General features: G+C 42.6%; 2 protein-coding genes and 1 pseudogene across 4 annotated transcripts in view; 1 reads left to right on the top strand and 2 right to left on the bottom strand.

Moving 5' to 3' along the window:
- LOC105499877 (activation induced cytidine deaminase) overlaps positions 1 to 196 on the bottom strand; it is a 10,660-nt gene extending 10,464 nt beyond the window's left edge. For both annotated transcript variants that reach the window (XM_024787076.2, XM_011772702.2), the window contains exon 1: positions 96 to 196. In XM_024787076.2, coding sequence (XP_024642844.1) covers positions 96 to 103 — 8 coding nt within the window. In that variant the 5' untranslated portion in view covers positions 104 to 196. The remainder of the gene's footprint in view (positions 1 to 95) is intronic.
- Positions 197 to 19,274: 19,078 nt separating this feature from the next.
- On the top strand, positions 19,275 to 21,276 carry LOC105463176 (trifunctional enzyme subunit alpha, mitochondrial pseudogene; annotated as a pseudogene).
- An 11,056-nt stretch (positions 21,277 to 32,332) lies between these two features.
- Positions 32,333 to 49,726, bottom strand: LOC105499878 (microfibril associated protein 5). 2 transcript variants are annotated; one of them, XM_011772704.2, is made up of 10 exons: positions 49,507 to 49,723; positions 48,926 to 48,985; positions 47,738 to 47,773; positions 42,369 to 42,413; positions 41,995 to 42,027; positions 40,927 to 40,962; positions 38,362 to 38,391; positions 36,878 to 36,965; positions 35,881 to 35,954; positions 32,333 to 34,580 (listed from the first exon to the last, which is right to left on the bottom strand). In XM_011772704.2, the coding sequence occupies exons 2-10, from the start codon at positions 48,981 to 48,983 to the stop codon at positions 34,468 to 34,470; spliced, it is 513 nt and encodes a 170-aa protein (XP_011771006.1). In that variant the 5' UTR covers positions 48,984 to 48,985; positions 49,507 to 49,723; the 3' UTR covers positions 32,333 to 34,467. The 2 variants fall into 2 exon arrangements, with proteins under 2 accessions (XP_011771006.1, XP_011771007.1); XM_011772705.3 differs by lacking the exon at positions 40,927 to 40,962 and having other exon boundaries at positions 49,507 to 49,726.
- Positions 49,727 to 60,948: the final 11,222 nt, after the last annotated feature.

The following is a 60,948-nucleotide window of genomic DNA, read 5'->3' on the forward strand; positions in this document are numbered from 1 at the left end:
TATATGAGAGAAAGGGATAGCTACCAGTCTCATTACTCAGATTTGCTCTGAGAGGAAGGCCAGTGCAATCACCCATGAGGAGACTGCCTCTTTACCTGTCCATAGCCGTGTCCAGAGTGTCTTTCTTGGCTCCCTGAAAGTCTCAGGCCAGAAAAATCTTTCTTCAATTAATGATGGTTCTCTGCCTCAGTCTGACAGTGCATTGGCCCTTCACATTCAAATTTGAGCTTGCCCTTTTGGGCTCCTCCCCTGACAGCATCACCCCCACCAGGTACCCCAACGGCCTTGCTCCTAATTTGGATTCAGTGAAGATGGGTGGGTGGGGCTGTCATAGGCAGAGTCACACAGGTTAAACGATTGAGGGCAGCTCTGCTTAATGTTTAGGTTCCTTTAGGGCTGCTGCTCTGAAAGTCCAGTCCATGCTCCATAGCTAGCAAAGATCAAGAGGCAGTAGCAGCAGACACTTAAATTGTAATCATGATAACACAAAATAAAAGCACAATGATAATAGTAATATTTATGTAAATACCTTAAAGAGCATTTAAATAGCTTCTTGTGTTGTCGTGTTAAAGAGCACTTAAAAAGCCTCTATTCCCCCATAGTCTCACACTATCTCTGAACTCAGTAGAGACAGCCACTAACAGTTCCTGCTTTGCAGTTAAGCAAATGAACTCAGTTATACAGAATTTAGAACACAAAAATTTTCCCTCCCAAACCATGGATTTTTTTCTTTCTGATTGCATTACAAGAATTGCTTGAAGACTAGATATTTACACCAAAGAATGATTTTTGCATGAGCCATCTTTTTTAGAAAAAAAAAAAAAAATCCTTAATTTGGAGTCGGAAGCAGCAGCAGTCCCCCAAAATACAAAAATGCTTATTTCACCAGACAGAATCAGTGTCTAATTGACTACATTGAATTTGGAAAACAGGCTAAGATCTTCAAATAAAAGACTTTAATTTTGTGCTCGCATAGAACTTGGTCTATTAAAGATTTTCTTTCTCTCTCCTACTGTAGCCCATATGCATTCTATTTATTCACTGAGTAGATACTTAATGGCTACTGTGTGATGGAAACTATGCCAAGTGCTAGGGATGCAATGGTAAGCAATGCAGCTAGGATCTCTGCCTCAAGGCTTTGATACCATCTATACCTTGATGATTTTCAAATCAATAGCGCTAGCTTGGACCATGTATTTGTCTGTTCCCACACTGCTGATAAAGACATGCCTGAGACTGGGGAATGTATAAAGGAAAGAGGTTTAATTGACTCACAGTTCCACATGGCTGGGGAGGCCTCACAATCATGGCAGAAAAGCAGGGGACATCTTACATGGTGGCAAGCAAGAGAGAGCTCATGCAGGGGAACTCCCTTTATAAAACCATCAGCTCTTGTGAGCCGTGTTCACTATCACAAGAACAACATGGGAAAGACCCACCCCCGTGATTTGTCTGCCTCCTACTGGGTCCCTCCCATGACAAGTGGGAATTGTGGGAACTACAATTCAAGATGAGATTTTGGTGGTGACACAGCCAAATCTATCAGACCGCTTCCTTCAACTCAAGACAAGGGTGTCCAGCTTTCCTCTCAGAATCTCCATTTGGATGGCTGAGCACCTCCAGCCTGTCTAAAACAGAACCCCTCTTCTCTGCCTTACCTGCACTTCTTGCCATCTTTCCCATCTCAATAAACAGCAGTATCCTTCCAATTGCTTGGCAAAACCTGGGCAGAGTGTCTCTCAACTCCCCTCTTTCTTTTAAATCCCATGCACACTCCATTAGCAAATCCTGTTATCTCTGCTTCCAGAATATATTCACAAACTGATCACTTCTCACCACCACCTCCAGGTCCAAGCAAACTGGATTAGTACATTTTGCCTCCCAACTGGCCTTTCTGCCTTCCCCTTCTTCGATTATAGTCTGATCTCCACACAGCAACTAGAGTATTCATTCTGGAACATTTAAGGTCATGTCACTCCCCTGTCATAACCCTCCATGGCTTCCCATTCTCTCAATACAGGCCAGCAGCCTGAGATGGCCCACAAGCCCCGCTACCATCTGCTCTGCTTCATCCCTCTGGCTGCATGTGCCTCCACTTTCTCCCTTGCTCACACAAAGAGCACACACTCCTTCCTCTGCCCTTGAGGGTCTCTCTGCTGAAAAGTTATTTTTTTGTGTATGGTTGTGGCTTACACCGTCATGTATTTTACGTCCTTATTCAAATACTCTCTGGTATTTGAGATTTGTCCTAGTCACCATATCTAAAATATCAACCAAATCTCACCATTCTGACACTCCCTTGTCCCCATCCCCTAAATTATTTTTCTCTTTAGTACTTATCACTTAAAATACACTCCTCAGTAAACTAAAGACAAGTAAAATAATCTGTTTAAATTATTTTTTAATTAGCCATGAGATTCGAAATAATAATTAGTTATAATTATTTCCAATAATTATATAATTATAATCATTACTATTTTGAGGCAGAGTCTCTCTGTGTCACCCAGGCTGGAATACAGTGGCGTGAACATGGCTTACTGCAGGCCTTGACCTCCTGGGCTCAAGTGACACTTCTGCCTCAGCCTCCCGAGGAGCTGAGACTACAGGCATGTGCCACCACACTCAGCTCATTTTTGTATTTTTCTTTAGAGATAGGGCCTTTCCATGTTGATCGGGCTGGTCTTGAACTCCTGGGCTCAAGTGATCTGCCCACCTCAGTCTTCCAAAGTGCTGGGATTACAGGTGTGAGCCACTGCACCTGGCCTTGTCTAAATTACTATTGCTGAAAAAATTCCTCAGGGCACCAGCAAGATAGTAGACGGTAGTTGCCTTTGGCACTCTCAGTTCTATAGGACAGTTGATCAAGGAGCAGAATGGAGACTCCAAATTCATCTGCAGTGTCCACTGGAAGGTGCAGGCGTTTGAAATCTGATCCCTTTAAGTTGTATCCTCAGATGTCAGTTGGGCTTTTATCATATTTTCACCCATTTGTCAAGAGAATAACACACAGGTACACACAATTGGGTTGTTTTATTGTTTTAAATAAAAATGGCATAGATTTAAGGTGCATAACATGGTGTTTTGATATCCATAATGAAAGGATTACTACAGTCAAGCTAATTAACTTATCCCTCTCCTCACATAATAACCTTGTATGTGCAAGTGTGTGTGGTTACCGCACCTGAAATCTACTGTCTTAGAAAATTTCCAGTATACAATTTTTTCTTTTTGAGACAGAGCCTCACTCTGTTACCCAGGCTGGTGTGCAGTGGCATGATCTTGGTTCACTGCAGCCTTGACCTCCTGGGCTCAAACAGTCCTCCCACCTCAGCCTCCCGAGTAGCTGAGACCACAGGTGCACACCACCACCCTGGGCTATTTAAAAAAAAATTTTTTTTTGTACAGAGAGGGTCTCACTATGTTGCTTATTTGGGTCTTCAACTCCTGGGCTCAAACAATCCTCCCATCTCAGCCAAAGTGCTATGATTACAGGTGTGAACCACTGGCCTGGCCCAATATAGTATTTTTTAACTACAGTCATCATGTTGTGCAATAGATCGCTAGACTTATTAATCCTGTATAACTGCAACTTTGTACCATTTGAGCAATGTCTTCCCATTTTCCCTACCTCCCCATACCTAGTAACCACCATTTTACTTTCTTTCTTTTTTTTTTTTTTTTTTTTTTTTTTTTGAGACGGAGTCTCTGTTGCCCAGCCTAGAGTGCAATTGCGAGATCTTGGCTCACTGCAACCTCTGCCTCCCAGGTTCAAACGATTCTCCTGCCTCAGCCTCCCAATTAGCTGGAATTTCAAGCATGCACCACCACGCCCAGCTAAGTTTTGTATTTTTAGCAGAGACAGGGGTTTCACCATGTTGGCCAGGCTGGTCTCAAACTCCTGACCTCAAGTGATCCACCGACCTCTGCCTCCTAAAGTGCTGAGATTACAGGCGTGAGCCACTGTGGCTGGCTCACCATTTTACTTTCTGCTTCTATGTATTCAACTTTCTAGGATTACACATGTAAGTGAGATTATGCAGTATTTTTCTTTCTGTGTCTGACTTATTTCACCAAGCAGAATGTCCTCCAGATTTATCAATGTTGTTGCAAATGGCAAGATCTCCTTTTTTAAAGCGGAATAATATTCTTATTCTGATATATACATATATATATGTGTGTATATATATATATCACATTTTCTTGATCCATTCATCTGTCAACAGACACTTACGTTGTCTCCGTATCTTGGCTATTGTGAATAGTGCAGGAGTGGACATGGGAGCTATCTCTTCAAGGCACTGATTTCATTTTCTTTGGGTGTTTACCCAGAAGCAGGATTACTCAATATGGTAGTTCTGTATTAGAAGTTTTGAGGATCGCACAGTAGTTCTATTTTTAGTTTTTTTTTTTTTGAGAAACATCCATACTGTTCCCTATAACAGTTGTGCCAACTTACATTCCCACCAACAGTGTACAAAGGCTCCTTTTGCTCCACATTCTCACCAACACGTGTTTTCTTTTGTCTTTCTGGTAGCAGCCATTCTAACAGGTGTGAGGTTATGAGATAGGAAAAAATAAAAATGTAAAATGTGAAACCAAAAGTATATAATAGGGGCCAGGCACAGTGGCTCATGCCTGTAATCCCAGCACTTTGGGAGGCCAAGGCAGGCGGTTCGGGGTCCGGAGTTTGACATCAGCCTGGACAACATAATGAAACCCCATCTCTACTAAAAAAAAAAAAAAAAAAAAAAAAAAAAAGCCAGGTATGATGGCAGGCGACTGTAATCCCAGCTACTCGGGAGGCTGAGGCAGGAGAATTGCTTGAACCCGGGAGGTGGAGGTTGCAGTGAGCAGAGATTGCACCACTGTACTCCAGCCTGGGTGACAGAGTGAGATTCTGTCTCAAAAAAAAAAAAAAAAGATACATATGAACAGCCAGATGAAAGTACAGAGGGTAAGAACGGGAGGGGTCTGAGCACAGAAGCTTCCTTCCCCTAGACTTGGGGTGTGCCATCCTCCCGCTACACAGATATATTTACCAGCTCAGAAGCTCTTTGAACTCCATAGTTCAGGGATTTTCATGGAGCCTTGGTCATGTAGGCACGATTAATTATGAACTCTATTCCCAGCCCCTCTCTTCTCTCAGGAGAACGGGGAGTGGGGCTGAAAATTCTAAGCTTCTAGTCATTACTTGGTCTTTCTGGGGACTGGCACCTCTTCTAGAGCTTATCGGGAGTCATCTCATTAGAACAAAATATACTCCTGTCATCCAGAAATCCCAAGCTGTTCAAAAGCTCTGTGTCAGATGCTCTTATCACTCAGGAAATTCTCAGGGCTTTAGGAACTCCGGGCCACGAACCAGGGGCAGAGACCAAATATATATTATTCTTATTCTTTCACAGAGATGATATCTCATTGTGATTTTGATTTGTATTTCCCTCATGATTACATTTTCACACACTTGGACAATTGTATGTCTTCTTTTGACAAATGTCTATTCAGGTCTTTTGTCCATTTTTAATTGGGTTATTTAGGTGAGAATAAATATGATTTAAAAGCTGTTTGTGGACCAGGCGCGGTGGCTCACGCCTGTAATCTCAGCACTTTGGGAGGCTGAGGTGGGCGGGTCACTTGAGGTCAGGAGTTCGAGACCAGCCTGGCCAACATGGTGAAACGTCGTCTCTACTAAACATACAAAAATTAGCTGGGCATGGTGGCGCGTACCTATAATCCTAGCTACTCGAGAGGCTGAGGCAGAATTGCTTGAACCCAGGAGGCGGAGATTGCAGTAAGCCGAGATCACGCCATTATACTCCAGCCTGGGCGACAAGAGTGAAACTCCATCTCAAAACAATTTTAAAAAGCTGTTGGACCCCCAGAAATACTGTAAGTCTTGAGAGAGATGTAACTGTGTTCTGAGTCACATATGGTTGCAACATCTGCTTCTCAAGTTATAGACTAACCCACTTCCTTATTTTTCTTGTACTATATAGTAACTAGAGAAAATTAAATGACATCAAGGACAAAAACCTCTTGCCTTGTTAATTAATGACGCTTATTATAGATTAACTTCTCCTTTGTCATCTTGCTTTGCTTAGATCAGATGACAGAAAACATATGACTATTACACCCTCTGCAAAAGATGCTATATGTACCCTTCCAAAAAAGAAACACTGCCTATAGTCAATCAAATTGTTATAACTATGCACCAACCTTGTATGAAAAATGTTGTAATTATGCATAAACTCCTGTGTCTCTACCTGTATAAATGATACTTTAACTTCCCTAGTTTGGAACACTGACCCCATTTCCTTGGAGCTGGTGTTCTTAATGGACTATCTTCAAACTTTGTCCTTGAATAAACTTTATTTAAATTAGATTCTGACCCTTTTGATTATTTTAGGTTGACATTTTTGTTTTGGTACTAAGTTGTATGAATTCCTTATATATTTTGTATATTAAATCCTGTTCACCTTTTTTTTTGGAGACGGAGTCTCGCTCTGTCGCCCAGGCTGGAGTGCAGTGGTGCAATCTCAGCTCACTGCAAGCTCCGCCTCCCGGGTCTACGCCATTCTCCTGCCTCAGCCTCCCGAGTAGCTGGGACTACAGGCGCCCGCCACCTCGCCCGGCTAGTTTTTTGTATTTTTTAGTAGAGACGGGGTTTCACCGTGTTAGCCAGGATGGTCTCGATCTCCTGACCTCGTGATCCGCCCGTCTCGGCCTCCCAAAGTGCTGGGATTACAGGCTTGAGCCACCGCGCCCGGCCAGGTTTTTTTTCCTTTTTGAAACAGTGTCTCGCTCTGTCACCCAGGCTAGAGTCCAGTGATGCAATCACAGCTCACTGCAGCCTTGACCTCCCAGGCTCAAGCAATCCTCCTGCCTCAGCCTCCTGAGTAGCTGTGACTACAGACGTAAGCCACCATGCCCAGATGATTTTTATACTTTTTTTGTAGAGATAGAGGCCTCACTTTGTTGCCCAGACTGGCCTTAAACTCCTTGGCTCAAGTGATCCTCCTGCCTCAGCTTCCCAAAGTGCTGGAATTATATGCATTAGCCACTGCACCTGGCCAGACATTAACCCTTTCATCAAATATATGATTAGCAACCATTTTCTTCTAACCTATAGGTTGGCTTTTCATTTTGATGACTGTTTTCTTTGCTGTGCAGAAGCTTTTCAGTTTGATTTAGTCCTGCTTTTTATTTTTGCTTTTGTTGCCTGTTCTTTCGGTGTCATAGCCAGAAACATCATTGCCAAGGCCAATGTCAAGAAGCTGCCCATTCCCACCCCCATTTTCTTCCAGTAGTTTTTTGGTTTCAGGCCTTATTTAAGTCCTTAATTCATTTTAGTTGATTTTGGTGTATGGTGTAAGATAAGGGACCAATTTCATTCTTTTGCACGTGGATATCAGTTTTCTAACGCAATTTATTGAAGAGACTATCCTTTCCCTACTGTGTATTCTTGGTGCCCCTGTTGAAAATTAGTTGACCTGCTGGGTGTGGTGACTTACACCTGTATTTCCAGCACTTTGGGAGGCCAAGGTGGGTGGATCACTTGAGGTCAGGAGTTCAAGACCAGCTTGGCCAACATGGTGAAACCCCATCTGTACTAAAAGCACAAAAATTAATCAGGCATGGTGGCTCACACCTGTAATCCCAGCTACTTGTGAGGCTGAGGCAGGAGAATCGCTTGAACCTGGGAGGTACGGGTTACAGTGAGCTGAGATCATGCCACTGCACTCCAGGACAGGCAACAGAGACTCTGTCTCAAACACGCACACACGCACACACACATGCACACACACAAAGAAAATTAGTTGACTTTGTATGCCGGAGTTTATTAGGGGTCTTTCTATTCTCTTACATTAGTCTACGTGTCTGTTTTTATGCCAGTACCATACAGTTTGACTACCATAGTTTTGTGATATAATTTGAAATCAGAAAGTATGCTGCCTGTAACTTTGTTCTTCTTTCTCAAGATTGATTTGTGTATTCAGGGTCTTTTGTTCCATACAAATTTTAGAATTGTTTATTTCTTTGAAAAATGGAATTTTGATAGGAATTGTGTTTAATCATTTAATCTCTATGTCCCTTTAGTATAAACTTTTTTTTTTTGAAGGAGTGGAGTGCAGGCTGGAGTGCAGTGGCATGATCATGGCTCACTACAGCCTCGATTTCCTGGGCTCAGGTAATCCTCCCACCTCAGCCTCCTGAGTAGCTGGGACTACAGGTATGTGCCACCATGCCTAGCTAATTTTTGTACTTTTTGTGGAGATGGGGTTTTGCCATGCTGCTCAGGCTGGTCTCAAACTCCTGGGTTCATGTGATCCGTCTGCCTCGGCCTCCCAAAGTGTTGGAATTATAGGTGTGAGCCACTGTGCCAGGCCAGTATAGACATCTTAACAATATTAACTCTTCTAATCCATGAACACAGGATATCTTTCCACTTATTTGTCGTTATCTTCAATTTCTTTCATCAATGTTTTAAAAGTTTCAGTGTATGTATCTGTCACCTCCTTGGTTAAGTTTATTCCTAACTATTGTATTATTTTTGATGCTGTCATAAATGAAATTATTTTCTTGATTTCCTTTTTGGGTAGATCTTCGTTCTCGTAAATAAATGCAACTAATTTTTGTATGTGGGTTTTTTAATCCTGCAAGTTTACTGAATTTATTAGTTCTAATCTTTTTTTGTGTGTGGACTCTTTAGTTTCCTACATACAGAATTATGTCATTTACAAAGAGAAATAATTTTACTTCATCCTCTCAAATTTGGATGCCTCTTATTTTTCTTGTGTGATTGTTCTTGCTAGAACTTCCAGCATTATGTTGAAAAGAAGTGGCAACAGTGGGCATCCTTGCCTTGTCCCAGATCTTAGAGGAAAAGTTTTCAGCTTTTCCATTAATTTTGATGTTAGCTGTGTGCTTTTCATAAATAGCGTTATTGTGCTGAGGAATTTCCTTCTATACCTATTTTGATGAATTTTTTCTACCATGAATGAGTGTTGAAGTTTGTCAAATGTTTCTACATCTCTTGACATGATCATGTGGTTTTTAATATGACATAGCACATTGATTGATTTGTATGTGTTAAATCACTCCAAAGGATAAATCCCACTTGGTCATGGTGTAGAATCTTTTTGATGTGTTGTTGAATTTGGTTTGCTACTATTTTATTGAGGATTTTTGTATCTATCACATATTTCTTCCTTCCTTCCTTCCTTTCTTCTTTCCTTCCTTCCTTCCTTCCTTCCTTCCTTCCTTCCTTCCTTCTTTCCTTCCTTTCTTCCTTCCTCTTTCTTTCCTTCTTTCCTTCTTTCCTTCTTTCTTTCTTTCTTTCTTTCTGAAACTGAGTCTTGCTCTGTCACCCAGGCTGGAGTGCAGTGGTGCAACCTCAGCTCACTGCAACCTCTGCCTCCTAGGTTCAAGTCATTCTCCTGCCTCAGTCTCCCAAGTAGCTGGGATTACATGTGTCCACCACCACACTTGGTTAATCTTTTTTTTTTTTTTTTTTTGAGACGGAGCCTCAGTCTGTCGCCCAAGCTGGAGTGCGATGGTGGGATCTCAGCTCACTGCAAACTCCGCCTCCTGGGTTCAAGCGATTCTCCTGCCTCAGCCTCCTGAGTAGCTGGGATTACAGGCGCCTGCCACTATGCCGGGTTAATTTTTGTATTTTTAGTAGAGATGGGGTTTCACCATGTTAGTCAGACTGGTCTCCAACTTCTGACCTCAAGTGATCCGCCCGCCTCAGCCTCCCAAAGTGCCGGGATTACAGGCACGAGCCACCACGCCCGGCCAATTTTTTTGTATTTTCAGTAGAGATGGGGTTTCACCATGTTGGCCAGCCTGGTATCAAACTCCTGACCTCAGGTGATCTGCCCACCTCGACCTCTCAAAGTGCTGGGATGACAAGGCGTGAGCCACCGCACCCGGCCTTTCACATATTTCTTAATGGCAGCTCTTTTAAACACACACACACACACACACACACACACACACACACACACTCACATCCTTACTGAAACTGAAATTGTTTTTTAAAGCCCAATAGTTTCCCTCACAAGGGCCCTCTTTCTTCCTGCTCAGCCTCTGACTAGGGAATGATCCCATTCTCTATACAAAAAATCATCTAAAAAGTTCAGCCAACAGCTAGAAAGCAGAAAAGCTGGGACTGAGATTTGAATGCGTCAGCCTTATTCCAAAGCCCATGCAATACTCTCAAGCTGGTAAAATCAACCCCACAGACCTTAATCTATCTGACCATATCAATTTAGAAATCTTCATCAGAGCTACAGAGAAAGATCCCCCCGCCACCTCCACATAACTGTATCATTTAGAATTGGTATATATCAGGCAAACTCAATAAATGGCTTATGCAAGAAAGACTTTGTCTTCCACCCAAAAATGTAGACAATTGACCTAGCAAGTATCAAATCTAAATCTAGTTGAAACATGGACCTGTACTTCTTTGGAGCTCCCTGTTTTATCAAAAGAGGCTCTGTTGGCAGAATTATCTGTAGATATTTGTTTACTCTATTTTATAAAGTGTATTTGCTATGGTGCTGGCAAAACCTAATAAACACAACACAAAATACAGTCTACATTCCTGTATAATGTCTCTTTCTGTTTTGAAAATCTTGTCAGTATATAGACTGTAAAAAAAGATTCTCTCTAACATATATCAATCCGTTTTAGATATTCAGCATTTGAAAATGAAGTTCCTGAAGAGAAACAAATATTCTGTTTGTTTTGATGTTCTACCCCTTTGGGGTCAAGTTAAAAAAGTGATTTTATGAGAAATGTATAAAGATTACCTTTGAAAGTGAAATTCATTCATCTGATTAATATTTATTAAATGCCTATTATGAGAGAGCATAAGGGGAACATCGAAGGTGAATACTGGTGTGCATTATAGGTCTTCAAGCAGTTTATAATGTTGTTAAAAGCTTTAAAAGTAGACATGATACTTAAAGGCAGTCGCAATGGCTCACGCCTATAATTCCAGCACTTTGGGAGACTGAGGCAGGCAGATTACCTGAGGTCAGGAGTTTGAGACCAGCCTGACCAACATGGTGAAACCTTGTCTCTACTGAAAACACAAAACTTAGCCGGGCGCAGTGGTGCATGCCTGTAGTCACAACTACTCGGGAGGATGAGGCAGCAGAATTCTTTGAACCCGGGAGGCAGAGGTTGCAGAAAGCCGAGATTGTGCCACAGCACTCCACCCTGGGTGACAGAGTGAGATTCCGCCTCAAAAAAAAAAAGAAAAGAAAAGACAAAATACTTAAATGACTGACAATATTAAAATAAATAGCTATAAAAGACAAATCTAAAAATTACTGAATCATGGCATCTCAAAGTTGAAGGAACTTTAGTGTTTCTTTAGCCGTATGCTTTTCAAAATGGGACATGCACATCTGGAGATATGCTTATTTTTTGAGGGTGCAGCAATTGATCAAGGATAAGTTGAAGCGACAGGATGGACATGCCATGCTTTCCTGGAACATAAAGGTTTCCCAAAAATTAGAGGAAAACATTATTTTTATTTAATAAATTATTTAGAGAAGAATGTAATATGCACATTAATGTCCTTATACTTATGTCTTTTCCCCACTTTTTAATTTTATTTTATTTTATTTGAGGAAAATTAGAGGAAAACATTATTTTTATTTAAAAAATTATTTAGAGACGAATGTAATATGCACATTAATTTCCTTATACTTATGTCTTTTCCCCACTTTTTTTTTTTTATTTTTATTTTTTGAGACAGAATCTCACTGTGCCACCCTGGCTGGAGTGCAGTGGTACAATCTTGGCTTACTGCAACCTCCATCTCCCAGGCTCTCCCACCCCAGCCTTTCCAGTAGCTGGGACCACAGGCACCCACCACCACACCTGGCTAATTTTTGTATTTTTTATAGAGATGGGGTTACGCCACGTTGTCCAGGCTGGTCTCGAACTCCTGGACTCAAGACATCCACCTGACTGGGCCTCTCAAAGTGCTTGGATTACAAATGTGAGCTACCACACCGGGCCTTTCTTTTCCCCATTATTATCTTCTACTCTCATGAGCAAAGGAAAAGGCCTCAAGACATGGAAGACTTCAACAATTTTTGTTTTCCCCTGTCTGCATAGTAAACCCACATGTAGCAGGCCTACCAGTGTGGTTGCTAATATAGCATCATGAAACTTTTAAAGATCAAACATAGATTCCAAGTAAGTTGATTGATTTGCAATTATACCCTCAGATGCTCAGCATTTCTTAGTTTGCTCTTCTTTATATAGACAGTTTAATGGGGAAAAACTGAGAAAAAATGATTCTCTAATTCTCTGTAAAAAGCATGAATTCTTGCTAAAATTTTCCAAATGTGGTCTCCTACTTTTTTTTTTTTTTTTTTTTTGAGACAAGTTCTTGCTTTGTTGCTTTGTTGCCCAGGCTGGAGCACAGTGGCGCAATCTCAGCTCACTGCAGCTTCAACTTCCTGGGCTCAAATGATCCTCCCACCTCAGCCTCCTGAGTAGCTAGGACTACAAGCATGTGCCACCACTCTCAGCTGATATTTTAATTTTTTATAGTGACAGGATTTCACTGTGTTGCCCAGGCTAGTCCTGCACTGCTGGGCTCAGGCGATCCTCTCGCCTCAGCCACCCAGAGTGCTGGGATTACAGGCATGAGCCACTGCACCTGGCCTCTCTTACTCTCTTGTACAAACCCGGTATGGTTGGCCCTCTATATGCATGAGTTCCACAGCCTTGGATTGAAAATAATTGAAAAACAAACAAAATAACAATTAAAAATAATACAAAATTTAAAAACAATATGGTATAGCAACTATTTACATAGCATTTACATTGTATTAGGTATTATGAGTAGTCTAGAGATGACTGAAAGTATACAGGAGTATGTGTATAGGTTATATGTAAATACTATGCCATTTTATATAAAGGACTTGCGCATCCTCGGATTTTGGTATCTGAGGAGGGTCCTGGAACCAATCAATCCCTCGTGGTTCCCAAGGGACAGCTGTACCAGGATATGCATCATCCACTTTGTGGCATGAGTTCAGAGGAAGAAGAAAACCATGGTAGATAAAAGCTACAATAATAAAAATAATTGAAATAATCACAAGTTTAATGATATACAGGCAGTGCTTGATTGAGACTTTGATGAATAGATAGGATTTGAATGTTTATCATTCGAATAATAAAATGAATAGAAAATATTTGACTATTCATTTATCTTCATTGAGGATGGGGCAGAGAATTCTGGGAAGAGAGTATAGTGTAATGAAACCAGCATGGTCTTCGAAGACAGAGAGACTTGGGCCCAAGATCTGTCCCCTTTTATTTTTTCTTTGAGACAGGGTCTCACCCTGTCACCTAGGCTGGAGTGCACTGGTGCAATCATAGGTCACTGCAGCCTCCAACTGCTCAGCTCAAGCGATCCTCCTACCTCAACCTCCTGAGTAGCTGCGACTACCGACATGTGCCACCACACCCAGCTAATTTTTGTATTTTTTGGAGAGACAAGGTTTCCCCATGTTTGCCCAAGCTAGTCTCAAACTCCTGGGCTTAATCGATCTGCCTGCCTTGGCCTCCCAAAGTGCTGGGATTACAGGAGTGAGCCACCGTGTCCAGCAGATCTGGCGCTTTCCCTTAGGAAATGTATGGCATTGGGAAAGAATTCCTTCCTCACAAAGTCATCCTGATGGTTTTCCTAGCTGCTGTGTGTGAATCTGAAAGCATGGCATCTGGGATATGTAAAATATGCTTGATAAAATTTCTCATCTCTCCAGGTGACAGGAACAGCATGAGCTTGCTGTCCTCCCAACCTTGCTGTTCCTGTCATCTTCTCTCCAGGTGACAGGAACAGCAGGGTTGTGAGGACTTGCTTCTGATATTTTAGCAACAGTTTGAGCTCAGTCTGGTTTGAGTGAAGGCTCACAGTAAAGCTATGATGACATAAAATTAAGATGCTATTCATATTTTATATAATCTTCTTAAGAAAAACTCTAACAAAATCCAGAGTTAACTAACTTACATGTAGCTATAAAATTCTTTATGTTAAGGAAATCTGATTTGTCCAGCATAAGAAAATACTTTATTTCTTAGAAAGCAATATTCCCTGTTCACCTTGCTTCTTCTAAAGGAATAAAAGTTATATCTCTTATAATTACAGAAGCATTTTCTCTTTTGGGGGATTTGGAGTTAGTGAGACTGAAAAACAATTTTGTGGGGTTTCATTCAGCTATTAGTTATTTTCCTTACTAACTACTCTCTCCCCTCACCAACTTCTATTGAAAAACCACAGCACAACCTGGCTAGTTCATTTTTAACAAAAATAACATGACTTGGAAATTGTGCTGCTGGTGCACATCTGGACTTCACCACTTAATCCTCACCATGAGAAGCACAAGGTGAGGTTTCATTATGGCCACTATGTGAAGCCAAATTGGGGACTTCCCCTGGGAGTCTCCAGGGTGTACATTCCTGTGTCCGAGGCCAGCATGCTCCGGCAGTGACTCCCCAGGCCACTATTTTTGGACACCAGCTAGATTGTTCAATATGATACTTTGTTGTTTTTTAAAAGAGCTCAAAAAGGAGTCTGTGTGGGTGAAAGTGTGATTTTTGGAGTGCTTCTACTTCTGCATTCCCCGATTTTTGTTTTTCTCAGTTTGCTGCCAGCCATATTACAGAACTTCTCTGGGGTATGAAGAAGTTGAGTGACAGGCCTTTATGCATATACAGGAATTACTCATTCAACTTCTGCTGTGCAGCTGCCCAGGACTCTTCAAGGATGAGAGAACAGTAAACAAGAATGTATCAAAAATCTAGGACTGGGCAAAGGGCTAAAACAAAAGAATTATTTTTAATGGGAAAATGAACTAAGGAACCTTCTCTGATCATGCACATATAAGATATAGAGTAGCAGGAAAAGTTAGGTTTTGTAATCTAGCACGTAGAGATTTGAATTCTGTCTCCACCATTTCCTAATCATCCTCCTCCTCCACATTTCTTTGAATGTGTTACCTAATGTCACATGTTTCAGTTCCTCCATGTATAAAATGTGATCAAATAATAGTGATAATAGCTAATGTTTATTGTTTACTTACTTTATGGAAGCACATTGCATATAGTATCTCCTTTAAATCCAAGAGGTAGGAAATATTATTATTCCTATGTTCAGGCATAAATATCTGAGGTGGCTCAGAGGTGAAACAGCTATTTTGCAGGATAGCCAAAGATAACATAGGCCAGGCATGGAGGCTCATGACTGTAATCCCAACACTTTAGGAGGCTGAGGCTCATGGACCACTTGAGGTCAGGAGTTTGAGACCAGCCTGGGCTACATAGTGAGACCCTGTCTTGAAAATGATAATAACATAAACAAGTGTCTCACAGAAGTTACTCTATAAATAACAACTATTTTTATAAAATATTATCTTACAATAACTGGTATATTTAATAACTGGTATATTAGAAGATGAGATATTTCAATGCCACACCTCTACAACCATTTGATCTTTGACAAACCTGACAAAAACAAGCAATGGGGAAAGGATTCCCTATTTAATAAATGGTGCTGGGAAAACTGGCTAGTCATATGCAGAAAACAGAAAACTGGACCCCTTCCTTACATCTTATACAAAAATTAACTCAAGATGGATTAAAGACTTACATGTAAAACCCAAAACCATAAAAACCCTAGAAGAAAACCTAGGCAATACCATTCAGGACATAGGCATGGGCAAAGACTTCATGACTAAAACACCAAAAGCAATCGCAACAAAAGCCAAAATTGACAGATGGGATCCAGTTAAACTAAAGAGCTTCTGCACAGCAAAAGAAGCTGTCATCAGAGTGAACAGGTAACCTACAGAATGGGAGAAAAAATTTGCAGTCTACCCATCTGACAAAGATGTAATATCTCAGCATCTACAAGGAACTTAAGCTAATTTACAAAAAAAAAAAATAACCTCATCAAAAAGTGGGCAAAGGATATGAACAGACACTTCTCAAAAGAAGACATTCATGTGGCCAACAAACACATGAAAAAAGGCTCATCGTTACTGGTCATTAGAGAAATGCAAATTAAAATCACAATGAGATACCATCTCACGCCAGTTACAATGGTGATTATTAAGTCAGGAAACAACAGATACTGGTGAGGCTGTGGAGAAATAGGAATGCTTTTACACTGTTGGTGGGAGTATAAATTAGTTCAACCATTGTGGAAGACGGTGTGGCGATTCCTCAAGGATCTAAAACCAGAAATACCATTTGACCTAGCAATCTCATTACTGGGTATATACCCAAAGGATTATAAATCATTCTACTATAAAGACACATGCACATGTATGTTTATTGCAGCACTATTGACAATAGCAAAGACTTGGAACCAACCCAAATGCCCATCAATGATAGACTGGATAAAGAAAATATGGCACATATACACCAGGGAATACTATGCAGCCATAAAAAAAAAATGAGTTATTGTCCTTTGCAGGAACATGGATGAAGCTGGAAGCCATCATTCTCACCAAACTAACACAAGAACAGAAAACCAGACACTGCATGTTCTCACTCATAAGTGGGAGTTGCACAATGAGAACACATGGACACAGGGAGGGAAACATCAAACACCGGGGCCATGTTGGGGGGTGGGGGGCAAGGGGATAGAGAGCATTAGGACAAATACCTAATGCATGCAGGGCTTAAAACCTAGATGATGGGTTGATAGGTGCAGCAAACCACCATGGCACATGTATACGTATGCAACAAACCTGCAAGTTCTGCACATGTATCCCAGAACTTAAAGTAAAATTTAAAAAAAAAAAAAAAGAATAACAAAAATTTCATCCTTCTACTTCAAAGCTTCTCTTTAAAAAAAAAAAAAAAAAAAAAAAAGAAGATGTGATATTTCAAAAATATAAGTTGTGACCATCCACAAGTTATCTGCACCCATGGTTCAAAGTTTTCTGATTAGTTATGAAATATGAGTAGATTTATGGTTCTCACATTTTGGTGTGAGTGAGTGAGTGCATAAAATTGCAGATTCCACAAATTTTGACTTCGTGCATCCCAGGGCTCTGCGTTTTTGAAAAACATGCCAATAATTCATTCCAAAGCTGGTGGTCAGTTTGGAGGCGAACTTTGATAAATATTGGCCTAGAAGATTTCCAAAGTCTCATCCAGCTCTAAAATGACAAAATAAATTTTTTTTAAGCTGTCATGGGGTTACGGGGGAAGGAGGGCAGTTTTCAACGAATTGAAATGCCAGGGAAAATTAGAGGTGTTCCAAATTACATGGAACTCTTCACAGGGTTTTTTTCTCTTTGTGGGTAGATACATTCCAAAGACCAAATTCCATATTAGTTGTTTGCTCAGAGATGCAATGTAAGGTCTGATATGATTCCAAAGATTAGTAGAGTAAATATTGACCCAGTTAGCTCTAAAATGGATGAGGGACAGTTCCTAAGGAAATTATAGCATATTAGAAACACCATGCCATCTGTAGAATTGCCATTCTCATCTCTAAAGATACTTCTTTCCAGAGATTCTTGAAGTCCTGGAACCATGTTGGCAAATTCTTCCTCCTCGGCTCTTTTTTTCTTTTCTTTTTTTTTTTTTTTTTTGAGACGGAGTCTCGCTCTGTCGTCCAGGCTGGAGTGCAGTGGTGCAATCTCAGCTCACTGCAAACTTGGCCTCCCGGGTTCACGCCATTCTCCTGCCTCGGCCTCCTGAGTAGCTGGGACTACAGGTGCCTGCCACCGCACCCGGCTAATTTTTTGTATTTTTAGTAGAGACGAGGTTTCACCATGGTAGCCAGGATGGTCTCCATCTCCCGACCTCATGATCCACCTGCCTCGGCCTCCCAAAGTGCTAGGATAGGAGTGAGCCACTGCACCGGGCTGCGTTTTTTCTTTTAGGGTCTGCACTGGTGATTGCCTTTCTTTTATGATAATCTATTCAGTCACTACTCATCAAATCACAACCCCTCTCGTTTTCATTAAAATCAGTGTCCTTAATGAGATTTGAGAAGCAAACGACATGAACAGCTCCAAATTCTTTAGTTCACACTGCAGCCAGTTTCCCCCTCCCCACAACCCCTCACCCCTTTTGCCCACCGATCCACACACTCCCCACCCGCATCCACACATTGGCTAAAAGTAGCAATCAATGAGGGCCTTTTCACTTTGTTACCAGAGGAGGAAAGGAAGAGTCAACCATCTCAGCACAGTTAGAAAACAACACTAGTAACTCACTCAGTACATGCCAGCACTGTGGGTAATTTATTCAGCCTGCCCCTACCTCCATGCATTCAGGTTACTTTAGACCTCCATCCACAGGTTCCCTAAAGGAGGCATGGCTACAGCAAAAATTAAATAAAATCAAAATTCTCCATTGAGACAATTTTCCTGGATGTGCTCTGTAATTAGTTATTTATGCTCCATGCAAATAATCCTAAAATCTTAAGACATACTAGAAAGGTCACATTGTGCATGATTTCATTTATATGGAAGTATTCAATTTATATGAAAATATATCCAGGATAGGTAAATCCCTAGAGGCAGAAAGCAGACCAGTAGTTGCCCAGGAGCTAGAGAGGAGACTAGGGAGTGGCTGCTTAAGGAATGTGGGCTTTTCTTTTGGGGATAGGAAAAAATTTTGAAAATAGAGGTGGTAGTTACACAAGTCTGTATATGCTGAATGCCACTGAATTGTATACTTTAAAATGCTTAATACTATGTTATGTCAATTTCACCTCAATTTTTTAAAATCTTGATTAAGAGGAAAACTCCTCCGCTCGGCCGGCCCCGCTAAAAGCGCTCTCCACTGCTGTCCTCTTCAGCTCAACATGGTGGCCTACTGGGCGATTGGCATCCTCAGCCACTTCTCTGCCTTCAGGATCCTCTGCTCCCAAAGTTATATATGCTGCAGTTTTACAGTCTTCCGCTTTGCTGACCAGAACCCATATGAACCACGGAGTCAAAGGGGATGTGGCAATTATTCGAATTAACTCTCCCAATTCAAAAGTAAATACACTGAATGAAGAGCTGCATTCAGAGTTCACAGAAGTTATGAATGAAATCTGGGTTACTAATCACATCAGAAGTGCCGCCCTTATCTCATCAAAGCCAGGCTGCTTTATTGCAGGTGCTGATATCAACATGTTAGCCACTTGCAAGACCCCTCAAGAAGTAACACAGATGTCACAAGAAGCATAGAGAACATTTGAGAAACTTGAGAAGGTCACAAAGCCTGTTTGATCCATCAATGGATCCTGCCTGGGAGGAGGACTTGAGCTTGCCATTTCATGCCAATACAGAATAGCAACAAAAGACGGAAAAACATATTAGGTGCCCCTGAAGTCTTGCTGGGGCTCTTACCAGGAGCAGGAGGCACACAAAGGTTGCCCAAAATGGTGGGTGTGCCTGCTGCTTTTGACATGATGCTGCCTGGTAGAAACATTCATGCAGACAGGGCAAAGAAAATGGGACTGGTTGACCGATTGGTGGAACCCCTGGGAACAGGACTAAAACCTCCAGAGTAACGGGCAATAGAATACCAAGAAGAAGTTGCCATTACTTTCGCCAAAGGTCTAGCTGATAAGATCTCTCCAAAGAGAGACAAGGGATTGGTGGAAAAATTGACAGGGTACGCCATGACCATTCCATTTGTCAGGCAACAGGTTTCCAAAAAAGTAGAAGAAAAAGTGCAAAAGGAGACTAAAGGTCTTTATCCTGCGCCTCTGAAAATAATTGATGTGGTAAAGACTGGAATTGAGCAAGGGAGTGATGCTGGTTATCTCTCTGAATCTCAGAAATTTGGAGAGCTTGCAATGACCAGTGAATCAAAGGCCTTGATGGGATTCTGCCATGGTCAGGTCTTGTGCAAGAAGAATAAATTTGGAGCTCCACAGAAGGATGTGAAGCATCTGGTTATTCTTGGTGAAGGGCTGAAGGGAGCAGACATTGCCCAAGTCTCTGTGGATAAGAGGCTAAAGACTATACTTAAAGATGCCACACTCACTAGGCTAGGCCAAGGACAGCAACAAGTGTTCAAAGGATTGAATGATAAAGTGAAGAAGAAAGCTCTAACATCATTTGAAACCTCCAGAGGAATCATTTGAAAGGGATTCCATCTTCAGCAACTTGACTGGGCAGCTTGATTAGCAATGTTTTAAAGGTCGACATGGTGATTGAAGCTGTGTTTGAAGGCCTTAGTCTTAAGCACAGAGTGCTAAAGGAAGTAGAAGCGGTGGTTCCAGATCACTGTGTCTTTGCCAGTAACACATCTGCTTTCCCAATCAGTGAAATCGCTGCTGTCAGCAAAAGACCTGAGAAGGTGATTGGCATGCACTACTTCTCTCCCATTGACAAGATGCAGCTGCTGGAGATGATTACAACTGAGAAAACTTCCAAAGACACCAGTGCTTCAGCTGTAGCAGTCGGTCTCAAGCAGGCAAAGGTCATCATTGTGGTTAAGGATGGACCTGGCTTCTATACCACCAGATGTCTTTCGCCCATGATGTCTGAAGTCATCTGAATCCTCCAGGAAGGAGTTGACCTCAAGAAGCTGGATTCCCTGACCACAAGCTTTGGCTTTCCTGTGGGTGCCGCCACACTGGTGGATGAAGTTGGGGTGGATGTAGCGAAACACGTGGCGGAAGATCTGCGCAAAGCCTTTGGGGAGCGGTGTGGAGGTGGAAACCCAGAACTGCTGACACAGATGGTGTTCAAGGGCTTCCTAGGTTGCAAGTCTGGGAAGGGCGTGAATGTGAAGAGTAAGAATTTGAATTCTGACGTGGATAGTATCTTAGTGAGTCTAAAGATGCCTCCTAAGTCTAAAGTCTCCTTGGGCGAAGACATCCAGTTCCGCCTGGCGACAAGATTTGTGGATGAGGCAGTCACGTGCCTGCGAGAGGGGATCTTGGCCACACCTGCAGAGGGAGACATCACAGCCATCTTTGGGCTCGGCTTCCCGCCTTGTCTTGGAGGGCCTTTCTGCTTTGTGGATCTGCATGGCACCCAGAAGATAGTGGGCCGGCTCAAGAAGTATGAGGCTGCCTGTGGAAAACAGTTCACTCCATGCTAGCTGCTGGCTGACCACGCTAACAGCCCTAATGAGAAGTTCTCAGTGAGCGGGTCTCATGCCTCACTCGGTCAGTGCACTAACCCCAGGTGCAGGCAGTGCTGGTTTTCCAACAGAGTGGCGTCTAGATTTATCAGAGTAACGAGAAGGAAGACAAACCCTGGCATTGGGTTTGCTCCCTGATTAAAGTGCCTTCAGCCAAAGACCATCTCTCCCTCCTGGTGAAGTCTGACTGTGAATTCGAGTTTGCACTTCCTATCGGAAGGTGGAACCCGCTGTGCTCATTGTGTAAGCCCTGAGGCCTAGAGTGGCAGCCAAGAGCCATCTGGAGCCATCTCTGCCTGTTCCTCCCAGGAGGCCAGGGTGGCCAGGGGTGGGGAGGGCAATTCTGCACCCAGCCAAACACGTAACAGTAAACTCTGTATCAGTGTCTCTGCCTGGTTTTTCCTTTTTCTTCTGTCTTCGCCCTTCTGGTTGAGATGCCTCCTTCGAAAAGCAAGCTGGAAGAAAGCCCTGTGCTTTGGGAGTAAGAATGCTTGTGCAGAATTCTAGGCAGCACCTTAGGGAGGGACTGTGATGAGAGAAAGTGGGACCTGGTGGGCTTAAAACCACACACACCTGCCTGTGTAGATGTTTTGCCTGGGCTTCTGCTCACCATGGTGTACCAGGATATTAAAGCTCTTTCCCCAGGAAAAAAAAAAAAAAAACAAAACTGATTAAACTCAGAGACTTCTAGGGACTGAATAGCCAGAAAAAAGAAACAAGCAATGACTGGGCTGTTCTCTCTTCAGGTATGTTATTAGTTTGTACAATCAGAGGAGAAAATCCATAAATAAGGGGTGCAAAAATGACAAGGGCTCTGGGACCGAGAAGAAAGAACAGATATGGGAATGGGAGGAAAGAGCCCAGGATATCAATGGAAAGTTCACTTGGCCAAAACTAGGCAGCAGATGTGAAGAGGGGAACTAAAGGCGGTGAGCAGATGTATGTTTTCCCTGAACAGGAGGACATGTGATACATTTATAGTATAATTTAAAGCATTACTTAGTTTTTTATTATCAAAAATGATAAAAACTTGAAAAGAAAACAAAAAAATGAATGTCATTGTAGGAGGCAAAAGGTGTTATTAAAAGCAGAAAGAAACAACTTGAGCAATAAAGAAGTGACTCTAGGCCGGGCCTGGTGGCTCACGCCTGTAATCCCAGCACTTTGGGAGGCTGAGGCAGGCGGATCACGAGGTCAGGATTTAAGACCAGCTGACCAACAGATGAAAGCCCCTCTCTACTAAAAATACGAAAATTAGCCGGGTGTGGTGGTGCGCGCCTGTACTCCCAGCTACTCAGGAGGCTGAGGCAGGAGAATCGCTTGAACCTGGGAGGCGGAGGTTGCAGTGAGTGTGATTGTGCAATTGCGCTCCAGCCTGGGTGACAGAGCGTCTCAAAAAAAAAAAAAAAAAAAAAAAATGAAGTGACTCTAATAAATGCGGAGGCCATGTCTTAGTTAACTCTGCATCCCAGCACTGACCTGGGCACTTGGTGTTCTAAAGTTGTTTGTTGACTGAAGGATAATGACTCACACTTACATAGGGCCTATGTGCCGCGTGCTACTCTAAACCACTTAATTTATTTAATCTTGCAGTAGCCTTAAGGGTTTTGTTTGTTTGTTTGTTTGTTTTTGAGGCAGAGTCTCACTCTGTCGCCCAGGCTGGAGTGCAGTGGCGCGATCTCGGCTCACTGCAAGCTCCGCCTCCCGGGTTCACGGGGTTCTCCTGCCTCAGCCTCCTGAGTAGCTGGGACTACAGGCACCCGCCACCATGCCTGGCTAATTTGCTGTATTTTTAGTAGAGACGGGTTTTCACCATGTTAGACAGGATGATCTCGATCTCCTGACCTTGTGATCCGCCCGCCTCAGTCTCCCAAAGTGCTGCGATTACAGGCGTGAGCTACCGCGCCCAGCCGCCTTAAGGGTTTTATATCACTAATCTCTTTTACAGATGAGAAAAGTGAGGCATAGAATGGTTTGAATCATAATGGTGGCGTGGAGGCTAAAGTAACTCCATCTTGGCTACTCAAACACCATGTTGACTTCTGATTAACTCCCAGTTCCAGTAATACCTCTAATATTTCTGCTTTATCTACTGTTAAGAACACATATTTACCAAAAGTCTAGCCCCTAGATTTAAAAAACCTTGATGTTATCATAAACAGGCACTTACTATGAATCCTGCCCTTAAGCAAATTATAGGTGTGGGGAAAAGAAAGAGATCAGCCTGTTACTGTGTCTATATAGAAAGAAGTAGACATAAGAGACTCACATTTTGTTCTGTATTTGAGATGCTGTTAATCTGTGACCCTACCCCCAACCTTGTCCTTGCAAGAGACATGCTGTGGTAACTCAAGGTTTAATGGATTTTGGGCGTGCAGGGTGTGTCTTTGTTCCTAGAAAAGCTAGATATTGTCCAAGGTTTATCCCCATGTGATAGGATGAAACAATGCCGCTAAAAGGTTTATCTCAAGGCACAGGATTTTCCTTTAAACTTATTCATGTCACAGAGATCCTTGTTCTTATGTCTTACTGTTGATTTCCTCCCTAAAAACGATCCTATTGTCCTGCCACTCCCTTATCTTTAAGATGGTAAAGATAATTATCTATAAATACTAAGGGAACTCAGAGACCGGTGCCGGCGTGGGTCCTCCGTAAGCTGAGCGCCGGTCCCCTGGGCCCCCGCTTTTCTTTCTCTATACTTTGTCTCTGTGTCTTATTTCTTTTCTCAAGTCTCCCGTTCCACCTAACGAGAAACACCCACAGGTGTGGAGGGGCAGGCCACCCCTTCAATAGGCTATGATGCAGGTAGCATTCTTGCCTTTCCCTGAGGAGTCAGCTTCAATTGTCTTACACATCCCTTCTGAAGCACGGATGCCCTTTCCCTACGGTATATAAGCCCTGGGTCTGGGTTGGGGTAACAGCAAGGGGATCCACCATCTTGCAGATGCCTGGGACATGGCTTCTGCTTTTAAGTTCTTATTAAATGCTTTTTTGCTGAGAAACTGGGCATGTCTGCCTCTTTATCTGGCCTTTCAGCTCCCTCAGCCGTTGGGGGTAGGTTTGCACAGGCCTGCTCACCGTAGAACAGGTGGAGTCAGGAATTGCACCCGTATAGTCTAGCTCCGACACATAGGTTATCCTTCCTGAAGGAGTCAGTCAAAGAAATCAGGATAAAGAGAAAGACTGATGAGCCAGTAAACACACTGATTCTCTACCCTTCTGAGAAGGGGAAAAATCGGAACCTCTTTGGCCTTTTCCAGGTTCTTGTTTCTGGTCAGATTCATAGCTAACAGCCACTGGCTGAGTCTCCATAGAATTCCTGGTAGTGTGTGTGATGTGTGAAAACAACAGACACCTGTACTCTGCCTCAACTTTGTTTGTTTTTTGTTTTGTTTGTTTGTTTGTTTGTGAGACAAGGGTCTCACACCTTTTGTTGCCCAGGGTGGCCTTGAACTCCAGGGCTCAAGGAGTCTTCCTGCTTCAGCCTGGGGAGTAGCTGGGATTATAGGCAGGAGCCACCACACTAAGTTTCTCTGCCTCAACTCTGAATGAGAGAGCACTTCACATCCAGTGGACATAAAAGCATTCTGCACCTTGAGGTAAGCAAGAAAACAAATAAGCAGGGCCATAACCTCTAATTCTAATTTCCAAAATAAATGAAACCTTCAAGTCTCCTCCATAAGTTACTGACTCATGAAAAAAACTGCATCTCTGACTTTGCCAATGGCAATCTCTGAAGGTGGGTAATAATCTTTGAGGATATGAGAACCATATGCAAAAAAAAAAAAAAAATCTGACAGGTTGTGGTGGCTTATGCCTATAATCCCAGCACTTTGGGAGGCCGAGGCAGGAGGATCACTTGAGGCCAGGAGTTTGAGACCAGCCTGGCCAAAATAACAAAACCCCAAAATACAAAAACAATTAGGTGGGCATGGTGGTGCATGCCTATAATCCCAGCTACTCAGGAGGCTGAAGCATGAGAATCCCTTGAACCTGGCATGCGGAGGTTGCAGTGAGCCAAGATGACACCACTGCACCCCAGCCTGGGCAACAGAGTAAGACTCTGTCTCAAAGAATTAAAATTAAAAAAAAAAAAAATCCCACCATGAACAGATAAACAGTAAGTCTAGTGACTTTGGGAATCTAATTTGTTTCTCTTTCAGTAGGTTGTATTTTTTATTCCAGGTTTTCTAAGGCGTAGCCTCCCAAACAAACCTTTGGCAAACAAGTAAACTAACTCCTTTGTCTTAGAGTCTTCCTTTTGTGACTGAATGAACTTTTAGACCTTTTAGACCTTTTAGAAGTTTTAGAGTTTTAGAGTTCAGGCATGGTTCTGCTGCACCAAAACCGTGTGAACTTGATTAGGTCTTATTAAACCTTTTTCTCTGTCTGAAAAATAGGAATAATAATACTTCTGCTTCTCTCCACACAAGGAATATGATGTTTGTTTTTAAAAAAGCACAGAACACTTTATGAAAAAGTTGTTGTTATTGTTGTTGTTGTTGTTTTAGTCTATTTTCTGTTATTGAATCTGTTACCCACTGAGTAATTTATAAAGAAAACAAATTTATTTCTCACAGTTCTGGAGGCTGAGAAGCCCAAGAACATGGTGCCGTCATCTGATGAGAGTCTTCCCATGGTGGAAGGACAGAAAGTGCAAGCAAACTGGTGAGGCAGAGAAAAGAAATCGGGCAAAACTCACTTTTATTATAAACCCAGTCTCATAATAACTAACTTACCCCTGCAATAACAGCAGCAGTAATCCATTCATGATGGATTTGCCATCACCCAATCACCTCTTTTCTTTTTTTTTTTTTTTTTTTTTGAGACGGAGTCTCGCTCTGTCACCCAGGCTGGAGTGCAGTGGCCGGATCTCAGCTCACTGCAAGCTCCGCCTCCCGGGTTCACGCCATTCTCCTGCCTCAGCCTCCCGAGTAGCTGGGACTACAGGCGCCCGCCACCTCGCCCGGCTAGTTTTTTGTATTTTTTAGTAGAGACGGGGTTTCACCGTGTTAACCAGGATGGTCTCGATCTCCTGACCTCATGATCCGCCCGTCTCGGCCTCCCAAAGTGCTGGGATTACAGGCTTGAGCCACCGCGCCCGGCCTCTTTTCTTTTCTTTTCTTTTCTTTTCTTTTCTTTTCTTTGACATGGAGTCTCGCTCTGTCACCCAGGCTGGAGTGCAGTGGTGCGATCTTGGCTCACTGCAACCTCCTGCCTCCCAGGTTCAAGCAATTCTCATGGCTCAGCCTCCTGAGTAGCTGGGATTACAGGCACCTGCCACCACACCTAGTTAATTTTTGTATTTTCAGTAGAAATAGGGTTTCACCATATTGGCTGGAGTTGGCAGGTCTTGAACTACTTACCTCAAGTCATCTTCCTGCCTCAGTCTCCCAAAGTGCTGGGATTACAGATGTGAGCCACTGCTCCTGGCCCTAATCACTTCTTCTTCTTTTTTTTTTTTTCAAGATGGAGTTTTGCTCTTGTTGCCCAGGCTAGAGTGCAATGGCACAATCTTGGCTCACTGCAGCCTCCACCTCCTGGGTTCAAGCGATTCTCCTGCCTCAGCCTCCCAAGTAGCTGGAATTATAAGGTGCCCGCCCCTACACCTGGCTAATTTTTTGTATTTTTAGTAGAGACAGGGTTTCGCCATGTTGACCAGATTGGTCTCGAACTCCTGACCTCAGGTTATCCACCAGCCTCAGCCTCCCAAAGTGCTGGGATTACAGCATGCCCGACCCCTAATCACCTCTTAAAGACCCCACATCAATTAAAACTCAACATGAGTTTGGGAGGGGACAAACATTCAAACCATAACAATGGTTTGAGTTCCAAATACCAAACTTCTAAAAGTTCTAAAAGTTCATTCAGTCACAAAAGGAAGACTCCAAGACAAAGGAGTAGTTTACTTGCTTGCCAAAGGTTTGTTTGGGATGCTACACCTTAGAAAACCTGGAATAAAAAATACAATCTACTGAAAAAGAAACAAATTAGATTCCCAAAGTCACTAGACTTACTGTTTATCTGTTCATGGTGGGAGTTCCAAATACCAAATCCCAGAGTTCCAAATACCAAATTTGGATTAATTCCACTTTAAAAAAAGTTTTACTTTTAAAAAATTGTTTTACAGACAGGATCTCAATCTGTCACCCAGGCTGTTGTACAGTGGTACCATCATAGCTCACTGTAACCTCGGCCTTGTGGGCTCAAGAAATCCTCCTGCCTCAGCATCCACAGTAGCTAGGACTACAGGGGCAGCTACCATGCCTGGCTAGTATTTTAATTTTTTGTAGAGACAGTCTTGCTGTGTTTCTCAGGCTAGTCTTGAACTCCTGCCTTGGTCTCCCACAAAGCGTTGGGAATATAGATGTGAGCTACCTAATCTGGCCAAAAAATAATTTGTAATTAAATTTAAATTAGGACCAGGAACAATGGCTCATGCTTGTGATCTCAACACTTTGGGAGGCCAAGGTGGGAGAATCACTTGAGACTGGGAGTTCAAGACCAGTCTGGGCAACATAACCAGACCCCCATCTGTATGAGAAAAAAAAAAAAAAGGTAAATTTAAACACACTTTAAACAGTAGAGAAACTAGTATTTGTGGTATTGCACATTTTTTGCAAGTTTCCTACTCATTGACTATCCAACAAGGTTCATGTCATTTTGTTACAAGGGAAAGAATGGAAAAGCCAACCTACTCAAGAACAGTTTAAGAGAAGCCAATCAGCTTTAAGTAGAAAAAAGGCCGGGCGCGGTGGCTCACGCCTGTAATCCCAGCAGGCGGATCACGAGGTCAGGAGATCGAGACCATCCTGGCTAACACAGTGCAACCCCATCTCTACTAAAAATACAAAACAATTAGCTGGGCGAGGTGGCGGGGCGCCTGTAGTTCCAGCTACTTGGGAGGCTGAGGCAGGAGAATGGCGTGAACCCGGGAGGCGGAGCTTGCAGTGAGCCGAGATTGCACCACTGCACTCCAGCCTGGGGGACAGAGCAAGACTCAGTCTCAAAAAAAAAAAAAAAAAAAAAGTAGAAAAAAAACCCTATAGTCTTATTATATATTTAACAGTCTTACTAAACCTTTGAACACATAATCTTGTTAATTCACAGAACCACCCCTAAGGCAGGTATATTGCCACCAGTTTACAGTTGAGAAGTTACTTGCTTAACATCACACCACTAGTGAGTACCAAGTCTGGACTGGCACTGAAACAAATACCTAGTATTTGAAATTAAAATGAACAGGATGATGTAAGTGTTGCTTTTATTGTACCTAGAACCATGTTGATTTGGGGATCTAGATGTCCCATATATCAATGATGTAATAATTGTTCTTAGTTTCTACATGACAAGAGATAAATTATTCCTACCCTATCTCATTAGAATATATTGGCATTCTTGTGAGTACTTGTACTTTAATTATGAATTATTACATTATGTCAGATCTTTCTATCTCAGTCTTTGTCAGATAGTGGCAACATAAATGACCACAATTGTTTGACTTTCTCAAGTTATAAATTAACTTCCGGCAAACCAGTTTCTCTTAATAACCAATTAAGGAGCTATCATTTATTATTTTATATAAGTATTTGAAGTCATTTTTGTTTTCAACATGTATTGATTTTGATGTTAATGTTACACATTTTCATAAGCTTATTTGTTTTTTTTTTTTGAGACAGAGTCTCACTCTGTTGCCCAGACTGGAGTGCAGTGGCCTGAGATCTTGGCTTATTACATACAACCTCTGCCTCCCAGGTTCAAGTGATTCTCCTGCCTTAGCTTCCCTAGTAACTGGGACTACAGGCGCAGGCCACTACATCCAGCTAATTTTTGTGTTTTTAGTAGAGATGGGGTTTCCCCATGTTGGCCAGGCTGGTCTCCAACTTCTGACCTCAGGTGATCTTCCTGCCTCGGCCTCCCGAACAAAGTGCTGGGATTATAGGTGTGAGCCACCGCGCCTGACCTGCTTATTTGTGTTACTACCACTTCATTCTCCTTTCCCCTAAAATCTCATCCATTTTCCAGAATAGATGGATTTATAGAGGTAATTTTATACAAATGGAAGAAATGTTTTTGTGTACAATTCTCATTACCATTCATTATAACTCCTTGTGTTTGATCATTTGGGACAGAAGCACATATTAGGAAATGGTATACGATGATGCAGTTGATACCTTAACATCCATCAATCTCTTCAGTATAATACAGATTATTTTCCAGAAAATGAATTTCCTTATACTTGCTCAAAACTTAACTATTCTGGTTTGGTTCGGGGTTTCTGTTTGTTTGTTTGTTTGGTGGAGGAGGGAAGACAAGGTGAATCTCCCACAAATTTATGAGATCATCTTGAATCCCTATGGATTGTTACATAAATTTAACCAAACACTCCATAAAGCTACACAGCACAGATGTACAGCCAGGTAAGCACACAGGAGAAAGGAAAAGGGAGAGGAAAGGGAAAAATACCAGAGGTAGAGAAAAGCACTGCAAGGCCCAAGGGTTAGGAATAAACTAGAACCTTACTCTAAGTGATTGGACAAGTTGAAAAATAACACAAAATCATTATCAGCTATTAAAAAAAAATGAGGGTTTGAGGTAGAGTGAAGGTCGATTTGTCAACAGGAAGCTGTGGGCTCTGCACCTCTATTTATATAAACATTTGCTTTTTCCATCTTGGGTTCTGCCCAGAATTTGTCGTCTGACTGCTGCTTCTGGGTCTGCTTGACTGGTTTTTAGAGAAAGAAAGAAAGAAAACAAAACTGTGGCCACCTGTTCCTCTCCTTACCACAGTCTTAACAAGTCACTTTCCCTGATGTCTGGTTGGTGAAAATGCTCAAAGATACAAGGGCTTCCGTTTTTATCAGAGTATTGCTTTTTTAATCAAGGCCTCCCTGCACTGACAAAGCTACAAGGACAGCCCTGCCTGTCCTCCACTGTGCTCCTGATGTCTTCCTGTTTTACCCTAAGTTTCCAGATCCCCCAGGACCCCTTCCCCACTTCTCAAATTCGCTTTGAATTTGGAATTTTGCAATTTCCATCTTTTAGCTTCCTGCTCCCCCACCCTGGTGTCAGCCTGTTGTCACTCTCTCATCTGGCTATCCCGTGGTCTGGTGCTCTTCCATCTTTGTTCCCACTTCTTTTAGGATTCCTTTCCTTCTTCACTGTGTTGTAGCTGCTTCAGTACAAAAGGAAGAGGGATCTTAGAGGTTGCTTGTGCCTTCTCACCAGGTGTAAAGTGGTTGGTTAAACATCTAACTTTGGCCACAAGTACCCTGAAGCAGAGAAGGAAGGAGCTTGTGTCAAGCAACATATGCTGCTGTATATGTCATCAAAGTAAGACTCCGAAGTTGGGAAGCCAGCTGCGGTTCGCACTCTCTGCCATCAGTCAAAACAATACTGAGAAAAAGTGTGCATAGAACTGTATTTACTGAGTAGAAAACACACTCGAATTTCCATAATGCGTTCATTTGAGGAGAAAGGAGAATTTTCTTGAATGATAAGCACGGAATATGGAAAAAGCCTCAGAATAGAATCAACTCAATTAGAGAAGGGAAAATAAAAGTGAATCTTTATGAATGGGTAGATGAGGCTGCTATCTGTTCAGGATACCAGGAGGGCGTTCAATATCTAACGATATTTTTACCAAATTCCTTAATTCTAACATTAAAGATCCATTATTTTGGTTTAAAAAATGGCTTTTCATTGAAAGCCATTGCTTAGCAAGGTTGTCGTTTGGGCTCACCAGGAAAAAAACATATTAACACCTTAATGAGGAAAAACTTTCTTCTGAATCTTCTTTTATTCTTTGAGACGGAGTTTCACTGTTGTTGCCCAGGCTGGAGTGCAGTACCACGATTTTGGCTCACTGCAACCTCCAACTCCCTGGTTCAAGCGATTCTCTTGCCTCAGCCCCCCGAGTAGCTGGGATTACAGGCACCTGCCACCATGCCTGGGTAATTTTTTTGTATCTTTCTTAGAGACAGGGTTTTATCATGTTGGCCAGGCTGGTCTCGAACTCCTGACCTCAGGTGATCCACTTTTGTTACAAGGAAAAGAATGGAAAAGCCAACCTACTCAAGAACAGTTTAAGAGAAACCAATCAGCTTAAGTAGAAAAAAAAAAAAAAGTATAGTCTTATTATATACTTAATAGTCTTACTAAACCTTTGAACACATAATCTTGTTAATTCACAGAACCACCTCTAAGGCAGGTACTCCCTAATGCCTCGGCCTCCCAAAGTGCTGGGATTACAGGCGTGAGCTACCGCACCCGACCCTGAATCTTCTTTAAAAAAAGAAAAGACAGCGAGTAAAAGGTTTCCTAATTCTTGGAAACAAGATTATCAGGGACCTGAGATGGGATAGGGGTAAACAACAACCACAACTAAAGGGGGTAATGGAATTTCCGCCAGTGGGGAGGGGAGGGAGGGAAGTAGCTGGGACTGAAAACAACCACCTGAAATTTGATCTGGGACCTTTCTCCGGGGAAAGTCAGAGGGGGAAATAAGACTTTATAAGGATGTGGAAAGAAAGCATGGAAAGCAGGTTACAAATTTGTTTTACATAGTAAGAAGAGTTTAAAAGTGTAGAGAACATAAGAACAATGAGAAATGGCAACATACAGGAATTTGGTCATGTAGAAGAGAAGTGAGTACAGCATGAAACTTCACCGAGCAAGATTGTCAGACTTGCAGGGGACAGAAAAGAAAAAGGGGGCTACATGTGGAGGAGTAGAAATACATTTGGAGTGTTGGGAACTGATGCTTAAGTTATGGAGTGAAGGAAAGAATAGAGGATAGCAGAAGAGAGACGTGAGCAATATTGTGCTATATATATATATATTTTGAGACGGTCTTGCTCTGTCACCCAGGCTGGAGTACAGTGACATAATCTCAGCTCACTGCAACCTCCGCTCCCAGGTTCAAGCAATTCTCCTTGTCCCAAGTAACTGGGATTACAGGCACCCGCCACCATGCCTGGCTAATTTTTGTATTTTTAGTAGAGACGGGGTTTCACCATGTTAGGCAGGCTGGTCTCGAACTCCTGACCTCAGGTGATCCACCCACCTCAGCCTCCCAAAGTGCTGGGATTACAGGCATGAGCCACCACGCCCGGCTGATACACATTTTTAAAAGTGGAATAAAAGTTCATAAATTCAGGCCTTTTCTGTAAACATAAAAGAGAAAAAGAACCAGAACAAAAAGACATTTTATTTTGAGAAACAAATTGGAAAAAAAATATTTTAAAATGTTTAATTTGCAATATACATAATACTGGAATTGAAATGCTGTCTGATGGAAATGTTGCAATGTGGAGTAGGAGGGTCAAGTTCACGAAGATATTCTTAAATGAATCTTGGAAACTCTGTGCCTATGAGGCTTCTCTGAAGTGGCTAAAACATGCATTTAATATGTCTGTCTAAATGAGTACATTTAATCCTAGAGACTATAAGAAATAGAGATTATATGCTTTGGGGCTTTTCGTAGCATTTCTTTTTAATCAGTTGTACAGATCCCATTAAACTAAATATTTCTTAACAGCAAGAATCTGATCATTTAACTAGTTTTCTCAGCAATATAAAAGGAATACAACCTCCACTGTCTTATGTAACTTCTCTCCTAGCTCCTATTTGAATTCCATTGGCTTTTATAGAAAGTTATTGAGTTATTCAGACAGAAGGATTCATGATATATAATTTGTCAATTGTTATAATGGGATTTTGTTCTATTCCATTATGGACTGCTATCCTCACCAGGATAAAACAGATATGGTTGCTGTAAATTAGACTTTGTCTAAGCTTCAAGAAATATGAATAAAGCATTTAAAACCAGAGAATCATAGAATTAAAGGAAATCTTAGAACTAAGAATATATATAATACATATATATTTCTTAAGATGGACTTTTACTCTTGTCAGCCAGGCTAGAGTGCAATGGCGCCATCTTGGCTCACTGCAACCTCCACCTCCCAGGTTCAATTGATTCTCCTGCCTCAGCCTCCCGAGTAGCTGGGATTACAGGCACGTGCCACCATGCTTAGCTCATTTCTGTATTTTTAGTAGAGATGGGGTTTCACCATATTGGCCAGGCTGGTCTCAAATTCCTGACCTCAAGTGATCCACCCGCCTCAGCTTCCCAAAATGCTGGGATTACAGGCATGAGCCACTGTGCCCGGCAGAACTAAGATAAATTTAACCTTCTCATTTTAAAGATGAGGAAATTAAACCAGGACCTAATGAAGGAAAATGACTTATCCAAGGCTACACGGTTACTGCTAGAGCCAGGATAAGAATGTGGGTTGTCTGAATATTGTGTTTCTTTCACTCTTTCATATTAACTATTAGGCAAACTTTCTGTCTGCCTATTAAAATTCAAGTCTGAATGCCCTTCTTAGGCCCCAGTCAGGATATTCCAAAAGCTATGTGCACAATACTTCTACCGTGCACTGGTAAGTTGGGAGGATGAATGAAGTAGCAACTCAAGGAAATGCCAACCAATGGTATGGTTTCACATTAAGCTCTCTAATTTGCTTTGTGGTGGTGGGTTAACCCCAGTCTTCCCATAAACGAATCAGTAAATGAGACTTACTTTCCAACCTTACTTCCCGACTGGACAACTGCATGAAAAATTGGATAGGGAATTATGAGTCCAAGTTCTATACCTGGCATAGTCCTCGTGCTTTAGCCCCAGCCTCTGAGCCTAGCAGAAGACTTTTTGGGTCCTTATGTATTGCTAGTAGAATTGTATAATTCTTGACTGTGTTGCAGAATCTTACAGGACTACAAAAGTTACCATGATGTATCTTATAAGGAAGACTTGGCAGGCAAATTTTCGGGCAAGCCAGCAAAATAGTTAAAGAGTAAAGAGGAACATGTGAATGATGGGGAGTTGGTCTAGGAAACTCTTGTGAGGAAAATAAATGAAGTTCTATGGTTAGCCCAAATAGACAAGGATAGCTTCTTCAACAACCCTAAGATCTATATCAGACAGATTCAATAGTAAAGATTACTAGCCTAAAGTTTAGTCTCCCTTGAAATTGTACATAGAATGTTTGTATATAAGCCATATAGTCATCATCTATTCACTGTGTCTATGATATTGAGAAGCAGCAAAATTATGCAATCATATAGACTTTGTATTTTAAGTGCTAAAAAATGAGATAAATGTTATCAGTTTGGGTGAAAAATTAGACAGTGGGGGGAAAAGCTGGACATTGCAAAAGGATTGGTTTAAGAAATACTGTCTAAGGGTTAGCTGTCAATGGTTGGAGAAGAAGGACATCCTCCTTCCTCTCACCCACATATTTTTTCTTCTTTCCTCTTTTTCGATGATCACAGACCATTAGGTCTCTGCAAATCCACATTTTCACAGGGAGGAAGTCGGAAGTAATTGGAGCGACGGAGTCTCCTAGGGGGCAGACCAGCCATCTGACGGCAAAGTTCATCTAGAAAAGAAGCAGAACATCATGAGAAGAGAATGCAGGAAGATAACAAAGACTCTCATTTTAACGGATAGAGAAGACTTTGCAGTGTGGTGTAGCGAAAAGGTTGGAGAGAAAAAGATCTGGGTTTTAACTAGCTCTGCCACTTACTCTAGTTATTTGCCACTTCCTAGAAAGTTTCTTAAATTTTATAAACCTCACTATCCCTTTCTGTAAAATGAGAATTAAAATACCTACCTCAACAGTATATTTCTGAGTATTAAAATGAAATCATGTATGCAAAGTACCTAGCACAGGTGACCAGTAAATGTTAGTTTCCTTTATATATCCAGCTGCCAATTCTTCTAACCATGGATGTATTAAATAGAAAAATGAGGTCCAATCATTCAGTATACATTTATGTGCTTACTATGGGCAAACAGCTAACTTTAGCAAGTCCCCTGAGATACTTGAAAGTGCCTAGAGTCCCAAATACTCATCCTCAATCTCAAGGTGCTTCCCTTGCAGGTGGCCTGCACAGAGCCAATGGGGGCACAGAGCAAGTTTCCTTCTGCGAAGTTAACTACAGCTCTTACTCAGGAACTCAGCACAAAGCGCGCTGCTGAGTCAGAAATGGCTTTGTCTGTGGTGTTTTCACTAACCACAGCCATCACTCGGGGCTGGCCATGGGGAAGGTGAGAGTATCTTTGTTCCCACCATGTATGGTCTATAACCACACATTTTGGGCCCTTGTAATTGGTCCTATAACTTCTTTCTACCTCCTTCTACCTGAAGTGTTACAGTACGAAATTTACATTGTTCCAGGAATTGGTGAACTATTTATAACGTAGCTGATTTCTAAATGTCCCATCTATTTTTTTATTTATAGGTCCTATCCAAACCTTACTGTCTCCAAATTAGTGCATGTGTGTGTGTATGTTTTATTTTTAGTTATGATCATGGCTGCAGACTAGCAGAGTCTATTATCTGTAATGGCTGACTTGAAATTTTCCCTAGAACCCCAGTGAATAATCTTTAAAATAGCCAGAGTGTCAGAAAGCTCTCCAAATAGGAGACACTGTGGGGTCACAATCTAGTAGAAAAGGGATCTAGGGGTACTTTTCTTAGGGTTGTGTTTGTATATCAAGCATACTGCTTTACATAGATTGTTTATTTGAGATCACTTCCAGCAGGAACTGATGGAATCTAAGGGGGTAGCCTAAAGCCCTCCCCCAATACCAGACTTTGGATATAGTAATATCATGTCCCTATTTATCCCTCTCATAACTGCTTCTCTCCATTAAACATCCAGACATCATCTTACCTTTCATAGCTTCGTGTTCCTTACAGACAAGACGAGAGCAGATCTCCTTGTTGACGATGTACATACGTCGTAAACTGCAGACATCCCAATGTCATAGGCAAGGAAGGAGATGGAAGAAAGCCTTGAGAAGAGAACTAACCTGGGTCTGGGACGCCTCTTTGACTCTCGTATTCCCCATTTTCCCTATCTGCTCTTCCCCAACTGGATTTCCTTAAGTATTTCAGACTTTTGCCCCCCCCTGGAAAATAGGGGAGGGAATGGTATTAATTACTCTTCTATTTTTTAAATTTTATTTCAATAGTTTTTGGTGTACAGGTGGTTTTTGGTTACACGGATAAGTTCTTTAGTGGTGATTTCTGAGATTTTGGTGCACCCATCACCCAAGCAGTGTACGCTCTGCCCAATATGTAGCCTTTATCCCTCATTCCTCTCCCACGCTTTCCCCTGAGTCCCCAAAGTCCATTATATCATTCTTATGCTTTTGCCTCCTCATAGCTTAGCTCCCACTTATAAGTGAGAACATACAACATTTGGTTTTTCATTGTTTAGTTACTTCACTTAGAATAATGGCCTCCAGTTCCATCCAAGTTGTTGCAAAGGCCATTGTTTTAATTATTCTTCTTCATGATACTTTGCACAGTCTACCTAGGGTCAGGCTTAATATTCCTCCCCACTATTTTCTACCTTAGAGCTGGGCCATTTTCTTCAGCCTCCTTCTATCAGGTAATAAATTGAGTATGCCAGTGTTTCCCTCATGACCCTCCTTCCTCCAGCCCTCACCTTCATTTCCCTTCTAAGTTCTATTACTCTGCCTGTTCTTTGTATACCTCAGCCCAGACTTCAGGTTCTAGTTGGTACATTCAGAAATAGCTAGGAGGGTTGTGCTAAAAACGTGGACCCCCATCAAAGGTTGCAGTTCCATAGTGGGTACTCATTAGTTACCAACACAAAAACACTACTATAGAAGATGCTTTTTGGGCATTCTGGGATCCCTTACCTGGTGAAGCATAACTGATGAATGCATTGTTTAACCGGCCGATGCACAGAGTAGAGCCTTGTGCAAGTAAATTTCTCATCCCAGCACTCTGAAGAAGCCCAACACAAAAAATAAAGAGGTCCAAATAAAAGTAGCATAAACAAAGTATTAAAGGAATTGGGAAGAATAGATAAAGTAGGAAAAAAATACAGAGTAATCTCTGCAGAGAATCATTATAAATTGGGCTACATCCTTCCTGCTCACCAAAAACACAGCAAGAGGGAATTGACTAAATGAAGTTTTGGTGCTTCCCTACTTGGAACTAGAAGTGGATAAAATAGGCCAGGCGCGTTGGCTCACGCCTGTAATCCCAGCACTTTGGGAGGTCAAGGCGGGTGGATCACGAGGTCAGGAGATCGAGACCATCCTGGCTAACACAGTGAAACCCCATCTCTACTAAAAATACAAAAAATTAGCCAGGCGTGGTGGCGGGTGCCTGTAGTCCCAGCTACTCGGGAGGCTGAGGCAGGAGAATGGCGTGAACCCAGGAGGCAGAGCTTGCAGTGAGCCAAGATCGTGCCACTGCACTCCAGCCTGGATGACAGAGCAAGACTCCGTTAAAAAAAAAAAAAAAAAAAAAAAAAGATAAAATATTCTCTGAAAGTACTTCTAGGAAAAAAAGTCTTTCTAGGATTATCCATTATAAAATATAAAATAGGCTGGGCGTGGTGGCTCATGCCTGTAATTCCAGCACTTTGGGGGGACTAGACGAGGCAGGCAGATCACCTGAGGTCAGGAGTTCGAGACCAGCCTGGCCAACATGGTAAAACCCCGTCTCTACTAAAAATACAAAAATTAGCCAGGAGTCGTGGCGGGCGCCTGTAATCTCAGCTACTTGGGAGGCTGAGGTGGGAGAGTCGCTTGAACCTGGGAGGCGGAGGTTGCAGTGAACCAAGATCATGCCACTGCACTCCAGCCTGGAGTGACAGAGTAAGACTCCATCTCAGAAGAAATAGAATAAAACAAAACAAAACAAAATAAAGTAAAATAAAATAAAATAAAATAGAAATGCTGATAATCCCATTCTGAAAAAAATAAGATTACTTAGGCAGGTTGCTATTTCTCTGTTCCAGTAGTTTTCAACCCTAGCTATATATCAGAATTATCAGTACATTAGGAAACACAATTTTAACCATGACATCTATGGTAATATGGAGTCCTCGAAGTTAAATTGATGTCACTTCCTAATCCACTAACCACCATGTAAAGTACAAGGTACTTTAGGGAGAGAGCCATTTGGGGACCATGTAATATTCGTTCCATTCTTTCCCCATGACTTTTATGACGGGCGCTCATTTTTTTAAAAAAAGGAGTAAGGGAGTGAAGAACACTAATACTCTGAGAAATAATTGGAAGTAAACTAGAAGATGTGCCAAGTAACCTCCAAAGAACAAGGAGGTAAAGAATCCACAGGAAGAAAGAAGACATACAAGCAACAATCATACCTGCAGTGGTATTTTTTTCACCAAGGGAGGCTGAAAGGCAGAAATTTTATTCCATTATTACCAATTCTAGAAGTTACTACCTCTGTAACTGCCACGCTGCCTCACTTAGGACCTGCTTGGAGTGCCCATAAATAGGGAGCAAATGAATTAATAACTCTTAGCAACTTCTAAAAGAAAACTTTCATTGAGCTGATTTGCTCCACGAAATTGAAGAGATTAGGAGGTAGGATGGGGTTTTTTTTCCTTTCTCCTTTCCTTCCTGAAGAGTTGAGAAATTCATTGTGTTGTGAATATCTCTGTATTGTTGACAAGAAGCAAATTTAGTAGGAACACAAGGCAAAGAGTTATATGCTTAGAGGAGCTTCTTCCTAGAGCTAAGTAGAGAAAAGATTATTATCCTGTATAAGCTCTTCCTTAAAGGGAAAATTTATTTTCTGTAGATTAGACACATCATCATAAATTATTTTGATAAAAGTTGTTGCCAAAGAATAATGAGGGTCAGCTGGGCACAATGGCTCATACCTGTAATCCCAGCACTTTGGGAGGCTGAGGCAGATAGATCATTTGAGGTCAGGAGTTCGAGACCAGCCTGGCCAACATGGTGAAACCCCTTCTCTACTAAAAATACAAAAATTAGTTGGGTGTGGTGATGTGCACCTATAATCCCAGCTACTCAGGAGGCTGAGGCAGGAGAATCGCTTGAACCTGGGAGGCAGAGGCTGCAGTGAGCCAAGTTTGTACCATTGCACTCCAGCCTAGGTGGCAGAGGGAGACTACATCTCAAAAAAACAATAATATAATAAAAATTAAAAAAGAATAATGAGGGTCATCCTAAACTAGGGGCAAATTTAATGTGGGCCTTATTCACAGAATAAAGAATAAGTCAAGGGGTTAGATGAATAGACTAGTCAGGGGAGTTACCAGGGAAAATGTCACTGGAAGTGTTGCAAATAGAATACTAGGACCTGTGTTATGAGATCTCATCTATCCCATGGTTTCAATGCAGGTCTATATGCTGATAATTTCCAAGCCTATATTTCCAATCTCATCTCTGCCCTAAGCTCCAGACCTATAAATCCAACTGCCTTTTTATGGAAGAGTTCTTGAATATTTCAAAGATCTTTCACATTCAATGTATCTCAAACTGACTTAATTATCTTTCCCTTCACTAATTCTAGTTGTTCTTCAGTGACTGAGATCACTATCCACCCAACAGCCACATCTAGAAAACAGGATGTCATGGCTGAGCGTGGTGGCTCATGCCTGCAATCCCAGCACTTTGGGAGGCGAAGGTGGGTGGACCATCTGAGGTCAGGAGTTCAAGACCAGCCTGGCCAACATGGTGAAACCCCGTCTCCACTAAAAATACAAAAAAATTAGCCAGGCGTGATTGTGGGCGCCTGTAATCCCAGCTACTAGGGAGGCTGAGGCAGGAGAATCGCTTGAACCCGGGAGGTGGAGGTTGCAATAAACCGAGATCGCACTACCACACTCTAGCCTGGGTGACAGAGCGAGAAAAAAAGAAAAAGAAAACTGGATGTCATCTCAACAATCCCCTCTTCCTTATAGCTCACATCATTTAATTCTCACTATCTCTACCTTGATTCAGGCCAGCATCTTTTATTGGGAACACTGCAACAGTGGCCCCACTGGTTTTCCCAGTTCCAGGCGATAGATCACGGTCAAATCAGTTTTCCACACTGCCCTGGGAATACAGTAGGGGGTTTGGAGGTGGGGTGTGATCCTTCCAATGCACAAATCTAATTATAATCTTCCCTTAAATGAACGTCTCTCTGGTTGGTTTTCCTGTCCACCCTACACCTTTTGATTTGTATTGTTTTCCTTATCTAAAAGCTCTTCCCTCTTCTATTAACTTAGTTCATTTCTACTTGTCTTTCAGGAAGCAGCTTAGTCAAATGTGCCCTCCAGAAAAAGCCTTTTCTCACCCCCAGCACTGAACCTAGTCAAGAACTCCTGTGTCTTGTTAAAAAATAATCTAGCCGTCTGTAATCCCAGCACTTTGGGAGGCTGAGGCAGGAGGATCACCTGAGGTCAGAAATTCAAGACCTGCTGGCCAACATGGCGAAACCCCATCTCTACTAAAACTACAAAAAATTAGCCAGGCATGGTGGTGGGTGCCTATAATTCCAGCTACTAGGGTGTGAGGCAGGAGAATCACTTGAACCCAGGAGGCAGAGGTTGCAGTGAGCCGAGATCATGCCATTGCACTGCAGCCTGGGCGACAAGTGCAAGACTGCGTCTCAAAAAAAAAAAATTCATTCGAAGCATTGCTTCTTCTACCCTTTATCCTCCAAAACGTGTTTATGCTTTTGTCTTGCCTTTACCCATCAAGTCTTGAAATTTTGAGAGAAAGATTAGCACAGTTCCTGTTCACTGGGTGTTCAACAATGTCGTTAATTTGAATTGAACTACTGGAAATATGTGCTCCATAAACTGTCATCCTGTCTATTTAGGATCCTTCAGCAATTGCACACCATCCAGAATGGGCTCTGGGGAAAACCTAGAATGGCTCTGATGGCCCAGGGATCCCAGATCTGAACTCACCCAAGTCATCTGTGGAAGGTGCAATATCAGCCAAAACTGAAAAGGCACAAAACAGTAGGTATGAGGAGGGCTTCAAATTGCAAACGCAAGGCAGAGTAAGAAAAGGGAGAATGGAGATACTGTGGCAAGAGGAAGACTATGTCTGGCTTTGTGTTTTATGTATAAGGGAATAGAATTAATGGAAATAATTATAGTTTGTTTAAAGAATATTAGTCCTGGGTGGCTTGCAGTGGCTCACACCTGTAATCTCAGAATTTTGGGAGGCTGAGGCAGGTGGATCACTTGAGGTCAGGAGTTCAAGACGAGCCTGGTGAATATAGCGAAACCCCTTCTCTACTAAAAATACAAAAATCAGCGTGATGGCGGGCGCCTGTAATCCCAGCTACTCAGGAGGCTGAGGCAGGAGAATCACTTGAACACAGGAGATAGAGCTTGCTGTGAGCTGAGGTTGTGCTGCTGCATTCCAGCCTGGGCTACAGAGCTGGACTCTGTCTCAAAAAAAAAAAAAATCAGCACTGTCACTGAACAACACTCTCACAACCTCAGTATCCAAAGATAAAAGCAGGCCGGACGCGGCAGCTCCCGCCTGTAATCCCAGCGCTTTGGGAGGCCGAGGCCAGGAGTTCAAGACCAGCTGGGCCAACATGGTGAAATCCCTTCTCTACTAAAAATACAAAAATTAGTCAGGCGTGGTGGCAGGTGCCTGGAATCCCAGCTACTCAGGAGGCCAAGGCAGGAGAATCACTTGAGCCCTTGAACCCAGGAAGTGGTGGTGGCCATGAGCCGAAATTGTGCCACTACATTCCAACCTGGGCAACAGAGTGAGACTCCCTCTCAAAAACAAACAACAAAAAACAAAAGCAAAGACAAAAGCACAGAATGAATTCAAGGCTGGAATAAATATTAATATTATTTTATTAATATTATTAATAATTAATTTTATATTTTATATATTATATAAAATATATAATATATTTTTATATTATTATATATAATTCTTATTAATAATATTAATAAAATTAATATTAATAAGAACTATGCCTTTTTTTTAACTACAGTAAAACTTACCTGTTTCATCTGTAGCAGGATCATTCACCAGATCTGCAAAGACACATAACAAGGAATGAAAAAATGCAGTCAGGAAAAGTAGCTAAGGAAAGCAGGATAAAGGGATGATGATCTCAAAGGAGGAAAGAAAGGCTGAAGAGAAAGTATGTGGACTCGGGCAGTTGAGGGACTATCACAGAAAGAAATGGAAGAGAGAATAAGATTGGGCGTGTGTAAAGAGATGCTGGCATCTAAGGTGGCAACAGAGCTCTGCATGAGCTCAGAGCACCCACCAACCCTTTTGAAGTCTTTCTTTTTCTATATATAGACATGGCCTTCAATCTATCTATCCCTAATAAAACAGCACATAAACAAACAAAAAAGGCATAGCTTACTAGGATCTTCTGTGAATGTTTCTGGAGTCGTTTGAGTCACATCGTCTGAAAAGAAAATTAGAAAACAATTTCTGAGATTGTCTCCCTGCCACCCTTCCACTTCCAATAACTTAAATTGTGAAGCATAGTGCCCAGCGGAGTTGAGTATCCCACAAATGTTTTTCCTTGATTGCTTACAATGACAAACGATTGATGACCTCTTTTCAATACTTATTTAAAATGAAATCGGCTATACCAAAGGCATTGTGATTTTGACATTCATGATTCTGATATAATCGGGTATAAATTTGCTGATATGCTTATGAGTGTTTATAAAAGGTAGTACTGATTTTTTTATTTTTTTTAAGAATCTCGCTCTGTCACCCAGGCTGAAGTGCAGTGGCCAGTCTCGGCTCACTGCAACCTCCGCCTCCCAGGTTCAAGCAATTTTCGTACCTCGACTTCCCAAGTAGCTGGGATTACAGGCACACACCACCATGCCTGGCTAATATATACATATATACATATATATATATATACACACATATATATATATACACACACACACATATATATATATATATATATATATTTTTTTTTTTTTTTTGAGACAGAGTCTCACACTGCCGCCCAGGCTGGAGTGCAGTGGCGCGTGATCTCGGCTCACTGCAACCTCCGCCTCCCAGGTTCAAGCAATTCTCTGCCTCAGTCTCCTGAGTAGCTGGGATTACAGGCGCCTGCCACCACGCCCAGCTAATTTTTGTATTTTTAGTAGAGACGGGGTTTCACCATGTTGGCCAGGCTGGTCTCAAACTCCTGACCTTGCGATCCACCTGCCTTGGCATCCCAAAGTGCTGGAATTACAGGCATGAGCCACCACGCCCGGCCATGTTGATGGTTTTCTGATGCTCATTGAGAAGTGAGGTGAAAATGGGGAGGGAAAATGTCAATATAAGTACAGAATGGTTTGCATTTGATTATCGGAAAGTAAAGTCAGAGGAAAAGAAATAAAAATGGTCCAGGTCTTAAGGTGGAATCTATTATATTAGGATAAACTGAGAAAACTGTTTCTGAAACTGTAAATAATAGCACTTCCTAAAACCAGTGTTCTCTACTTTATAAAGCAAAATAACAAAGCAGCATTAACATTTACTTTTATTTTTAAATTTACATATAAATTTTATTGTATGTGTTTATAGTATCCACCGTGACATTTTGATAGACATGTATAAAGTGAAATGGTTACTACAGTCAAGCAAATTAACATATCCATATCCTCATTAGTTTCCTTTTTTGTATGTGTATAATAAGAGCACCTGAAATTTACTCTCTTAGCAAACAACATTTAAATATTTAGCAAACAGGCCTGGTGCAGCGGCTCACACCTGTAATCCTAGCATACTGGGAGGCCCAGGCAGGCAGATCACCTGAGGTCAGGAATTCAAAACTAACCTGGCCAACATGGTGATCTACTAAAAATACAAAAATTAGCCTGGCGTGGTGGTGCACGCCTGTAATCCTAGCTACTCTGGAGGCTGAGGCAGGAGAATCGCTTGAACCCTGGAGGCAGAGGTTGCAGTGAGCCGAGATCGTGCCATTGCACTCCAGCCTGGTCGATAAGAGAGAAACCCCATCTCAAAAAAATAATTAAAAAATAAATAAATATTAAGCAAACATTGCATCAGCAATTACCCTTCAATGTAAATAGTTTATATTCATAATCCATTCTACCCACTAGGGGTCAGCAAATTCACATAGTTTACTTTGACTTTTTTTTTTTTTTTTGGAGACACAGTCTCTCGCCCTATCACCCAGGCTGGAGGGCAGTGGTGGCATGATCTCGGCTCAGGGCAACCTCCGCCTCCCAGATTCAAGTGATTCTCCTGCCTCAGCCTCCTGAGTAGCTGGGACTACAGGCATGCGCCACCATTCCCAACTAGTTTTTGTATTTTTAGTAGAGACGGGGTTTCAACATGTTGGCCAGGCTGGTCTTGAGTTCCTGACCGCAGGTGATCCAACCACCTTGGCCTCCCAAAGTGCTGAGATTACAGGCATGAGCCACCATGCCCGGCCTGACTTTTTTTTTTAACTTCGGATTCTATTAATAAACGTCAGATGGGCCGGGCGCGGTGGCTCAAGCCTGTAATCCCAGCACTTTGGGAGGCTGAGACGGGCGGATCACGAGGTCAGGAGATCGAAACCATCCCAACATGGGCTAACACGGTGAAACCCCGTCTCCACTAAAAAATACAAAAAACTAGCGGGGCGAGGTGGCGGGCGCCTGTAGTCCCAGCTACTCGGGAGGCTGAGGCAGGAGAATGGCGTGAACCCGGGAGGCGGAGCTTGCAGTGAGCTGAGATCCGGCCACTGCACTCCAGCCTGGGCGACAGAGCGAGACTCCGTCTCAAAAAAAATAAATAAATAAAAATAAAAATAAACGTCAGATGTAAATCTGATGGGAACAAATATTTTTATAAAGCATGTCAGAGTTATGGATGATTGTTTAAAAGGTGAAATACAAATAAAGCATTTCATAGGAGTTCCCCTTGCCCACCTCATCTTTTTTTCTAAATTACAGATAGAAATTCATCAGGTTTGGCTAGGCTTCATGGCTTATGCCTGTAATCCCAGCATTTTGGGAGACCAAGGCATGTGAATCACTTGAGGTCAGGAGTTCGAGACCAGCCTGGCCAACATGGAGAAACCCCATCTCTACTAAAAATACAAAAATTAACCGGGCATGAGTGGTGCATGCCTGTAGTCCAAATTACTAAGGAGGCTGAGGCAGGAGAATGAATTGAACCCAGGAGGCGGAGGTTGCAGTGAGCTAAGATCTTGCCACTGCACTCCAGCTTGGAACAGAGGGAGACTCTCCTTCAAAAAAAAGAAAAAAAAAAAAAGTCATCGGCCTTGACAAAAAAGCCTCTTAACCTTTCACACTCATTATAGTATTTCTTCTTTCAGAACACTCTTTTTTTTAGCTGGACGTCATTGATTGGAAGAACAATCTTTAATAAAAGGAATCCAAGTCTCTTCCAGTCCCACAGAATATCTGAAAAACCGCTAACCTGAATCATTCCAGAGACTGCAAGAGGAGTCTCTCCTGGGTGTAGCCCAATCCTTCCTGGTTCCCTTTCTCCAGAGGCCTAGCTACATTCCAGTCCAGCCACTCACAGAAACAGCCGCAAAGCAATGGGAGAACAGAGGGCTTGAGAATGTATCCTAGCTGTCTCTGGGATTTCAGGACAGAGTACAGTTTTTCTGCGTATACCTCAGTTTAACCAACTGTTTCAAGAGCTATCACCATATAAATGCTTTATCTAGTATTCATGAAGTTCTCTCTGAAAAAAAAAAAAATTAACATATTTTCTTTTCCGTTTATTTTTTTGAGAGAAACTCTCACTCTGTTGCCAGTACGGTGGTGCCATAATAGCTCATTTGCAGCCTCAAACTGCCAGGTTCAAGTGATCCTTCCACCTCAGCCTTCTGAGTAGCTAGGACAACTGGCAAACCACCACACCTGGCTTTTTTTTTTTTTTTTTTTTTTTTTTTTTTTTTTAGGAGACAGGGTCTCAGGCTGTAAGCAGTGGCTCAAATCTGTAATCCCAGCACTTTGGGGGGCTGAGGAGGGCAGATCACCTGAGGTCAGGAGTTCGTGACCAGCCTGACTAACATGGTGAAACCCTGTCTCTACTAAATGCAAAAAATTAGCTAGGCGTGGTGGCGCATGCCTGTAATCCCAGCTACTTGGGAGGCTGAGACAGGAGAATCACTTGTACGTGGGAGGTGGAGGTTGCAGTGAGCCGAGATTGCGCAATTGCACTACAGCCTGGGCAACAAGAGTGAAACTTCGTTTCAAAAAAACAAAAAGGGAGGGTCTCACTCTGTTGCCCAGGCTGATCTCAAACTCATGGCCTCAAGTGATCCTCCCACCTCAGCCTCCCAAAGTGCTTGGTATTACAGGCAAGACAATTCATCGTACCTTATGATATGTCTGCAAGAAAAGCATCTAAAGTCATAACACAGGACTGGTTCCTAATCTGCCCAGAAAAATGGATTCTGATTTTCAGTTTTGCTGGTGCTGAAATCTCCAGAGGCCTTTCCCCTAGTCTGAAGTCTAGTCACATTCCTGCCCTTTTTTCCTAGATTCAGATCTAGATTCAGAAACTCTGGGATTCAGATATTTTTACCAATAACAGAAAAAATTTTTGTATTTCTGTCTTCTGCACCAGGACCCACTGCAAGAAAAATATATTATACGGTACCCTGGTGTATACATATGGAAAACTAAGAGAAGTTTTATTAAATGTGTATGAAATAATACTTTACTCTTCTAAAACACATGCAATGCATCCTGGTATATTTGTTTTGGTCTATCTTAATTCATTTAAAAAACTAATACCAGTTGTGACCCACTAAATTGATTTCATGATCCCTTTAATAGGTTACATACTAGAGTACTCTCTCCTCTAACTCTCCTGGGATGGGAGAAATAAAGAGATAAATTATAATTATGTTGAATGCCTTGAGGCAGAATGGAGTTTTCTTCATGAAGTTGAAGAAAGTAGTCCTTTAGGAGTCACAACTTTTGCGATTTTTGCTATGGAGAATGGTGTGAGCAAAAAATACCTGAAAAGCAGAAAAACCAAAAAATACCTTTTGGGTTTTGCCCAGTTATGCCACAATTTCACTTAGTACTGACATGACTTCTTTTTTTTTTTTTTTTTTTTTGAGTCAGTCCCACTCTGTTTCCCAGGCTGGAGTGCAATGGCATGATCATGGCTCACTGCAACCTCAGCCTCCTGGGTTCAAGCAATTCTCATGCCTCAGCCTCCTAAGTAGCTAGAACCACAGGCATGCGCCACCATGCCAGGCTAATTTTTTTTTTTCTTTTTCCTAGAGATGAGGTCTCCCAATGTTGCCCTGGTTGGTCTCAAACTCCTGGGCTCAAGCGATCCTCCTGCCTCAGCCTCCCAAAGTGGTGGGATTATGGGTATAAGATGACTTCTTACCCGGTCTTTCATTTTTCCACAGTTACATGGATTAAGGAATGCTTTTTGTAAGGACTAGTGAGCATTTTCTGAGTAAGATAGGAGATGTGTAGAGAAGAGTGAAAACAGAAATGGGCATAGAGGAGGTCTTGGGAAGGTGTTTCAGTAGTTTAAACACACACACACAAGAAACTTTTATGAATGGGATAATAGGATTGTGGAAACTGGTGAAGTTGATCCTATTTCTCACACTTTGGCAACGCATGTCTCTGTTGTAGGAATTTTTTTTTTTTTTTTTTTGGCAGCGGTAGATAAGCAGGAAGGATTTTTTTTAACTCTGTTTACCTAAATTTTCCTGATAAGAACCCCAACAGAGCCCCTATCCAAGGGTTCACCTACCTCCTCGTTGACTATTGACCCCCAGGGGTATCCAGTCTATAGCAAAGGAAGAGAAAAGAGATGTGAGTGACTGCAACTCTATACCTCATAACCCTTTTATGAGACAAATCAGAAAATCATGGAGAAATGGTTATACTTTACCTCTGTGACTTATCCTATATAGCTCAATATAAAATTACTGAGACCATTAGTGCCATGAACAAAACCAGTAGGAATAGAAACATTTCAGAAAGACAAGTTCCTTCACTGCTGTGCATTTGTTTGGTAAAATAAAATTTAAAAAGTTCCTGAGAACAAAGCCCTGCTGCCCTCTTGCCCTCATTCCTGGCCAGGAATGAAGTCCAGCTCCACTGATAGACCTGGCAGCCCTTCTAGTGTTTCCTGCTCTTCTAGCCCCACGGCTTCCCCTCTAGCTATGCTAGTGAACAAGACAGAAGAATGATTTTTCTCAATCTGTATTGGAAGAGGGAGAAAAAAAAAATAGAGTAGGACATCTTTACAGCCTAAAATTCACTTTCTGTGGCCAATCTTCTAGCCAGATTCTGGGAAATCTGGGAAGATCACGTTTTTCTTGTGTCAGTGTGGCACATATTTTTCACATGCCTGTGAATATACCCGCGTGTATGATGGTAATAGTGTATGTATTCTCACTGTTCTTCTTCAAGATTTAAATTTGGTCCAGTTTCTTTCTTTTTTTTTTTTTTTTTTAATGGAGACGAGGTTAACTCGTCTCACTATGTTGCCCAGGTTGGTCTCAGTGATCCTCCCCACTCAGTCTCCCAGAGTGCTAGGAGTACAGGTGTGAGCCCACCATGCCCAGCCCAGGTCCAGTTTCTTTCTAGGTAGTCCCTCTGTGTTTGTGTAAGCATTTGTATATCAGCTTCTTGTTTGCTTTGCAGTTTGTTTATTCAACCCTCTTTGGGTGGTTAATGTGCATTTTTGTGTATCTTCGTTGCACTTTAGTTTCATAATTCTCGGGAGGCTTTCCCCTAGTCTGAAGTCTAGTCACATTCCTGACCTTTTTTCCTTAACACAAAATCTGTTCTTTTCTTCTACTAGGAATTCCAGAGCTCAATATCAAGCATCTCTACTGCTATTCCTCTTCAACCTCATTCCATCCCATCTCCTGCCACGCACATGTATAGCTGAGGAGCTGAGGGTTCAGGGAGCAAAGAATAAAGGACTCACCAGAGGGGATGATGAATGCAGCAAGAAACAGCAGCACCTTGGGTCCCAAGAGCGACATATCTATAGGGGTGGCGGGCATAGCAGAGAATGTGATGCTCAGAGGCACATCAGCATTTCAGCGCCAGGGAAAGGTGCCTCCGAGGTCCCTGTCTCTTTGTCTTCCCAGAACTTTCTCCATTTTCCCTTATGACTCAAACCCTCTCTCTCTTTTCTTACCTTTCACCCAACATTCATTTCTCCCTCAAATCTATTCTTTGGTCACGTACCATTATTCTTGCTTGTATTATTCTCTTCTACCAAGTCAGAGGAAATTTTACATTTTGCATGGTCCATACTTGGCCCTACCCCTTGGCCTCTTTCATCCCTGATGTGGAATCTTCCTTTCTCATCTGCATGTCTTTTTCATATCATCTGCTCATCTTGGCATCTCCTTCATTGGAATTCCATGGTTATTTGGGAGGTCTGCTCAAGTCTAAGTTCAGTGACGCTCCCCGTTGCCCCTCTCCAGCCCTTTCACACACACACAGACATACCCACATTCCCTCTGTCTCTTCAGGGTTTTAGGTAATCAAACAACTCACTGTCTATGGTGTTCTGCTCTTTCCACCGAGTCCTTTGGCTGCTGAATGTGTCTCTCTCCTCTTACGCTGTTCCTACTTTGGCTGGAGAATAAGATGAACAGAGCCACTCCCTGGAAAGGACTTCAGATTTGGCCTCCTCTGAAACAATGAGACGAGGGAGAGCAAGAAAGCCAGGCTAGGCGTAGAATGAGTGTTACAATGAGGCTGGAATGAGAAGGGAGATGGGAATTGGCAGTTGCTCACGCCCTCATTCCGAATGTTATGACCACACTGGTGAGAGCTCTTGCTGCTCCCTGGAAGAGCTGGCACCAGCTCATGTATTGCCTTTCTTCCATCCGCCTACTTTCTGGTCCCAGCGCTCCTTTTTTCCTTGGGTTCCTTCTTACCGAAAAGTTCCGTCTCCTCCTCGGTGTGTTTTAATGCACATTATAGATGCTGTTTCTCTCTCTCCCTGGCTTCTTTTTTTTTTTTTTCAGACAGAGTTTTGCTCCTGTCACCCAGGCTGGAGTGCAATGATTCAATCTTGGCTCACTGCAACTTTTGCCTCCTGAGTTCAAGCGATTCTCCTCTCTCAGCCTCCCTATCTTTCATATTTGAATCATTCCTGCATCCCACTTTCTCACTTTGTTTTGCCTCTTTCTTGACCTACACGTTTAGACTCTTCGTGGTTTTTTCCCCTGGGGATATCCTATGTATTCTCACAACCAAGCAAGCACAGATGCCATATGAGTTCTGTCCACAAGAGGAAGGCTGGCTATTCTGGGGTTATAAAAAGTTGAGGAAATTTTCAGAACTCTCCAAATCATTTTCAAATGCAGAGAAGCTCCGTGAAAGGGGTGCCAGCCTTACTTTGTCTTTTGGCTTTGTTTGAGCTTAACTAAGAATCTGGGTTTCTGGGATCTTAGGATAAAATGCACTCAAATACCCAAAGAAAATTGAAAGGCAAGGTTTTTATGCTTGCCTTATTTTCTACCAATATTTTTCCTTAGATCATGTCATGTGTAGATAACACTTTCTCTGATCCAGGAATCTTTTTTTTTTTTTTTTTTTTTTTAAGATAGGGTCTTGCTCTGTCACCCAGGCTGGAGTATAGTGGCATGATCACAGTTCCCTGCAGGCTTGACCCGGGCTCAAGTGATCCTCCTGCCTCAGCCTCCTAAGTCTCTGGGACTACAGGTGCATGCCACCATGCAAGGTGAATTTATGTTTAGTTTTTTGTAGAGACAGGATTTTGCTATGTTGCTCAGGCTTGATCCAGGAATTTTAAAGACTTTGTATTTGCTCTTATTCATAGAGACTCTGGTGGTTCAACCACTAAAACATTCCCGCTTTGAATTCAAGAGCAAACTTGAATTACAGAAACTCAAGTCAGAGGAATGGTGGACCTCGTATGCCATAGAAATATGTAAGTTTCAGGCTATCTGTTAGCTCCTTTAGTCCACATTATATATCTCCCTGATGAAATAAATTAGAGAAAAGTACAGGGAGATAGAGAGCAGATAGTAATAATAAATTACAGACTAGAAGAAAAAAAGGGGGGTATGATGGAAGGAAGGAAGGAAGGAGTCTAGTTGAGAGGAAGAAAGAGCAGTGGACACAGAAATAAGCAAATCGCACTTTGTAAGCACCTCTGGGACCTCCGAGGGAGCTGTAAATGCTACATCTCTAAGATACATGGAATCTGGTCAGTCCGCAGAACAATCCGAGTGCTACGCCCAGCTCTTCCTGATCTTCCTGCCCCAGAACTTGTTCTTCTTCCATCTGCTCCACAGTGAGGGGGCTGAGGCTAGAAAACAGATGTGATTCTAGTCTGAGGAGAGTCAGGGAAAGAAAAGGGTGTGGGGAGAAGAAACAAAAAGGCAGATGCAAAGCAGGACATAGCTAAGGCAGGACATAGAATGAAGAGCCTAGAGCAACAGTCAAGTTTTCCATGAAGCTCAGACAGATGGAGACACTGAACTCAGGCCAGTCATTTGGCAGGGAGAGCAATGACCTCAATGTGCTGGCCTGGCTAGAGGCTATAGTTTGGGAGAGCCTCCCCAGGCAGTGGGAGGGGGTGTTCTCCTGGGGTTGTAGGAGGTAGTCTGGAGTTGGGGCAGTGAAAACAGGAACAGAATGTTCAGAGCAGGGCTGAAGAAGAGAACAGGAAGGAAGTAGCATCCTAGAAGGAAAGGAGAGGTAGTGAGGCAGGAACTGGTAGAAGAGCAGGACAACAATATGTTGTTGAGTTTTAGAGACTTTTGAGAACGCAGTTTGTTTCAAGGTTGGTTAGTTTCTTTTCTTTTTTGGGGGGAGACGGAGTCTCGCTCTGTTGCCCAAGCTGGAGTGTAGTGGCATGAACTTGGCTCACTGCAACCTTCGCCTCCTGGGTTCAAGTGATTTTCCTGCCTCAGCCTCCTTAGTAACTGGGATGACAGGCACCTGCCACCACGCCCAGCTAATTTTTGTATTGTTAGTAGAGAGGGGGTTTCGCCATGTTGGCCAGGCTGGTCTCAAACTCCTGACCTCAAGTGATCTGCTCCCCTCAGCCTCCCAAAGTACTGGGATTACAGGTGTGAGCCACCGCACCTGGCCAAGGTTGGTTAATTTTTTCATGGCAACTATGGTGGGCCCTTTTTTCTACTATAGTTCCCTGTTTGTTTTCAGAGCCCAAGTTTGGATCCCCAGGCGTAGAGATCCCTAGATTTGCTTTTCTCGGGGTGATTTGATCAGCCTCGGTTGCATCGTACATCAATTAATCATTTAATTACATCAAGTCAAAATCAGCACCAATGGTCAGAAACCAGCAAATGCCATCCAGCGTTACAAGCCCATAATTTTCTGGGGTTCTTTTTGACTCATTGAGTAGTAGCCCATACTTCCACCCCACATAGGCTGGATTTCCTGAGGGCCGACAACACATTCTCCAGCAAAAAGAAAGCCCCTCATGGGACTGACTGGCAGGTATAGAAGTGACTTAATGAAGGCAATCTGTATTTGAGTTACCCAGGAAAATTTTAGTTTTTATAAAACGTCTGGGAAAGATGGCAACGTGCAAAGAAAGAGGAGAGAGACAGAGATGTGAGATGTCAGGCTGGCTTTATTCATCTGTTTATTGGCCTGTAAAGAATACACCCATTAGCTGAAGGCCTCTGGGCAAATGTACAGAAACGTTATTGCTACAGTCCCATCCAACTAAATTAAACCCAGGAGCTAAACACACACAAAAAAAATTTCCCATAAAAGGAAGGAAAAGAAAGGGGGAAGGTTATATGAGGCAGGGAGGGCAGGAAGAGGGAGTGGTGTGTGTAGAGGAATGAAGCAATGAAGTAGTAACAGCCAAACACAAAAGATGGACTTAGATGCCAAAAGACATATGTCCTTAGAAAACTTAGGCTAGGGAACACTTGTTTGTCCATCAAAATCCAGCCTAGATGTCACCTCCTGCCAGAAACCTTTCCTGGCCCCCTCTGCTTCTGAAGAGTTAATCATTCCCTCTATTAAATCAACTCTTTGTTTATTTGCATAATTATATAATCCACTTTATTAAACTCTTTTACGTATCTTTAATCCCTATTAAGCTGAGTGTTTCTTTTTCTTATTTTTTTATTTTTTATAGGAATGGGGTCTCCCTATGTTGCCCAGGCTGGTATCGAACTCCTGGGCTCAAGTCATCCCCCTGCCTCGGCCTCTCAAAGTGCTGGAATTATAAGCGTGAGCCACTGCCCCTAGCCTAGGCTGAGTGTTTCTTGATGGCAGAGGCTGTCTTACTCCTCTTTAGCTGACATAATGGTTAGCACATTAAAACTCAAAATTTGCAGCCTGGGCAACATGGCAAGACATTGTCTCTACAAAAAAAAAAAAAAAAAAAAATTTTTTTTTTCTTTTTTTCTTTGATACAGAGTTTCACTCTGTCATCCAGGCCAGAGTACAATGGCACAATCTTGGCTCACTGCAACCTCTGCCTCCCGAGTTCAAGTGATTCTCCTGCCTCAGCCTCCCAAGTAGCTGAGATTACAGGCACCCGCCACCACACCCAGCTAATTTTTGTATTTTTTAGTAGAGACACGGTTTCACCATGTTGGCCAGGCTGATCTTGAACTCCTGACCTCAGGTGATTCACTCGCCTCCGCCTCCTAAAGTTTTGGGATTATAAGCATGAGCCACCACACCTGGCCAAAAGATTGTTTTTAATTAGTCAGGCATGGTGGCATATGCCTGTGGTCCCAGCGACTTAGGAGGCTGAAGCGGGAGGATCACTTGAACCCAGGAGGTCTAGGCTGCAGTGAGCTATGACAATACCACTACACTCCAGCCTGGGCAACACAGTGAGACCCTGTCTCAAAAAAAAAAAATCTAAATTTGGTCAACTGGATTGAATTGAGATGAAGACTTGAAATAGTAACTTCCTATTTCTGAAATATTAACATTCAAAAACTTAGTCAAATGCAAGGGGGTAGAGGATAATGTTTTAGGGAAGTAAGCGGTTTGAGAGTAGTATACCTGGAGTTCAGCAAGTGGAACAAGCAATCAATGTATTGAAGTGATATGCGGGCAATAGAATAAAAAGGAATAGGCTCCCTCGGAGCAGAAAAATTGGACAACAGCTAGTCTTAAAGGAATTTTGGCAGTAAGACTGTAAAAGTTATCTCATGTAAAACGTATAGAATTTATATCTACAATAATTAGTGCTTCTGTCTCATCATTTTGCTTTGTGTAAATTTTCTGATGGCACTGGTAGTCAGTCTTACACTGTTACAGTCATACTTTCTTGACCACACAAATGTAAAATGTTTGATCCAAGTTTAAGATTCTGCTCAAGTTCCTGAACCCACAACAAAAAAGATATAAATAACTCTGATAAAACTGGCTGTAGACAAACAAAACAGGACAAGTTCTAAAAATTCATTCATTCATCTATCTTCTCATTCTATCTGCCAAAATAAAAAGAAAGAGAGAGAGAGAGAGAAAGAAACTCTGGAAATTGCAAATACGGTTTAAAAGAGGAAAGTTCAATGTATACAGTTATTAATAATAATAACTCATATAATTAGTAATTTAAGCACATCTATATAATAAATATATAGTATTAGAAATTATATGGATTAATACTAGGCAGCCTGTTAGAGAATCCCAATGATCCCCATCGCCTGTTTTGTTTTGTTTTGCTTTGTTTTTGAGATGGAGTCCCTTTCCGTTGCCAGGCTAGAGTGCAGTGGTGCGATCTTGGCTCACTCCCAACCTCCACTTCCCAGGTTCAAGCAATTTTCATGCCTCAGCCTCCCGAGTAGCTGGGATTACAGATGCCAGCCACCCCGCCATGCTAGTTTTTGTATTTTCAGTAGAGACGGGGTTTCACCACATTGGCCAGGCTGGTCTTGAACTCCTGAGCTCAAGTGATCCACCCGCGTCAGCCCCAAAGGGCTGGGATTATGGGCGTGAGCCGCTGTGCCTGGCCTCCCATCTCCTGTTCTGCATCCTCTGTGTGATCCTCCCCCTTTGAATGTGGGCTGGTCTTAGGTACTACTAGCAAATGGAACATAGCAGAGGTGATGGGGTGTGACTTCCCGGATTGTGTAACAAGAAGACTCTGGCTTCTATTTTTGGTGCTTCCTCTTGCTCTCCTGCTTTCTTCTTTGCTCTGAACAAAGCCAGCTGCCATGTTGTGAGCTGCTTTATTGAGATGCCCATGTGGAAAGGCACTGATGTCTGTAGCCAAAAGCCAGCAACCCAAGGCCCGCCAAAAGCCACGTGCATGAACTTGGAAGTGAATCTTCTCTCAGTTGGGCCCTGAGATGATGACAGCACCAGCTAACACCTGGATGACAGCCTTGTGAGATACCCTGAGCCAGAGGTACCTAGCTAAGTCATGTTTGGATTACTAATCAACAGAAATGTTGGGAAAATAAGTGTTTTTTGTTTTAAGCTGTTAAATTTTGGGCTAGATAGATAACTAATATGTTGTATGACTACAATACAGGATTATTTCTATTATAAAAATTTAATATATATATATGTAACTATATATAGTATATGCCTTGGTCCATTTGTATTGCTGTAAAGGAATACCCAAGGCTGGGTAATTTATAAAGAAAAGAGGTTTATTTGGCTCATAGTTCTGCAGGCTGTGCAAGAAGCATGGTGCCAGCATCTGTTTCTGGTGAGGGACACAGGTTTCATCCACTCATGGATGAAGGGGAAGGGGAGCTGGTGTGTGCACCTATTACATGGCAAGAGAGGAAGGAAGCAAGAGAGAGGGGAGGGAGGAGCCAGGCTCTTTTTAACAACCAGCTCTCACAAGAATTAATACAGTGAGAACTCACTAATTACTATTGGGAGAACACCAAGCCATTTATGAGGAATCTGACCCCATGATCCAAGCACCTCCCACTAGACCTACCTCCAACATTGGCGGTCAAATTTCAACATGAGATTTGGAGGGGCCAAACCATATCCAAACCATAGCATTATATAATAATTATATGCTATAGTATCAATACAGTTACATTAAGATGAAATACTATAAATTACCTCATATATTAAATATTAATGTAAATTAGTAATAATAGCTAATATTTATAGAGCATTTATCATGTGTTAGGCTATGCTAACTAAAAAGTAAGTACAGTATGATTATGCTACATAAATTGTATACCTCCTTTGGAAAATAATACATTCACAGGAAAGCAGAGAGAAAAGAAAGGAAAGAGATGAAAAGAAAAAATAGGCCGGGCGCGGTGGCTCACGCCTGTAATCCCAGCACTTTGGGAGGCCGAGGCGGGCGGATCACAAGGTCAGGAGATCGAGACCACGGTGAAACCCCGTCTCTACTAAAAATACAAAAAATTAGCCGGGCGCGGTTGTGGGCGCCTGTAGTCCCAGCTACTCGGGAGGCTGAGGCAGGAGAATGGCGTGAACCCGGGAGGCGGAGCTTGCAGTGAGCTGAGATCGCGCCACTGCACTCCAGCCTGGGCTGGGCGACAGAGCGAGACTCCGTCTCAAAAAAAAAAAAAAAAAAAAAAAAGAAAAAATAAAGAAGAGATAAGGGAGAAGAGAGACGAGAGAAGGAAGAGACATGGAGAGTAAGAAGGAATCAAGACCCCCCTGATTCAGTTACTTCCCCCGGGTCCCTCCCACAACACGTGGGAATTCGCCCAAGTTGAGATTTAGGTGGCGACGCAGCCAAACCATATCATTCTGTCCCTGGTCTCTACAAATCTCATGTCCTCACATTTCAAAACCAATCATGCCTTCCCAACAGTCCCCCAAAATCTTAACTCATATCAGCATTAACCCCAAAGTCCACAGTCCAAAGTCTCGTCCAAGACAAGGCAAGTCCCTTCCACCTATGAGCCTGTAAAATCAAAAGCAAGCTAGTTACTTCCTAGATACAATGCGGGTACACGTATTGGGTAAATACAGCTGTTCCAGGTGGGAGAAATTGGCCAAAACAAAGGAGTTACAAGGCCCATACAAGCCCAAAATCCACTGGAGCAGTCAAATTTTAAAGCTCCAAAACGATGTCTTCAACTCCAGGTCTCACATCCAGGTCACACTGATATAAAAGGTGGGTTCTCCTAGTCCTGGGCAGCTCTGCCCCTGTGGCTTTGCAGAGTACAACCTCTCTCCCAGCTGCTTTCACAGGCTGGCATTGAGTGTCGGCAGCTTTTCCAGGCACACGGTGCAAGCTGCTGGTGGATCTACCATTCTGGGGTCTGGAGGGCAGTGGCCCTCTTCTCACAGCTCCACTAGGCAGTGCCTCAGTAAGGACTCTGTGGGGGGGCTCCAATCCCACACTTCCCTTCTGCACTGCTCTAGCAGAGGTTCTGCATGAGATGAGAGCCCCACCCCTGCAGCAAACTTTTGCTTGGCCATCCAGGCATTTCCATACATCTTCTGGAATCTAGACAGAAGTTCCCAAACCTCAATTCTTGACTTCTGTCCACCCACAGGCCCAACATCACATGGAAGCTGCCAAGGCCTGGGGCTTCCACCCTCTGAAGCCACAGCCCAAGCTGTATGTTGGCCCCTTTCAGCCACGGCTGGAGCGGCTGAGACACAGGTCACAAAGTCCCTAGGCTGCACACAGCACAGAGACCCTGGACCCAGCTCATGAGGCCACTTTTCCTCCTGGGCCTCTGGGTCTGTGGTGGGAGGGGCTGCCATGCTGTTCTCTGACACGGCCTGGAGACATTTTCCCCATGGTCTTAGGGATCATAGGCTCCTTGCTACTTATGCAAATCTCTGCAGCTGGCTTGAATTTCTCGCCAGAAAAATGGATTTTTCTTTTCTTTCTTTTTTTTTTTTTTCTTTATATGGAATTTTGCTCTTGTTGCCCAGGCTGGAGTGCAATAGCACGATCTCAGTTCACCGCAACCTCCGCCTCCCAGGTTCAAACGATTCTCCTGCCTCAGCCTCCCAAGTAGCTGGGATTACAGGCATGCACCACCACCCCAGCTAATTTTGTATTTTTTAGTAGAGACGGGGTTTCTCCATGTCGGTCAGGCTGTTCTTGAACTCCCAACCTCAGGTGATCCGCCCGCCTCGGCCTCCCAAAGTGCTGGGATTACAGGCGTGAGCCACCGCACCTGGCCAGGTTTTTCTTTTCTATCGCATAGTCAGGCTGCAAATTTTCCAAACTTTTATGCACTGCTTCCCTTATAAAAATGAATGCTGGCTGGGCGTGGTGGCTCACATCTGTAATCCCAGCACTTTGGGAGGCCCAGGTGGGTGGATCACAAGGTCAGGAGTTCAAGACCAGCCTGGCCAAGATGGTGAAACTCCATCTCTACTAAAAAATATACAAAAATTAGCTGGGTGTGGTGGTGGGTGCCTGTAATCCCAGCTACTCAGGAGGCTAAGACGGAGAATTGCTTGAACCCAGGAGGCAGAGGTTGCAGTGAGCCGAGATCGAGTCATTTGCACTCCAGCCTGGGTGACAGAGTGAGATTCCATCTCAAAACAAAACAAAACAAAACAAAACCTGAATGCTTTTAATAGCACCCAAGTGACTTCTTGAATGCTTTGCTGTTTAGAAATTTCTTCCACTAAATACCCTAAATCATCTCTCTCAAGTTTAAATTTCCACAAATCTCTAGAGCAAGAGCAAAATGCCACCAGTCTCTTTGCTAAAACATAACAAGAGCTACCTTTGCTCCAGTTCCCAACAAGTTGCTCATCTCCATCTGAGATCACCAAGCCTGGATTTTATTGTCCATATTGCTGTCAGCATTTTGGGCAAAGTCATTCAGCAACTTGTGTTTTGGAACTCTAGGAAGTTCCAAACGTTCCCACATTATCGGGAGAACCCGCTCCCGATGTTTACATGAGTTCTTTTCTATTTCCTAAGTGTCTCGGCTGGTTAGAGAAATAAAGGGAAAGAGCACAAGAGAGAGAAATGTAAAGCTGGGTGTCCAGGGGAGACATCACACGTCAGCAGGATCCATGATGTTCCCTGAGCCATAAAACCAGCAAGTTTTTATTAGGGATTTTCAAAAGGGGAGGGAGTGGAGGGAGTGCACGAATAGGGTGTGGGTCACAGAGATCACATACTTCACAAGGTAATAAAATATCACAAGGCAAATGGAGGCAGGGCAAGATCACAGGACCACCGGATGAGGCGAAATTAAAATTGCTCATGAAGTTTCAGGCACGCATTGTCGTTGATAACATCTTATCAGGAAACAGAGTTTGAGGGCAGACGACCTGTCTGACCAAAATTTATTAGGCGGGAATTTTCCTCATCCTAATAAGCCTGGGAGTGCTACAGGAGACTGGGGCTTATTTCATCCCTTCGGCTTCCACTGTAAAAGGCGGCAAGCCTTAAAGGGGCCGTCTATAAACTTACCTTCAGGGCGCATTCTCTTTCTCAGGGATGTTCCTTGCTGAGAAAAAGAATTCAGCGATATTTCTCCTATTTGCTTTTGAAAGAGGAGAAATAAAGCTCTGTTCCGTCTGGCTCACCAGCGGCCAGTTCAAAGTTACTTCCCTTGTTCCCTGAACATCGCTGTTATCCTATTCTTTTTTTCAAGATGCCCAGATTTCATATTGTTCAAACACACATGCTCTACAAACAATTTGTGCAGCTGACACAATCACAGGGTCCTGAGGCGACATTCATCCTCCTCAGCTTAGGAAGAAGATGATGGGATTAAGAGATTAAAGACAGGCATAGGAAATCACAAGGGTATTGATTGGGGAAGTGGTAAGTGTCCATAAAATCTTCACAATTTATGTTCAGAGATTGCAGAAAATACAGGCATAAGAAATTATAAAAGTATTAATTTGGGGAACTAATAAATGTTCATGAAATCTTCACAATTTATGTTCTTCCGCCGCGGCTTCAGCTGGTCCCTCCATTCGGGGTCCCTGACTTCCCGCAACACCACATTTTTCTGTCTTCTTCTGAACCCTTCAAACTGTTCTAATATCTGCCTGTTACCAGTTCCAAAGTCGCTTTCACATTTTCGGGTATCTTTTCAGCAATACCCCACTCTATTGGTACCAATTTACTGTATTAGTCCATTTTCATGCTGTTGATAAAGACGTATCCAAGACTGGGAAGAAAAAGAGGTTTAATTGAACTTACAGTTTCACATGGCTGGGGAGGCCTTAGAATCATGGTGGGAGGAGAAAGGCACTTCTTACATGGCAGCAGCAAGAGAAAATGAGGAAGAAGCAAAAGCAGAAACCCCTGATAAACAACCCATCAGATCTCATGAGACTTATTCACTACCACGAGAATAGCATGGGAAAGATGACCCCCCACCCTGATATAATTACGTCCCCCTGAGTACCTCCTATGACACATGGGAATCCTAGAAGATGCAGTTGAAGGTGAGATTTGGGTGGGGACATAGCCAAATCATATCAGTTCTCATGAGATCTGGTCATTTAGAGGTGTGTGCTACCTCCCTGCCTCCCCGTGCTCCTGCTTTCACCATGTGAATGGCCTGCTCCTGCTTTGCCTTCCATCATGAGTAAAAGCTTCCTGAGGTCTCCCCAGAAGCAGATGCCACTTTGCTTCCTATATAGCCTGTGGAATCATAAGCCAATTAAACCTCTCTTGTTTATAAATTACCTAGTCTTGGAGTACAGTGGTGCCATCTTGGCTAACTGCAACCTCCACCTCCCAGGTTCAAGCAATTTTCGTGCCTCAGCCTCCTGAGTATCTGGGATTACAGGCCGCCCACCACTATACCCAGCTAACTAATTTTTGTATTTTTAGTAGGGACAGGGTTTCACCATGTTAGCCAGGCTAGTCTCGAACTCCTGACTTCAGGTGATCCACCTGCCTTGGCCTCCCAAAGTGCCGGGATTACAGGCCTGAGCCACCATACCTGGCCTCTGACCAGGTATTTCTTCAGAGTAATGCAACAACAGCCTAATACAGTGACAGTCAGAGCTGTACTGAGAGCAGTGACAGCTGGCCTTTCAAATACTCCTTACTGACAAGTTTTCGTG

Source organism: Macaca nemestrina, chromosome 10, assembly GCF_043159975.1.
Source record: "Macaca nemestrina isolate mMacNem1 chromosome 10, mMacNem.hap1, whole genome shotgun sequence".
Lineage (NCBI taxonomy): Eukaryota > Metazoa > Chordata > Mammalia > Primates > Cercopithecidae > Macaca > Macaca nemestrina.

Excerpts from the sequence above, each read along its gene's own strand:
- LOC105499878 (XM_011772704.2), bottom strand. The coding sequence starts at position 48,983 with ATGTCGCTCTTGGGACCCAAGGTGCTGCTGTTTCTTGCTGCATTCATC. Across the intron at positions 47,774-48,925 it reads TGCATTCATCATCCCCTCTG|ACTGGATACCCCTGGGGGTC; the intron begins GTGAGTCCTTTA and ends CCTTTGCTATAG. Across the intron at positions 35,955-36,877 it reads CATCAGTTATGCTTCACCAG|TTTACGACGTATGTACATCG; the intron begins GTAAGGGATCCC and ends GGATGTCTGCAG.